The following is a 72,089-nucleotide window of genomic DNA, read 5'->3' as shown; positions in this document are numbered from 1 at the left end:
AGCTAGAGCCAGATATCTATAAATTGTGCAGTTCTCACTTTCTTTTGTTGCTTCTCTAATTAGAATGAGAGAACCAAGGGGCAGGATCTGCATTTTATTCCTTTTTGTATTCAGAGTACCTTGCAGCTTAAATCCACCAAGACCATTATTTACTCTAGAGAAAACAGGGTTGTGAAGGAAAAGTAATCAGTGTATTTTACTCCTTAGATGTGCAAAGCATTTACATCCTCATAATCATGTAAACACTGAATATTAATGGAACTTTAAAAATTAACTGTACTGGGAAGATGAAGACATTAGGAAGTATATTTGTGGTGGTAGAAGGTGAAAATTGGCTAGATTTAGTTTCCCAGACTTAAAGTCAATTGACAAGACATAATAGTGAAAAATCAAGAAACAACTGCATGTTATTTAGAAATATAAAGACCAAAACAAAAAAAGAAAAAATAGAAAGAAAGACCTGTTAATAGCAGCATCAATAAAAATAAATAAGATTGACTTCTTGCCCTCTAGGAGTTTACAGTTTAAATGAAGGTAACCCATGTAAACTCATTGTATATAAATGGGAGAAGATAAATGCAGAAGATGCTTCAGCAGCACACAGAGAAGGCACTTTAGGTTCCGGGAGTAGAGACAGGAGAAGAGGTCAGAATAGATGTTCTATCAGAAATGATGACAGAACCAGTCTCAGAGAATGAGTAAGAGGTATCCAAGTGAGAATAAGGGAGAAGGCATTTCAGGCAGATGAAATGACATGAAGCCAAGAAATCATCAAAATGCGTGAGAAGTACTACTAGAGAGTAAAATTCAAGAAGTAGACACATGGGAGAAAAGGCTGTGGACACCAAATTTGGGGAGCAGACCCTAGAAGGCTCTTTCTGAGGGATTTGCACCTGTGTTGAGAGAGAAGCTGAGAGAAGCTAAACAAGGGAATACAGCATTTTCACAAGTAATTCCATATAAAATGTGTGAAGAATAGATTTCCAGAGAAGATAGATGTGGCAGGCAAAATTCTGAAACATGACCCGCCCCCCAATGTCTTTTCCTCTTGTATAATCCCCTCTTATTTGAATGTGGAAGGAACCATATATTTAACGATATATCACTTTAGGGATTATGCATGTTATATGGTACAGTTGGCCTTAAATTAGGGAGATTATCAGGGCAGGCCTAATGTAATCACATGATCATATTAAAACCAGAGAGTTTTTCTCAAGCTAGTGGCAGAAGGGGAAGTCGGAGAGATTCAAAGCACAGCAAGGATTCTCCATTTACCGCCAGGTTGAAGACAAGAGGGCCACATGATGAGGAATGCAGGCAACCTCTAGAAGCTGAGAGTGACCCCCAGCTGACAGCCAGCAAGGGAATGGAGCTCTCAGTTCTACAACTACAGGAACTGAGTTCTTCCAACAACCTGAATGAGTTTGGAAACAGATTCTTCCCCCAGAGCCTCCAGAAGGGAATGCAGCCCTGCCCACACCCTGATTTCGGCCTGGGCAGAGAATCCAGCCATGTCATTCCATACCAGACTTCTAATTTACAGAACTATGACTAGTAAGTGGGTGTTCTTTTAAGCCACTAAGTTTATGATAACTTATTACACATCAATAAATTCTTAATGTGAACTGATAGTTGGAGAAGAACATTGAGTCCCAAATGTACCAATATCAACTTACTAACAAAAGATGTAAACACAGGCTCAGTAATTTCTTCCCTAAGGAGCCTGATCAAACTTTGATCCTAAATGAGCCTCATTTTCCAAGCTTCCAAACAAGTTGCTGAGATCCACAGAGAATACGATGCATTCACACTATTAGCCCGCTGATGGTTTGGAGACATAAAGCTGATGCATTTGCCTTGTCCTGAGGACATATGCGAATCTACAGACAGAAGGGATGTTGCCTCCTCCTTTGTCAAAACCTCTGTCTCCTTTGGGCCAGTGAAGGGAAAAGAGCACATAAGGCCTGGTAGTAGTGAAGTCTCCAGGTTGAAGGAAGTTGGGCGGCGAGTCTTCTCTGTTCTGATGTTTTCATTCCCACCGCTACAGCAGTGGAGAGATGTGGGAGGCCACCTGCCCTTCTTAAACAATCCATTGTGATTTTGAGGTAAGATTGGATAAAGGGAATGGGTGGGAGGAATGCAGGATCATAGGGGACACTCTCAGTACTTTTGCTAAGCCTGGTGCTGAGTTTCTGAAAGGTAGGAGGAAGAGAATAGGTTGAACAGTGGGCACAGTGGGGATCACAGTGACCTCACTGTCCCAAGCTTCAGGAATTTCCATAGGAAGGAGTCCCAGGTACCACTCTGGACTCCTTTCCTCTCTTGCTGTATGGCCTTGGCCAGCTACTCATCTCTTCAAGATATTGTTTCCTTATCTCTCAAATGTGAACATCACTTTGGACCCCTGCTGAAAGACTTTATCCTGGATCGTGTCAGCCCAAGGGAGGTGAGGAGTTGCAGCTGAGATTTGAAAACATGGAAGGAAAGGACAGATGAGAGAAGAAAGTTGAAAGATACGGAGTCATCACTCTGGCTCTTCTAGAGTGCTGTCCCAACAGTCACACTTGAGCCCCCATGGAACAAGTCCTCGGTCTAGAAAGAAAGGATTTCAGTCTCTTCTTGATGTGACATTGTTTTCTCATTTCCTCACAGATCACACCCCTGCCAGTAATGTCTGTGGAAAATGACTCAGTTCATCCTGATAGGACTTACAGACCAAAGTCAACTCCAGATACCCCTCTTCTTCCTCTTCTTATTGAACTATATGGTCACTGTGGTAGGGAATTAGAGCTTAATTAATCAGATATGCCTGAACTTTCATCTTCACACTCCCATGTATTTTTTGGTCTTCAACGTATCCTTCATAGATCTCTGCCACTCCTTGGTCATTACGCCTAAACTGCTGATGAGCTTTGTGTCAGAGAACATCATCTCCTTTGCAGGATGCATGACTCTGCTGGGTTTTTCTTTTCTCTTTCTTTGTCCATTCTGAATGCTATGTGTTGACAGCCATGGCCTATGATCGCTATGTGTCCATCTGTAAGCCCCTTTTGTACACAGTCACCATGTCCCCTCAGGTCTCTTCTTTGCTGATGTTTGGTTCATATGTAATGGCGTTTGCCGGTGCCATGGCCCACACAGGGCACATGGTCAGATTATCCTTTTGTGATTCCAGCGTCATCAACCATTATATGTGTGACATCTTCCCCCTCCTCCAGCTGTCCTGCAGCAGCACTGATGCCAGTGAGCCAGTGGATTCCATTATTGTGAGCACAGTTGTAATAATATGTAGTTCATTATTTTTGTTTCTTATGCTTTGATCCTCTCCAATATCCTCCACATCTCATCAGCTCAGGGTTGGTCCAAAGCCCTCAGTACTTGTGACTCCCACATAATAACTGTTTGCCCTCTTCTATGGTTCTGGGTTGTTCACACATCTCAAGACCTTTTCTGATGGTTCTGTGGGCCAGGGGAAGTTCTTCTCAGTATTTCATACCAAAATAGTCCCCATGTTAAACCCCCTCATCTATAGTCTAAGGAACAAGGATGTCAGACTTGCTCCGAAGAAAACCCTAAAGAGAGTTGTGAACTAAGCAGAACCAATATTGCTGGGTTGTTGGGTGTGTGTGTGTGTGTATGTGTGAATGTGTTTTCCCATAATTTTCTTCAGAACAAGGTTTTTGCCTTAGATCCTTTTTTCTGTCTAATCATGCCATTTAAACATGCAAATATTATTGAGTGTCATGATTGTTCTCAGTTCCATGCTTACTCACTGAATGAGCTTTATTCTTAACAGTGGGCTCCAGAGACTCAGCTTGATTCCTACTCCTTTTCACACCACCTCCCACTTTGCCTCTTTCCGTGTACTTTTCATACATCAGCATGAATGTGGTCTGATGTGGCCACCCCTCTTTGTTTTCCCTAAAAACAATGTTAATGTAGCCCTTTCTGTTGTTTAACCATTTGAGGAGTTCCTTCTGTGTAAGTTATACATTTTCTAGAATTTCAGTGCTCTTTTAGTCATGGTTTCTATAGTACTGCATTTCCAAACTCAGCAAAGCTTCAATAGTATCTATGAGATATTTATGCTTAGTTAACAGGGATCACAAGTATTAGCTTATAAGTATGGAATGTGTTAATACCAATTAGGAACTGAGAGAAATGAACCTAGTTGCTTTAAATCAATTTAGTCTGACTTGTTGTAATAACATCAGGGGTATGATATATATGTATATATACATGTATCAGACTGTCATAATTTTGTTTACATCTCTGCCTAATCAAATAGAATTTGACCACCTAGTGTTTACTCTTTTCTCCTACATGGTTAGACTAGAATCTGGTAAAATAAATATTCATGAAATTAATAGTTTGAACTTGTTTGATACAGATTTTTTCTCTAAAGCAAACTAAAAGTTTTTGTTAGTAAAAACTTCCTTTTTTTCAGAAAACTCATTTTCTTAGAATTTGTGGCCATAAATCTTCAAAACGGTAAGGAGTCTGGTTTGATGCAATAGAAGGAAATGCCGTTCTTTTTTCAGTTTGAAGTACAACCTTCTGCATTTCCGATAAGGCAGGTCTAGTGGTGATGGAATCCCTCAGCTTTTGGGTTTTCCTGGGTCTATTATAACATAGGTATCTTTCAAATTGACTGTTTCAGGTAACCAGCACTCCTGTTTGCAAACTAACATGTTCCTCCTGAAGAATTTGGATCCCTTTTGGAAGAAAGAAGAACTGTTTGGTTTGGTTACAAAATTAGGAAAAGCATGCAATTTTACCTTCAGAAACTAAGATAAAATAGGGATGTGTTGTACTACTTATTATATACATGAAATTTAAAACCTGTCTCCAAAATGTAACCTATGCGTGTGTTAGTAGAAGATAATAAAACCAAGTAAATAAATTAGGTGTGCCTGCAAAGCGGCTGTGGCATTTTTAGAACCCCAAAATGCATCATGGTAGGTAAAAGTTTGTTTCTAAGGGAGGCAGCAGAAATATAACAGACATATCCGTGCTATTGTGCACAGTCCTCATGCTTGGCTTGAACCGTGGTTAAAATGGATTGCATTTCAGTTTCCTCAGTAGGATTGACAGTTGCCTTGCCCTAAATTTTAGGCTACTAGAATGCTAGGTATCAGATACCACACTGAGAAAACTACCCTTCATGATTGGTATGTTACCTTCAAGTCTTTTCTCTTTACATATGCAAATATATTTAGGGGGAAATTGGAGTGATATTACACATAAATTTATGCATTCTTTTTCCCAGTTTTACTGAGATAAAACTGACAAATAAAAATTGTATGTATTTAAGGTATAAAACATGATTTTATATATATATATATACACACACACACACACATTGCGAAATGATTACCACAATGAAGCTAGTTAACCCATCCATCAGCTCACATAGTTACCACTTTTTGTGTGTGGTGAAAGCACTTAAGATCTACTCCCTTAGTAAATTTAAAGTATAAATCCCCAGAACTTATTCCTATCATAATTGAAAGCTTTTACCCTTTGACCAACATCTTGCCATTCCCTACACCCCTTAGCCCCTGGCCACCACCATTCTACTCTCTGCTTCTATGAGTTTGACTTTTTTTAGATTCCACATATAAGTGAGATCATGCAGTATTTGTCTTTCTGTGTCTGGCTTATTTCACTTAGCACCGTGTTCTCAGGGTCCATCCATGTTGTTGCAAATGGCAGGATTTCCTTCTTTCATGGATGAATAATATTCCAACGTGTGTGTGCGTGTGTGTGTTTGTATCACATATTCTTTATCCATTCATCCATTGATGGACATTTTGGTTGTTTCCATATCTTGGCTGTTGTAAATAATGTTGCAATGAATATAGAATTACAGATATTTCTTCAAAATCTTGATTTCATTTCCTTTGGATATATACCCAGAAGTGGAATTGCTGGATCATATGGCAGTTCTACTTTTAATTTTTTGAGGAGCCGCAATACTGTTTTCCACAGTGGCTGAACCAATTTACATTCCCAGTAGCAGTGTACAAGGATTCCCTTTTCTCTGCATCCTCACTAACACTTGCTATTGCTTGTCTTTTTGGTAAAAGCCATCTTAACAGGTATGAGGTGATATCTCATTATGGTTTTGATTTTCGTTTCCCTGATAATTAGTGATGTTGAGCACTTTTTCGTATACCTGTTGGCCATTTGTATGTCTTCTTTGGAAAAATATCTATTCAGTTCTTTTGTCCATTTTTTAATCAGGTTTTTTTGTTTGCTTGTTTTGTTTTTTTGCTGTGGAGTTGTATGAGTCCCTTGTATATTTAAACCCTTATCAGATATATGGTTTGCAAATATTTTTCCCATTCTATAGGATGCCTTTTCATTATATGGATTATGTCCTTTGCTCCTGCTCTGTTTTTTGATCCCTTTCTGTCATGAGCATTTTCCTGTGTCAGTAAAGATTTCCTTCTATGAAAGCACTGTTCCTGATGCCATACTCTCTCGTGCCTTTTAGACTTCTTACTGATATTTCTTCTTAGGATGGTATTTCCTCTGGAAAGTTTACTTTTACTGCGTTCTTTTACCACGACCACCATCTCTGTCTAGATTTTTCTCCTTTCCTATATGTATATATAGAATTAATAACTCATTATATAAGGGAAATACGGCTTCTTAGTATTGGGGTCCTTTTTAATTATTTAGCTTTTGAGTCCATAATGCATTCACATCGTTCAAAATTCAAAAGCTACAGAAAGGGTATACAATGAAAAGTCTCCCTTACACTCCACGTCCCCTCAGTTACCCGGTTGTTCTCCCAGGAGGCGGCCAGTCCTATCAGTTACCGTCAGTGCTGTCAGTGACATTTTATTCACATATAATAAAGTTCATATATATTAGCCCACTGATTTTACAGAAATGGTAGCATTCTGTGTGCACACTGGTTTAACCTGCTTTTTATCTTATATATACCATTTCTTGAGACACAGCTAGAGAACGAGTAAGACTTAGGATCCAGGAAAGAGTAAATTCAGAAGACTAGTGAAGTCCCAGGATGACAGCTGTGCAGCTAGCCTAAAAGCAACCAGTCCAGACTGGAACAGTGGTTTAGGAGGGTTTTTTCCACTTAACAATACATTTTGGAGATCATATCATATATATATATAAAGATAGTCGTATATGATATATGTCTTATATATATAAAGATAGTCTTAGTTTTTAGTGCACCTACATAAAATTTTTGTACAAATGTCCAAAAAAGTATTTGATCAGTCTCTTTTTGATGGATAACTAGGTTAATCCCAGTTTTTTGTTATTATGAAAAAAGGTTAAAATTAGTAAACCAGTACATAAATCGTTAGGCATGTGTATAAGTTTTTAGAGTGCATTTATTAAGCCTAAGGATATGTATATATGTAAGTTTGATGAATATTGTCCAGTTGCCCTAATAGAACCTGTTTCTTTGGTTCACGTAAGTTTAAATTACCTCTCAGTCCAAATCCATCCTTCTGTACTTTTTGTCATGATACTGGGGCTAAGCCTCTGGAGCTTATATTTCTACTTTGCCAGCTGGCTTAAAATTCGGTTCTACCAGTATTCAATGCTGCTGCCAGAAATAAAAAGCATCTTAAAAATATGAAAACAAATTGAAACAGGTTACAGGAAGGTGACCTGAATTGTTTTGGCATCAATTTAATCACATGCAAGGAAAAAACAGCAAGTGCTCCACTCCCAAATGTCATATTGGATATTATGTAAATAAACAACTAACCAGAGTTGAAAATATAAGTTCACTCTTTCAGTAGATATGAAAAAAACAAATGTGTGGGCATGTATCTTGGAGGATAATCTTCCATTCAGTGTCATGTTGATGAGATTGAGTGCCCAACTTCCCCCTGGAGAATCCATGTAGGAGAGAAACACCTCCCCCATGTCCCTAGGCTCACAGAAAAGAGGCACATTGACCTAGACGCAGCCAATTGCATGCTTCCACTGGAGAAATTAATCTGATGGGAATGATGCGAACACAGTGAGACAGTTGGGAACCATTTTGGTGCCTACAGCATGTCTAGGGGCCGTGCCAGTTTTATGGAGCAGGGGTGTGACGTTGTAGCAAGACTGTTCCTGCTGAAATAAGCCCTGCTCTAGGCCTCTGGGTTGCGTCGGTTCTGCCTTTTCTCCAAGTATAGCTTTACAGGCACACCAAGTGCCTGCATCCCCAGTATTCTTTCTGTAAATTACTAGAGTGACTTGCTTATCAACATAAATCCTGAGACAGGATTTCCCCCTGCGTCCATATATGCCAAATCATGGACAAACTGGCCAAAGATATGTATATGAAAAGTTAAACATTGTGAAAACTGGCTTTAGGGTGTTTTGATTCATAATTAATGATTGAAAGTGGTAGTTTTTGTAACCTCCTCTGTACCTCACTTATCAAAAGAGAAAATTCTAGCTTCCTACTCTGGCAAGTAATGTCATTATTGGCTTTGCCAATAATGAGTCCTCTTTCATGTAACATCAACCTCATCTGCTATGACTTTGGGGTTTTGCTTCTAGAAACTGTTAGGGATAAGTTACGTACAAATTTTGCTTCTATTAAAAAGTATGAGGGCTTCCCTGGTGGCTCAGTGGTTTGAGAATCCACCTGCCAATGCAGGGGACATGGGTACGTGCCCTGGTCTGGGAAGATCCCACATGCCGCGGAGCAGCTAAGCCCATGCGCCACAACTACTGAGCCTGTGCTCTAGAGCCCGCAAGCCACAACTACTGAGCCTGTACGCTGCAACTACTGAAGCCCGCGTGCCTAGAGCCCATACTCTGCAACAAGAGAAGCCACCGCAGTGAGAAGCCCGCACACCGCAACGAAGAGTAGCCCCCGCTCGTTGCCAACTAGAGAGAGCCCACATGCAGCAACGAAGACCCAACATAGCCAAAAATAAAAATAAATAAATTAAAAAAAAAAAAAAAGTTTGAGGAAGACAGGATCAGAAAGACTTAGTTCACCTGAATTGTCTAATTTAAGCTACTTTTAAGTCACATTCTCAGGATATTTGGTGATAATACCGTGGCACTTTGGTGCCCAGCTAAATTCAGCATAATGTTAATTTAACTCACTGTGGACTCTAGAACCCACAATATTTATTCAGGATTAAATGTGGAACAGAAGAGAATAAACAAGACAGCAAGTACCAGATAATGCTCATTGTCTCTCAGCTCCACACTCTTCTCTCCTATGTATTTCCAAGGTTAGAAACCTGTTGCCTACATATCAAAAACACCCCTGACTTCTTGAAACAATGGCAAATAGTTTAAACATGTCCCTTGTCCTGGAAGAACTGAAAGTCTGTGGTGGAATCTGACAAATATTTATACTTACAGTGAGGATAATAGGTACATTTGTATCCAAGCATATAAGATTGATTTAAGAGGCTGGGAGACTTAATGGAGAAAGTAATGTTTCAACAGAGAACAGAAGAAGGATATGAGTTACCTGAACAAAAGTAGAAGTGTGTATTGTCGGATGAGAAGTGTGGGAGCACAATAGGGAGAGTGAGGAAAATTCAACAAGGAAAAGCATGAAGAAGAGGCCAAAGATGGCAGAGCATGAAGCACTTCAGGGAGAGCATAAGCATGCAGTGGAATTTATTTGGCAATTACAAATTAGGATTGTAAGGAATTACAACAAAATGTTAACAGCAGTACATTTTGGATGATGTCTAAGGTGTGGCATAGAATTTAGGGTGAGGATCTACTCAGTCCCCGCAGGGGCTCGAATATAATCAGGTGTCCAAAACCAAGGTTGGGCACCAATAGAAGAAGCTAGGGGAGATTGCAGCAGGCCAAAGAGGATGGAGGCTCACAGAGATTTAGCATATGCCCACCAAATATTGAGTTTAGGAATAGGGCTGATATCTCTGATTGATGGGCATAAATACCCATATTGCCCATTTTGGTTACTTTCAGCTCAGAAAGGAATATAGATGAACCAACAGAACACAGACTTCAGAACTTGAGACTGTGTATTACTGGGGAAGCATAGAAAGACGTCTCCCTCTCCAAGGTAACCAGTCTGAGAAACTCTTGCTGTTTTCTACATACCTCTGTTATTTAGAAGTAGAACACTAAATGAATTCACTGCTCTGATCTTTCTTTCAGTGATGACTCTCCTAAATTGCCTGAAGAAATAATTAGGGGTAATACTCATTGATTCATTAATTCAATCATTCTACAAAAAATTTTTGAACACCTATCATAGTAGGTGCTACGTGTGGGATATAATACAGAACAAACAGAGTTCCCTACATTCATGAACTCACACTATGGTAAGAACCGTAGTTATGAAATATCCTATTTTCCTAATTTTTATGATTGAATATCAAACAGAAAATAGGTCAAAATGTGACTAAGAAAAATCAACCCATGAAGGGAGTAATTTGGTTTCACTCAGAGAAAAATGGCCCTTTTTCATTTGTGATTAATATTGTTCCTTTTTAAAGGAGAGAAGTTTTTTTGCTATCACCCCATCTTTCCCAAGTATCATCAGAATTACAATTGTAATTAACAAATGAAACGCACCAAATAATTTATTTCATTATGAAAGCTAATTATAATGGGTGTTTGCTAATGAAAATGTTCATGATGGGATTTACTCTGCCTCACAGAGTCTCCTAATAACCGTAGAAGAGGAAAAGTAAACTCTTAGCTAAGATCTCTGAGAAAACCTGCCTGGAAGATTTTGATCTTCCAGCACCTGTTTCTAAAACTTTCTCTTCTATGTAGGATGGACAGAGTTGGAGGTTAAGACAGAAACCCAATAATGTTAAACTTGTTTAGTTGGCTAAAAGAACACAGATTTGGGGAAAACCTTCATGATCTAGGGCTAGGCCTAGATTTTTAAGACTTGACATCAAAAGCACAGTCTATAAAAGGAAAAATTTGTAAATTTAGACTCACCAAAATTAAATGTTTTGGCTCTGTCAAATACCCTGTTAAAAGGATAAAAAGACACAGAGATAGAGAGAAAATATTTGCAAGCATATATCTCACAAACGTATCAAGATTATATAAAGAACTCTCAAAAACTTAAAAGTAAAAAAAAAGTAGAAAATGAGAAAAAGACATGAGTAGACATTTCACTAAAGAGGACATGCAGGTGGCAAATGAGCACATGAAAAGATGTTCAACATTATCAGGGAAACATAATTAAAACCACAATGAAACAATATTACATTTTTATCAGAATGGCTAAAATAAAAGTGACAGCACCAAATGCTGACAATGATATAGAAAAACTGGATCAGTCATAAATTCCTGGTGAGAATATAAAATATTATAATCACTCTGGAAAGCAGTTTGTTAGTTTCTTCTAAAACTGAACACATGATTACCTAGCAGTTAGAACCTTGGGCATATGTCCCAAAGCAAGGAAAATTTTCTTCACACAAAAACGTGGATGAACTATTGATACAGGCAACAACCTAGATGAATTTCAAGGGAATTATGCTGAGTGAAAAGAGTCAATCCCAAAATGTTACATATTGTATCATTCCATTTTTATAATATTAATTAAATGAAAGAGTAATACTGGTAGAGAGCAGATTAGTGGCTTAAGGATTAGAGTTTAAGGCTGGGAATGAAGTTTTAAGGAGGAAGATAAACGTCATAAGTTAAGAACATCACAAGGGATCTTTGTGGTGATAAAACTGTTCTGTATATTGGCTGTGGTATCGAATACATAAACCTACGTATGTGATAAAAATTGTATAGAATTAAACACACACACAGGGACTTCCCTGATGGTGCAGAGGTTAAGAATCCACCTGTCAATGCAGGGGACACAGGTTCAATCCCTGGTCTGAGAAGATCCCACATGCCACAGAGCAACTAAGCTCACGCACCACAAATACTGAGCCTGCGCTCTAGAGCCGGCAAGCCACAACTACTGAAGCCTGCACGCCCTAGATTGCGTGCTCTGCAACAAGAGAAGCCACCGCAATGAGAAGCCCACCCACCGCAACGAAGAGTAGCCCCCACTTGCTGCAACTGGAGAAAGCCCGCGCGCAGCAAGGAAGACCCAACGTAGCCAAACACATACACACACACACACACACACACACACACACACATACATGAATGAATAAAAGTAAAACTGGGAAAATCTGAATAAGATCAATGCATTGTATCAGTGTCAATATCCTGGTTGTGCTATTATACTATAGTCTTAAGGTGTTACCATTGGGGGAAATTGAATAGAGGATACATGGGATCCCTGCATTATTTTTATAACTGCATGTTAATCTACTATTTAAAAGGTTTAATTTAAAAGAAGATAAAAGATATAGGCTTTTATCTCAGAAACAGAAATTAAGGCATTTAAGGGAATTTTAAAAATTGTATTCTCCTTGAAACTAAAATCTTAGGATATCGCCCATTTAGATTAATTTTATTGTTAATCTTGAATTTAACTTGAGATGAACAATGTCAATGTAATCAACGTTGTATGTACTAGAACAGCTTTCTTAAGCTTTAGTGTGTCCTTAGCACATATTGTTATGGGGCATCCTATGTGCATGTTGCTCCTACCTGAATATATTTCCCCACTAATAAAGCCACCCAACACACCAAGGGATTCCAGAGATTCAAAATGGGCCCACTAGAAGTGTGTGTTTTTCGTCTCACATCAGTACAAGTTGATGAAAATAAAGTTACATTCAAACAACTTACGCTCAGTATTCAGAATCAAAGAGTTGATAATATATCCCCGATCCCTACATGCTTGTATGACTAATTCTCCTTGTGTGTACGAGGTTGCCCATGCCCAACACAGCCAAAATCCACCTTTCTTCCCTACCCCTTCCACTACTTCTGCATCCAAATAACTTTTTAGTTATTCTTCACCTGGACTATCCTTCCAGAAATTTCTCTTCAATTCTCTCCATTCCCAAAAGCATCCACACTGTTCCTTTCCAGGGAAGATTTCTACCAGCTTTATAGCAACTAAAGCTTCATACAATCCTGAACATAAAGGAGAAAGGAAGACCAAGGCTTCAAAATACTCATTTTCTGGGCTGCTTAAGGATTTAGGAACTCCATCATCTCCATATCACATATCACACATCACATATCACAGTGATTCATGATATGACTCACTCAAGTGAATCACAGATGTTTTTAATTTGTGATTCACTTGGATTTTTATTGTTTAGATTAAGCCTACAATTTCATCTGAAACTCAATAAAGACTGTGTTATTTACCAAAGCAAGTAAAATCAATACTTATTTAGCAGGAGTTCAGATGAACCCAGAGGAGATTCGTAATGTCTGATGAAGTTGTGGATTTCATTAATTCATGGTGAGATGATCTGATTTGGCTCCATATTTATTTGTTGGGATGAATGCTTCATGAGAACTAGAACCATATCTACATAGCTCAGTGCTGTATCCCCAGTGCCAAATGCAGGGCCCAGTACATTATAGATGCTCATTTAAATTCTTCTTACAGGGATATGTGAAAAAGGAAAAAAACAATGAAAGTGACCACCATCCAGAGCAGCAGATGTGTGTGGGAGGTGGGAAAAGAGGGACCAAGGAAGGGGAATTCTGTGTCTGGGTCTGGTAACAGCCTTGGAGAATGTGGCTGTACCCCATGGGCTGGTCTCTGAGCTGTGGCAAGAGAGGGCAGCAGGCACATCTGACAGAAACTCAGGGGCAGGAGCAGCTGATCTTCTGCTCTGCAGAGCAGTGTATCCTCCAATCTTGGGGTACAGGGAAGGTTGCAGAAGGGAGTAGTGTGCTGCCAGTGAGACGACTGGTTCCTGAGCACAACAAGATCTTTCTGGAGATTCCCAGAAATTCTTGAGGAAATTTCACAGGAGTTGAATTCCTACATTAGCTAGTGGACGTACAAGCAGACAAAAATGATCTATTTTAATGAATCACTAGTAGTTTTTTTTTTTTTTTTTTAAACTTCATGTCCTTGGCACTTTTATGATCAACCTGGGGCAATTCCTTTTTTTTTTTTTTTGATTTTATTTTTGTTTATTTATTTATGGCTGTGTTGGGTCTTCGTTTCTGTGCGAGGGCTTCCTCCAGTTGTGGCAAGCGGGGGCCACTCTTCATCGCGGTGCGCGGGCCTCTCACTATCGCGGCCTCTCTTGTTGCGGAGCACAGGCTCCAGAGGCGCAGGCTCAGTAATTGTGGCTCACGGGCCCAGTTGCTCCGTGGCATGTGGGATCTTCCCAGACCGGGGCTCGAACCCGTGTCCCCTGCATTGGCAGGCAGATTCTCAACCACTGCTCCACCAGGGAAGCCCACTAGTAGTTTTAAAATCTTAGAATTAGAGGTCCTCTAGTGCAACCACCCCCATCCATAGTGAAATACCTTTTAAGACATTTCTGGCAAATGATCATTCAGCTTCTTCCCAGTTATTTCTAGTCATGATCACTTGCAAGAAGAGCCATCTCAGATTATAGATATCAGGAATCTGACAAAATCCCAGACTCTATTAAATGGGTATAAATCACCTGCAAAACACACAAACCCTTTAAAATGTTGCAAAGCAGTAAAACAATAATTGCTTTTAATTTGCAGAATATTAAGTTCCTGTGGGGAACAGGATTATAATTTAAAACTTTGTGACGCTCTTCTTGCCCTCTAGAAATTAATTAACTTGGAGAGGAGACAGATCATCCAATCACATTGCTATTAGAGGACCAGTATGTATAGGATTTTGAAATACCTATATTTGTTTTACAAAAAGTTGTGTAAATTTTAATTGTGATAGTTATAAGCTTCTTAATGTGATTTTTAAATACAAAAAATGAAAAAGCCAGGTCAGTACAAGAATGGAGACACAACTCACAAGAGAAACTTTTAAACACTGAACCAAGTAATTCATTTAAGCAGCCACCAGGTTGTGCTGGTGACTCAGTGAAGTTGTTTTAAAAAAAGTGAATTTAGTTTAAAATTTATATTTTGCATATTTTTAGGCCCCTAAATGTATAACCAGAGATTTTACATAACTCATTATATAAAATTTTCAATTCATTGTTAAAACACATAAACTTTTTAAAAAGATGTGTTTTAGAGCAAAATTTAAATTAAGCAGGTTGAATATATTCAATTTGGAAAACTTATTGGATGCTTACTACGTTATGTGGTGAAGAAAGAATGGATGAGACATGGCAATCACAATATAAATAACATACACAAATATAAACTAATTATTCCAATTTAACAAATAAGTTGAATCTAAGCTCCGAGTATTTTTTGTTTTGTTTTGTTTACTGCTCTATCCCCCAAACCTGGAATATAGTAGGAATACAATAAAAAGTTGAGTGAAAGGAAGATTTTATAAGTTAATGATTATATAATGTATATTTATAGAAAGTGTCATGAACATAAAATCTAGTTTTAAATGCTCACCAATATAACTTATGATCTAAATTTATTCCTATAAAACAGTGTGTTTAACCATCTTAAAACCATTTGATAAAAATTTAAATTTTGCAAATCCCAAGGCTCTGATATATACCTCCAAGGAGTGATTTTATTTGCTATTCTTTAGAATAAATGGTGTTAAGAAGATAAATTCTTTTAGGTATTCTCACCAGAGTATTTTATATCACTAAATGGCATTATGACATTATTTGTATTTAATTTACTTTCAAATATACAAAATCATGTGACAATAAATTTTTAACTATACACAATGTCCCTAAAGATTCTGACGTATTCCCAGAATGAGGTTGATCCATCCTCCAGTCTCGTTAGAGTTATTGTTGGAAACAAAGCAACGTTAAATGTTTCCTTGTAGCTGACTTTCTTCATCCAGCCCTGGAGACAGACTTTTAAAGAACATGTGCAAGTGTCTATTTTGGACTCTTAAACCAAAGTAAACTATATCTCACTCACAGGGATTTGGGACACCAACACTGTGTCCATCCTTTCTTTCATGCTGATTTGCAACCATTTCTCCAGATTGTCACGCTCTCTGTTCCTCTCATATTTCTCTATTTCATATTCCTATCTCTTTACATTCCTTTCTAGAAAGCGATGTGTATTTGTGCAAAAAAGCGTAGGAGTTGGAGTCCAATAAAGTGGAGTTTAAAAATAGGATCTACCACATTCTCGTGACCTTCAGCAGATTCTTAACTCTGGAATTCAGTTTACTCCTCTATAAAAGATGATAGCCAGGAGAATACACATTATTTCTACCTTCTAAGAAGCTAAAGGCAAGTGGGAGTTGCATGGAAAGGTACAGTCCACTGCTAGGAAGTTTCTCTGCCACATTTCTTTCCTTTTTCAAAGAGGAATAAAAGATCTTCATTTGCACTAGGGAGCTGTTTTGCACAGTGAAGAAAACGAAGAAACTTCATGCTGCAGATAGCCCTTTGGCCCTTAACTAAGGACAACATACTGTGGTTTTTGCTCTTAAAATTGTGGAACCCAGAATATTTGTCCAGAACTTGGAAACAGCTAGAAAATAAAAGGAGCTATAAATACAAATGAATAAGACAGTGAAATGTTACTTTTTACCTAATATAGCATGAGTTACTCAGGGCCAGGAAAGAAATATGACAAATGAAATGTCTCTGTGAATTTAGTCCAAAGAGGGCAGGCAGTTTGATGAGCGTTATATATAGCTAGAAATAAAAGTAAATGGAATAAGTCCAATAAGGTTTTTAGTTCTAGCTGAGAGAGAGAGAGAGAGAGAGAGAGAGAGAGATCCAGACTTCAAACTGGCTCTATCAAGACCTATTTTATGAGGTGAATTTAGTCACAATTGTATGATGAATTGATATCTTCTCAGCATCTATGGAGATGATCATATGATTTTTCTCTTTAGCCCTATTAATAAATAAATTATATTAGTAGATTTCCTAATATTGAACCATCCATGCAGCCATGTAATAAACCCTACTTAGATATGATGAGCTACTGTTTTTATCTGCTGCTGAAATATCTGCTAATATTTTATTTAGGATTTTTGTATTGATTTCATAAATGAGGTTGGTCCTTTTTTGTATGCAATCTTGTGGATGTTGGCATCAGTGTTATACTTATCTCATAAAAATAATTTTGGAGTTTTTCTTCTTTTTTTAGGCTTTAGATCAGTTTAAATAGTATTGGAATTATTTGTTCTTTGGTAGTATTCTTCTGTGAAACCATTTGGGACTGGTATATAACTCTTGACAACTTTATTTTATGGAATTGGACTCTTTAGGTTTTCTACATGTTCCAGCATTAGTTTTACTGAATCACATTTTCCTAGAAAATGGACTATTTCATCCAAGCTTTTTAATCCATTTGAATAGAGCAAAACAAAGTAGTTCATAGTTTTTTATTTCCTCCATTTCTAATTCTCCCATTATTTCTTAAATTTAGTATTTGTTCCCCTTCCTTTTTTTTCTGAGTTTAGAATAGATAGTAGTTGATCTATTTATTTATTAATTCTACTATTTTCTGTTTTCTAATTCAGTATTTTTTATTTTAACTTTATTAATTCCTACCCTCTGTTTTCATTTTCTTGGTTTTATTATGTTTTTTCCTGATTTATTAAGTGCTTAATTTATTTTCATTGTTCTCTTTATTGATAATAGTATTTAAGGTTATGTGTTATATTTCTGCTTTAGCAGTACACATATCCCATGAGTTGTGAAATGTTGCATTTTCATATCCATTTTCTAGATGTTTTATAATTTTGCAGTTTTCTCTCACCTGTAAGTACCTTTAAAGTTAGTTTTTATTATTTAGATAATAGAGGACTTTTTTTTCTTAATTACTTATGTAATTAAGTTTTAGTTTTATTACACAGTGATCAGAGAACATTGTGCTATTTCTAATATATAACATTTATTGAGGTTTGCTTTTATGACCTAATAGCTATTCAATTTGTGTGACTGTCTTGACCTCTTAATAAGAAGATGTGTTTCTAGTTTCTAGGAAACAGAACTAGACACATACACACACACACACATACACACACACACACACACACACACATACACACACACACACACATGTACAGATGATTTATATACAGTATATCATGTAAATGATATATATAAATTATATTTTTCTGATTCTTATATTTAGACAGGATTTTCTATGTCTTTTTATGTTTTTTCAGTAACCTTGTTTTATCATGAACTGAGAAAGGTAATTTAAAGTTTCCTCCCATTAGTGTGTTTATGTCTTCTTATAGGTCCTGCTGTTTTACTATTTAGGGCATAGAGAGTCACAACTCTCACATATACATTGTAAAATTTACCCTGTAACATTACAGTTTTCTTGCTTAACAGTTTTGGCCTGATTTCCATTCTAGTTGATACCCATATTATTGATACTTGTTCATTTGTTCATTTGTTTGCATTTACTTAATATGTCTTTGGCCACTATTTTATTATCAATCTTTCTGAATCACTTGGTTTTAGATAGGTTTTTGTATGTAACATGGATTTGTATTTTGCTTTATGATCCAGCCTAATCCTTTTTCAACTAATAAAGAGGTTAGGACTTTTACATTTATTTATATATGTTTGCTTTAGTTCTATCATAGTATTTTATGTTATGACTTCTCATTTTATATTTACATTATTTTAAGTCACTAACTACATGATTTGCCTTTCTTCCTCCTTATGTGTGTGAAATTTTGATTTGTATTTTTGTAATGGTGCATGCTTTTATAATAACTTTATAAAATACCCTTACTGTGTCTATTATCACTATAATTTAATGATACAACTAATACATTTCCTCTTCTTATCCTCTGTGCTCCCTTTTCTCCACCATCAAGTTTTAGCCAAAAATAATTCTTCCTTGGTGTCTATTTTACACTATTAAATATACTTATTCTTTTATTAATTGTCAGCTTGTAAGTACTCTTGTCCCTCCTCCAAGGAGATGTCAAATTGTTCTAAGTAGGCAAATGTCCTAATTAGGATTCTCAGTTTTCAGAAAGTAGTATCAATCAAACCCTCCTCAGTTTATTTATTAGTGGTTGTACATACTAATGGAAAAAAGACAGTTTGAAGTCCTAATGATCCCATTAAGTGAAATCTTGAACTCTTCACCTGTGACTTAGTGAGAATTTAGTGAATATCTGTTGAACCCATAAATGGTTGGGTGAATCTTAAAAGATAAGCAAGTCTTCTTGCTATTCTGTGAAATTGTGGATTTCCTAGCCTAATTTTTCTTGTCATATTTCTCTGTTAGCTGTCAATGAGCCCCGCTGTCCGTGGCCCTATTTAAGTTGCATTTTTAAAATAAATTTATTTATTTAATTTATTTTTTTATTTTTGGCTGTGTTGGGTCTTCACTGCTGCGTGCAGGCTTTCTCTAGTTGTGGCGAGCGGGGGCTACTCTTCATTGTGGTATGTGGGCTTCTCATTGCGGTGGCTTCTCTTGTTGCAGAGCACGGGCTCTAGGTGCACAGGCTTCAGTAGTCGTGGTTTGCGGGCTCTAGAGCGCAGGCTCAGTAGTTGTGGCACACGGGCTCAGTTGCTCCGCGGCGTGTGGGATCTTCCCCGACCAGGGCTCAAACCCGTGTCCCCTGCATTGGCAAGAGGATTCTTAAGCACTGTGCCACCAGGGAAGCCCTTGAATTGCATTTTTGTGTGCTCTCAGTAACTTTGTTCTTGTTATGGTTCCTAATGGCAGCAGAATATATGCTACCCAAAATATACCATGCTGGATTTTGAACTGAAGGCTATTGAGAAAAAGTAGATATAAGAAAATCTCTCACTATTTACCTAAAAGCAGCACATAAATATGTAGAGGTGTTCCTCTCCCTTCTCTACCAGAAGGGACAGAAGTTAGGGACAGAAGTTAATCACTGGAGACAACTCTAGACCCTTCTAAACCCAGAGACCTCACCAGCAGAACCTACATTAAAAAACATTACTAATTAGACCTTATCCTCCATTAGTTTTCCCCATATATTTACTTTCCCACAGTTTACCACCCCAGAAGCTCAAAACCCTTTTCCTCTATCTTGTAACTTTTCTACAAATTTATTCTTTGTTAAGATGCTATTTAAGTCCAAGTTCTAACCACCCCTTGGAGTTACTCATCCCTGAGTACTCCTATGTGTATGTACAACACGCATGTTAATACACTTCTGTTTGTTTTTCTCTTGTTAATCTCTCTTTCATCATTCTAATTTTAGGGCCCTAGTCAATGAACCTAAGATGGATAGAGGAAAGTTTATTTTTCTCTCCTACCATTTCTAATAACCACCTACAAATCAAGAGGGAGCGTCTCAAAGCATAAGCAAATAAGAGCTTCAATTACCAGAAGTCCCTTTATACTAAAAAGACAAAGATAACTGTAATGTGAGAGATTTAGCAATATTAATAACTCTCTCTCTCTCTCTCCCTTATACTTAAAACCAAGTATAACTAAGTAAGGAAGCCATAATAGGGATGGAAGGTGCTCACTTCTGAACTGCTCCCTCCTGGCAAGTGGAACCAATTCTGTCCTTTGGTACACATTGCTGATTGCCTACCCAATAGCCATTTACTCTTTCTTAATTAATAACAAAATCCTAAAGTTTTTCCTGGATGGCAGTTTTCTGAAGTTGAATGCCAAGTTTCCCAGTCTCCCTTGTAAGTAGGGGTGGCTAGTGAGATGTCAGTGAAAGTCACTCATTGAATAGGCAAAGCATCCTTTGCCCTCCTTTGCCCCTTTGTCTTCTTGCTGGTTGGACTGTGGACAAAACCATATGAGGTCTAGCAGCCATATGGAAGCCATGACGCATCCACGAGAATGAAGTCACTGCTAAGAAGAGAAGAAAGAGAGAGACACTGAGTTCTTGGTGACTCTGCCATATCAGCCCTGGACTTCCTACTTCTAGATGCCTTTTATGTTAGAGAAGAATAAACCTTCATGTGTTTAAGCCACTGCAGTCAGACTTATGTTATCAGCAGCTGCAGCAGTTAGTAAATGACGGATTTCATTTATGGAAGTGTGAGGGGACAGAGGGCGATGTTTGTTGATCTAACACGTGGGCTAAGGCTTAGCACTGAACAGGCATCACTGCCCCACAGCCTAGAGCAGTACCTTTCACTCTCAAGCTCCACTGGAAAGTTCTTCGCGGACTTGGTGTCTGTCACTTACCTCTGTGCTCTCCTACCTGTTTAGAATGTAGGAGTATGTGTAGATATCAAGAGCAGTTTATTCTTTTCTATTCTCCAAAACTACGTCACCACCAAATTATTACATAATTCTGTTTGGTATCTGACGATACTTTCATATTTCTAATTATAACTAATTGTAGGTTATAAACATAGATCCAAACCAGAGTTATGGATTTAGGAGTCAAACATGTGGTTGTTGGAGCCGCGGGAGCTGGAGAGACGTCTCAGGAAGAGCCAAAAGGAGAAGTAGACCAAAGACTGAACCCAGAGGAATCCTGACTTTAATAATGCTTCCTAGAGAGAAAATTTAACTTGCTGAAAGTCAAAATGTCATGATATCATGAGGTGACAGAATTTTGCTATTGTGGCAGAGGGACCCACTTTAGGACATCTGACACAGAGCATCAAATCATGTTTTTCACTTACTGTAAAGCAGAAGCCCCCAAACCTGTTCCTATTTGTTGACCATTTATGAACCAGCAGTTCCTCAACACCAGCCTAGAAGGATATGCAAGATGACCTATCCTTAGTTTGTGAGAGAGGTGAAGGTCTTCATAATTTATGAAATGTTGTCTTTTCTGTGGGAGAAATAAATGGCTCTTACTGGCTATTACAAGAACCAGGAAAAGAGCCTCTGAGTTTTTGTCATTTCAGATCTTCAGTGACAAAGGGTTCCAAGCCGGTGTCTCATTAAGTCATACTTATGCTTTCACCTCTAGTTACCCCAATGCCAATATGGGATGAATGTAAATAAAGTTATTCTTAGGCTTTAATGAACTTATTTCATAATTATTCCTTTCCACTCACATCCTTATGGTTTTGCTTTGTCCCTTATTTCCACTCATTTATACTAATGGTAATTTTTTCCTTTATGCATATCAAATTATATTTATTATTATTCTTTCTTATTCTTGACTCTTACTAATATCCCCAGGTCTCCACATGCCTAGACCTAGATAATCCTCTGGAGGATAGAGTTTAGCTAAGTCCAGAGGACTGACTAACAGTGGTTCAGCATGGCATTAACACAATTCCAGTAAGTGAGTTAATATATGTAAGGCACCTTAAACAGTGCCCAGACATAGAGTGCTCAATAAAGGTTAAGTATCATTTTTATCATAATCCAGATGTAATCCAAGTATTGGATTTTTCTACCTTCAAAAACGCCCTCCCTTTAGCATATTTGGAGAAAATAAGTTTTATTTCACATCTCCTCCTTAGTCAGTTCCTTGCTGCAGGTGCTTCTCTGTGCTGTTCTCGGCTGCATCTCAGGATGCCTTGCTTCTGGCTATGACCTGGAACACTTGAACTACCTTTCTTCTCAGTACGATGCTGCCACTTCTAACAAGTGTCAGCAGAGAGATAAATGTGAGAAAGGTCTTACACCTCTGTTTCCTCATTTCTCATACCAGTATACACTGTGCAGCTATCCAATTTTATGGGTGAGTTGGAAAAATACAAGCAAAGCAAAATATGTAGACCGAGTACTTTATATGACTCTCCTGTATCCAAAAGTACCAAATGCTCTTTACAGATGATCTCATGGGCACCCCAAGTTCTAGTCTTTACACAGAGAGGGTCCCATTCTTCTGACCCCACCGTGAGTCTCCATTCTCCCATCTTTCCATGTGGGTTGGTTTGGCCCTAAGTTCACTTTCCTGCCAACACACAGGGAAGTTTATGAGGGTGTACTCCTCAAAATCTGAGCTATCCATTATAGAATAGCAGAATCTTCAACAGAGTAGTACAGAGCAGTCTTTGGCACTCAAAATTGGGATTGCTTCCAAGTCTTCCTGCAAGTGGAAAGTGTAATGTGACTCCTCTTTCTTCCTGATTCTCTAATAGTTAACTGTAATACACACACACGTACATACACACAGTCTCAGAGACAGTAATATCTAAATCTACTGTAAATAATAAAAGAATTGTCCTAAATGCCTATAATATGCACAGTATCTCAGGCAGGATAGAGGTAGCAGTTAACATAATCTCGTAAATCCATGGAATTTCTACCTTATTCTTTTGCTTTCAGCCTTAGAGCCCAGGGCCCAAGAATTTGGCTCAGTTATAAACCACCTACCCCATGGTTACCAATCCATGGCCTAAGAGTTTTGAAACTTTGAAAAGAAAGATTTTAGGTTTGATTTATCTTTGCATTTCAGGCCATGTAAAGAACTCTTAAGTGAGGCTTTCTCTTTTGTGTACATGGATGTATATGAAAGGGATGATTTACAATTTTCCTAGCCAAGCAACCTCTCTAGGAGTTGGGAGACTTACCTTACCTATGGCCCAAGGTATATCTACCTTTCGTCTTTGGTAAGCCTGCTCCCATAACTGAAAAAAAATAAATTCACTCTCCTGGACCTTCATACCACCACCTGCCCCATCTCCCAGCCAGAAAAGTTGCTTGGACAAACCCACTTAGCCTACCAAGAAAAGGATGGAAGGCATAGCGCCTCGTCTCGCTCATCCCTTGGACCTAGTATAGAGTCCAGTAAACAATAGGCACTTAATAGATGCTAAATTGCATGCAGTGAACCAGTATAAACCTCCAAAAGAGTATAAGCAAGGGATTTGCGATTTTTTTAAGTAGAGAGAACACCCCACTTAAGGAAAAAAGATTAAAATTCCTACACCTGTAGATAAAAAGATTCTTGAGTATGATGCTTACCGGTAAATAACTGATACAAACAGAACCATCAGAAGAGCACTGTCTTCAGGGTTTTTCTCAGAGCAACTTTAACATCCTTATTCCTCACACTGTAGATCAAAGGGTAAGCATGGGAACCACACTGGTGTAGAAGACTGAGGCAAATTTACTCTGGTCCATAGGTCCAGGAAAAGAGGGTTTTAAATAAGTGAATGCCCCTGACCCAAAGAACAGAGTCAGAGCAACGTGGGAGCCACATGTGCTAAAGGCTTTGGACCTGCCCTCAGCGGAAGGAATATGGAGGATACTGGAGAGAGTCAAAGCATAAGAGATGAATATACTGATAAGGGTTATTGTGATGACCACTCCAACAACAATAAAAAACACCAGCTCATTGATGTGGATGCTGGTGCAGGAGAGCTGCAAGAGGGGGAGGACTTCACACAGATAATGGTCAATGATGTTGGAATCACGGAAGGTCAGTTTCAGTATGCTTCCGGTGTGGGCCATGGCCCCAGAAAACCCTATCACATACGAACCAAACATCATCAGAGAACAGACATGAGGCGACATGGTGACCATGTACAGCAGAGGATTGCAGATAGCCACATAGCAATCCTAAGCCATCGATACCAACACACAGCACTCAGAATTGACAAACAGAAGAAAAATAGTTGAGTCGTGCATCCCACATAAGAAATGATGTTTTCTGACACAAAATCATTCAGCATTTTGGGGGTAAGCACACAGGAATAACAGAGATCTATAAAGGACAAGTTGAAGAGGAAAAAGTACTTAGGAGTGTGAAGGCTAGAATTCAGCCCAATTAAGGTGATCAAGCCCAAGTTGCCCACCAGAGTAAACACATAGATCCCTAAGAACAGGAGGAAGAGGGGGAGCTGGAGCTCTGATTGTTCTGATAATCCCACAAGGATAAACTCAGTCACTGAGGAGCTCTTTCTCAGAGTCATTCTCTTCTGGGGCGCTGTCTGTGGAAACAAGGGCAAAATACATAGACTGGTTAGAGGCACAAGCATGGCTGATGGAAGAAAGGTCTAGAAGATGAGCCAGTGCATGGATGCCCTCCTTTGTGCCTTTCTTCTCTCATCTGTGCCCCCCCCCCGAAGCTATTGACAATGTGTCTGTGACTGTATCTCAACTCCCCTGGGTTGATCGTGAATCCAAGCTAGAGTCTGTTAGCATAGGCAGCAAGAGTTCTGTCCCCACTTGGGAGATGAGGAGATGGAGCCCCTGAATTGGCTGCCCAGCGACTCTCAGAAAGACCTTCCAAGAGCCAGCAGGAGTACAACCTGAGCCCACTGCCTCAAGCTCAGAGACAGGAGCTCTCCTGTCCCCATTGTCTCCATTCGTCCTGCCTCCCTCTCCCAACCAGATACGGGGTTCCCGCCATGGGGAGAAAGCCAAGAGTGTCCCCTCTGTTTGCACCTCCTACCTTCCTCCTCTCAGTCCCTTCACTGCATTTCACACCAGAGTCAGTGTTAAGAGTAGGGAAGGGCTCAATACATCCCAGACCCCTTATTTGTGAGTTTAAAAGAAAGCCATCAGGAAGAATGGGAGTCAGACATTCACCTTCCTTCTCTTTGCCCCCCACAGTCCTGGGCCCTATGCAATCTCTTTTTCCATTATCTCAAAGGAGAAAATGGTGTTAGTGCATAAAGAAGACAGCCTCAAGTTTTAACTCTTCTGATTCCCTTGGTGCTGAGAATCAGAGCTTTTACAGACCCCAGTCTCCAAGGTGCTCTAGGAACAGACCAAGATTTCTGTTTGTGGATTTTCCCAGATGGTATATACATCAACTTTAGGAGAAAAAAAATAGCAACGCTCATTTTCACCAGAACCCCAGCTGGCATATCATGAAGAACTTTATGCTACTTGATGATCTCAGGGATCTGATTAGATACAGTTTCAATCCCCTGGGAATTTCTCAGAGATATGTCCCTACAGGGAAGAAATTGTACTGTCTTTGTTTACAGCCTGGATGATGATGTTTACCTAGCATCTTGGGACTCAGGTGTTCTACTCAAACTTCTCCTTATCTCCAAGGACTTCATGTTGTTTAGTGTTGAATTGCAGGGGGGACCCTCAGTTTTCCTCTCCTTTATTAAAGCTTGGCACTTACACGTGACATTAAGAGAGGATGATCCCAAACTAATTTTAGCCATTATTTCTAAATTTTCAAAGGGAGTTTTGAGAATAGGACAAAAAAAAAAAAAGTTAAGTCAGACTTGTAGGTGATATGGAAAGCACCTCAGACAAAATGTTTCTAGCACCATGAGCTGCTCAGAACAGTGGAGACACCCCCCGCCCCAAACACCACCTACCCTCAGCCCTACTAAGGGCCATAGGCTGGCTTTTACTGTATATGAGGAGATTAAACTATCACATCACATATGCAAAGAAGCACATGCACACACACACACACACCCCTTTACAAAGTTACTCGATGGATGTGTGCAGGCTAAGGTATTAACAGGAGATGTACCTAAAGGTTTTAATCCTGTCATCCTTCAGATGACAAAATTGTTCTCCATGTGATCTGCTACATGAATATTCTAAGAAATATTCAGAGATATGTGAGCAACTACATTTGTAAGTTTCCACTGAAGCTGCCTAAAATAATCCCAGATTGCTTGGAACAGTCCTGATTTACATCCATTATCCCTGTATAATTATTAATAGCAAACCTTCTCACTCTCAAAAGTGTCTGGATTTGGATAACAAATTATATGGTCACCCTACTAAAAAGAGCGTAAGCAGCTATTCAGGTCCTCTGGCTCCTGCTGTCTCCTAGACCCACTGACTTCTATCCACTTTCTGAGCAAGGGAGTCTCTCTGTCCTTCACCCTCCTTACCCTGAGAGTTCTCCTTCACTGAACCTACTCTTCCTGGCCAACCAGTACTATCTCGTCAGTAGATTTTGGCTTAAAAATGGGAAGGGCATTAACTTCAGGCTGCTTCTGATTTATACCTAGCAAAAAAACCTAAAGCAAATAAAGTTAAAACCGTAGTTACCTGCCTAAAGTATGTGGAAGGGGAATAGGGAGAGAAGAATTACATAGGAACAAGGAATAAAACATTGGTACAATTCTATGTTGCAGTCATTGGTACCATGGTATAACATTGTTGTGTATTGCTGTATATGGTACAATAAATTGATTAGTAGTATTTAACAAACTTGGACATATACATACATTTTGACCCAGCAGTTATACTCCTAGATGTATACCGAATAAAAATAAGTATACACATGTATACCCTAAAAACATGCCAAAAAGGTTCATGAAAGTTAAACAGGTAAACATCACAAACCTATTATGGAACAAAAGAAGCCAAGGACAAGAGAAGGCATATTTTATGATTCTATTTATATGAAGTTCAAAGGCAAGGAAACTAATCTTTGATGTTAGAAGTCAGATAGCAGTTATTCATGGTTGGTCAGTTGGGGGCTAGTGACTGGAAAGGTCTATGAAGGGTGCTTCAGGGTTGCTGACAATGTCCTGTTTCTGATAGGGGTGCTGGTTACATGGATGTGTTCAGTTTGTGAAAATTCATCAAACTGTGTTCTTATGTTACCCTTCAATTAAAAGTTTACTTACAACATAAATGGAGAACAAAAACAAATGAATATCTTAATAAATCATCCTGCGGAATTACTTTAACACTAAAATTACTAAACATCTTTGAGGCATAATTCCCTAATTTATAAAATGGAGATTTACTAACCTACCAACTTTCAGTATGATAACACATGCAAAAGTACCTTTTTTATTTCTCATCTATCTTATTTCTCTTAAAATAAAACCCCCTTTTGTTTCTCATATAAAAAGGAGGAAATCAAGAGGAAAAAGAATTAATGCATATGGAGCAACTGCAGAGCACCTGGCATTATGCTGGATGTTTTCTATGTAATATTATGTTTATAACAACTAGACATTGTGCATGTGTGGCAGATTATTCTCTCCAAAGATGGCCATTCCAGCACACACACACACATACATACATACATACATACATGCATCTTACATCCCACATGCTCTTGGTACAATGAAACTAACACTCCTCCCATAAAGAGATGGTGTCTATGCTTTCTAACCTTGCATCTAGGCAGGGACTTGGGATTTCTCAAAGCAAGAGTATGGCAGAAGTGATGCTTTGTGACTCAGTCATGAAAGAATACAGCTTTCACTTTCTCTCTCTCTCTCCCCCTTCCCCCCTCCTTCTCTCTCTCTCCCTCCCTTCCTTCCTTCGTCCCTCTCTCTCTCTCTCTCTCCATACTCTTATTCCTCTTTTGTCATCTCCAGCATCTCAGTCATATTGGAACACTCTGGCTTTGTCTCCAAAAACACCACAAAGCAGAAAGTTTATGGCAGTTTATCCAATGTTGAGGGAGAGCAGAAGCTATCTAGGGGCCAGGACAGTTTCTAGTACAGGTCAGGATTACTTGGTCTAATTCCGCCTCACTACTCAGAGAATCTTCTTCCAGTTCCATATTTAGATGATGTTTTTGAGGTTTATTTTTATGAAGAAAATAGTTATTTCTTTCTAGTACATAATTTCTTACCCACTGCATTCCCCCCTCTTAAATAACAGGTTAGCAGATGTGTAGCAATGACCCAGCAATGGAACAGTAAGAAAGAATTATCTCTGTTCATTAGAGTAGAAGTCAGTGTATTCATTTATTCATCATCCAACAAGTTTTTATTAAGGTTAGCTATTTCCAGCAATCTTGCAAACTTTATATTCAGAAAAATCTCTCCTGATATAACAAAACCAAGAATTCAGAAAAAAATATAAAAATCATCTGTTTGTTAATTTTTGAACTGGCAGAAACTAAATGAATTCCTGTGAGAGCAAAAGAGAAAAAATAAGGAAGTAATAATCCAGAGGGGTGCACAAGCACTGGACCTGGGGTTTGCCCTTTGGGAACTAGTAGATGCCCTGTGGCCCAGAGTCAGAGTTTAATTGGGCTGCCTATGCAGGACATAAGAGATAAAGCCTGGGAATCAAGCAGGTTGGGAGTTTGGAACGTATTGATGCATAATACTAAATCCCCAAAGGGGAACATCTTCCATGGCTTAATTAGAGGAAGAAAAAAGCTCACATAGGAAGAGGGCAGAGATATGTATCTGTCTTGGCCTTGGCTCTAGAAGGGCAGAAAAAGAGATAAAATATCCCCTGAAAAGTTCTAACCACCTCTGTGTTTTAGGTAGAAAATTCATATTACATATATAACCAAAAAAAAAAAAAAAAATCCTTCCTGGAAAAATACAGTTTAAATCAAGATATCAAAGAATTTCCCCAGATAAATATCCAAGGATCATAAGCTCTTAATGAAAATCACTAAACAAACACAAAATAAGCCACCAGGATGAGAATCACCATAAATGAAAAATCACAGTCTGTACAACCAGACCTGCAAAATTATTAGGCTTATCAGGGACAGAATACAAAAAAAATGTACTTGATGTATTCAAAGGAAAAAAAAAACAAATTGAAAGTATAATGAAGGAAAAATCAAAATTGACAAGGCATATTTTTTTAAAGACTCAAATAGAACTTTATTTATTTATTTATTTGCCACACTGCGCAGTTTGTGCCATCTTAGTTCCCGAACCAGGGAATTCCCTCAAATAGAACTTGTAGAACTAAAAACATGATTGTTGAAATTAGCAACTCTATGAATATGTTAAACAGCCTGTTAGACACAGGTAAAGAGAAAATAAGTAACTTGGAGAGTAGAAATTATCCAGAAGTCAACGTCAGCTAGGGGGATGGGGAAATAACTATCATTTAGAAATATAACCCAAGAAATGTAGAAGTAAAGAAGGTCCGACAGATATATAGAGAGCATTTACCAGATTCTAAGCCCTGTGTTTTGCACTAAAAATAAAGCAACAGTGGAAACAGAGGCACATAGTCCCTGTTCTTTCAAACATGTAATTTATGTGGAGAAACCTAGAATAAACAGATACTTCTAATAATCAATTAGAAATACAGTAAGTGTGCCAGAAAGGAGTTATGGGGTGCTATGAACCCATTTAATGGAGGGTCAGGGAAGGCCTCCCTGAGGAAGTGAAATTCAGGTTTAAAACTAAAAAGTAAGTAGGGATAAAAATAGTTGTTTGTTTGTGACTGTCCAGCATTAGCACTCCTTCTGCATTTGGGAATCCGCCCTTGTGTGAGCCTTGGATGGAGCCAGGACTTGGCCTCTTTCCGTGAAATCTCTCCAGAGAACATAAGACCTGAGCTCAGCTCAGATGTTCCCATGCAGGTCTCTGAGTCTGGGGCAAGTGACACAAGAAACAAGAACAACTTATATTTCTTTTTGGCACAAGGAAAGACAAAAAAAAAAAATCGATCAGTCAGTAACAAACATGAGGTGTTGGTGGTGCCCGCAGGAGCAGCCAGCGCAGCCTAACCAGATTGTTCTGAGGTGTAACTTGGCTGTAATTCCACCACCTGGCTTCCCCTGGTTGCTGCCTGACTCCAAAATCTGGTTCCTCAGTCTGCTCTAAGAGTCTGTGAACCACCCCATTTCTTGACAACTCCCTTTTTTGAAGAAGTTAACCAGAATCAATGTCTGCTGTCTGCAGTCAAGAACCCTGGCTGGTCGAATAGGGACTGGAGATTAAGGGGAATGTGGGTGGGGAGTGGATGCAGGGAAAGCCTTCCAGGCTGTGGGGCAGCTTTCTCACATCCCTGTGATGAAGGCAGACACACCCGCCAAAATCACTTTCTTAAAAGGGTGTAACAAACTCTCAGAGATTTTCTTCATTTTGAATGATTTGTCCCCTTCCAGGGAACTGTTGTCTGGATGTGGTTTAGAGGATAAAATGAACAAACATTCCAGATTCTGGAGACCATTCTTCATACTCCTACACAAAGTTTTTTAAACCTTCAATTCTCCAATGACTCTTCTTTTCTTTAATAAGCTGCTTTTCTAGCTAAACAGAAATGCATTTGATTAATTGTCTGACCAGCTTTTTTAATGCTCTGTGGGCCATAACAACAACAACAAATAATAATAAGGATTATGTTTAACATCTAAGGAAGCTAATGACACAAAAATTATTTTTATTAATGATTAAATTGCTAGTGTGTGTTTATATTGGTCATTGTTATTATAAGGTTCTGTTTTTCATGGGCTCTATATACACTTTGTTGTCTTTGCAATTCCTTATAAAATCAATACATGGAATAGCTTTCTGCGCACCTTGTAAAACGTGGAAAATAATTTACTCTTAAAAATCATTTATAGAGTATTATGGAAAGTGTATCTTTGATTTTGCAACAGATCTTTATTCGGAAACAGTCTCCAATTATTACATTGTTACTATGGAAACACACAGTCTGCTTTATGATGTGGTTTTAGAAATGCATTGCTATTAGTCTTGAATGATAAGTGAAGTTTACCAGCAGGGAAAATCAGGAGGATGTTCTGGGCAAAGGGAATCACAAAAGGAAATATTAAAGGTCATATGGGTGGGGGGAAAGCACTGCAAATTTGGGGAATGGAAAATGACACAGACTTGAATCGTATACATGGCAGAGACGGGTGGGAGGTAGTTGGGGTAGATTAATGATGATAGTAAATTATATTCTTCTTCCCTCTCTGAGTCCAGAATCAATTGAGAAATTAGACACAGAAGTCAGACAGGAAAAAAAAATGCCAGCTTTATTGCTGATAAGGTTGATTGGAAGACCCAGCTTGGACGTACATCTACATCCAAGGACCTTATAGCTCCCTCATTGCACACCATAGACTAAATTTATGAATCCAGGTCTAAACTGAGCTGGACAACTGTTGGTGTTCTCAACAAAGAAACAGAGTTGCAGATGGAACAGATGATTGGAGATCCTGAGAATGTGCCTGTCCTAACTAGAAATGAGACGGGCTGTAGGAAGGGGGCTGGGCCACACTAAGCCACATTATAAGTTAACTCTCCCAATTTCTGATCAGTCCTATAAACCAGCGGTCCCCAACCTTTTTGGCACCAGGGACCAGTTTCATGGAAGACAATTTTTCCACGGACGGGGCTGGGGTGGAGGGTTGGGGGGGATGGAGATACGGTTCAGGTGGTAATGTGAGTGATGGGGGGGATGGTTCAGGCGGTAATGCGAGCGATGGGGAGCGTCAGGTGAAGCTTTGCTCGTGCACCACTCACTTCCTGCTGTGCAGCCCAGTTCCTAACAGGCCACGGCCCGCTGGTGGTCCGTGGCCTGGGGGTTGGGGACCCCTGCTATAAACCATCCTCTCCTTTGGGGTGAAGTGGGGAGAATAAGGGGGAAGAGAAAGGGTTGCTTCTCCATTTACCTGCCTGGGACATAGAGGCTTCTCCCCCACTAGGGAAAGTAAAGCATAAATGAAGCTAGAATCGCATTTGGAGCCCAAAGTGGTTAGCACCAGAGTTTGGACTTCACTGTAGTTGATGGTGCGCAAAATGGGAGAGCCTTGACATCTCCAGACTTGCCTTTGAATTTTGGTAAAGGGTGAAGGAGAAGGATGGGGCTGGAGACCAGGAAACCTGAACTAAGGTGGTGGGAGGGATGTGCAGAATGTCACACATGAGAATAAATCAAAGAGAAAGCTACTCTTAGAAAAGGAATTTAGGATCCTCAGATGAACACATAACTGTTAAAAAGTTCTTTGAAAAGAAGGAAACAATGTTGTCCTTCTGTGCAGCCAACAGAAACATTTCACATTATTCCACTGACCTTACAACTTCAAACATAATGAGTACAGCCGTTAAAAATCATGATTTTCATATATATTTAATCACACAGAAAGCTGTTTACAGTGTGTTACAAAATGAAAAATAAAGTTATAAAATCATACTTAATATGATCACATCTGTTTTTGTGTGTTTGTATATGTTTATGTGTGTATTGTCTTTGCAAACCAATTTAAGCCATCACGACTACACACACACAGATATTCTGAAAAAATATACACCCAAATCCTAAGAGTAGTTACTTATCTCTAGGTGGCAAGATCATAGATTTTTTAATCTTTTGCTTACCTGTACATTTACATATTCTTACAACACTCAAGCATTGCTTTTGCAAATTTAAGAAGAATTATTTTAAAAAATTAAAAACAAAACACTGTATAATTTAGTATTTTAAGATCTCACTAAGGATTCATTCAGCATTTATTTAGCACCTTCTGTATCTGTCAGGCATTAAGCTCCCTGCATGTGTTAGATCACCTAGCTGAGGTTGGGAAGATAACCTCAAATAAACATTTTCTGAATATATTACTTCATAATCCATATTGCCATAGTCCAGAAGGTCTCACGTGTTTATATTACTGACCCTAGTAGATCAGTGCAGTGAGTAAGGAGAAGAGTCTTTAGTGTGTCTCCCTTGACATTTCTTCTTGGCAAATTGTTTTCAAATGAGAGTGAATTATGGACTTGTTCAGCTCAAAGGCAGCAAGACCTTGGTCTTGGCACGAGATGCATATACGTGCATCACTATTTCTTACACATGCAGATTGAGCCTCTGGAAGGCAGTGAGTGGTAGGAGTGTGGACACCAGAGTCAGACAGTCTAAATTCAGTTCTTTACTCCACCGCTTACTATCTATTCAATCTTAGGCAAGTTCCTTAACGTCTTTAAGCCTCAGTTTACCCATCTATAAAGCAGAGAGAATTCTCTCATACAGTCGTAGGGAAGACTAAATGAGAACTTATATAAAATGTTATTATTACTGTTTGAAGAACATGAGTTCCTTGAATGTGAAAATATTGTCCACCTTCATTCTCAGATCACAGTCACTGCAAGATACATGAATGAAGGAGGCAAACGGGACAAGGAGTCATGTCTTTAAGGAGGCCAGACTGAATGGCATCTACAACCAAATGTGTGGACAAGCGTCTCGGGGCTTTTTTTCCTCCCGCTCCAGGCCTAATTCTTCCTTTCATGTAGTCTCACAAGTCACTGATGGGAACCTAGGAAACTGTCATGTGAGCAGGTAAAAAGTGGTGAGAAGTGACACTTCGGAATCATCGGGTTTGGGACACAGAGCATTGGCCTATTGACAGAAAGCAAGTCTCACTTGTACATAGTCAGGTATCCTCAAAGAGCAAACATATAAATGAGTACTTTACAAACACGAATATTCTCCCATTAAATACCTGCTTGCAGAATTACATTAAATACAGCTCATTTCACCTAATAGTCATATCTCAGATTTAAACACCATTTGTCTTTATGTAGAACCAGTGCTGGGGCAGGGAAAGTACAGGATGAGCCTGATTGTTTTGCCAGAAAGTAATAAAGTGCTCAAAATCTAATGGAGATATATTAAAAGGACATAAGATCCAGTGTGAGGAGGGTCACACTGGACAAATCAGGGACAAATTGAGCATCAAAGTAAATAATGACAATAATGAATCATAACTCAGATAAAATTAGAATGTTTGAGTCCACAATGATATAAATGAATGAATGAATAAATATAGAAGAAATAAAGGGGGGCTTCCGTGGTGGCGCAGTGGTTGAGAATCTGCCTGCCAATGCAGGGGACACGGGTTCAAGCCCTGGTCTGGGAGGATCCCATATGCCGCAGAGCAACTAGGCCCGTGAGCCACAACTACTGAGCCTGCGCGTCTGGAGCCTGTGCTCCGCAACAAGAGAGGCCGCGATAGTGAGAGGCCCGCGCACTGCGATGAAGAGTGGCCCCCGCTTGCCGCAACTAGAGAAAGCCCTCGCACAGAAACGAAGACCCAACACAGCTAAAAAAAATTAAAAATAAATTAATTAATTAAAAAAAAAAAACAAAGAAATAAAGGTTCTTCCTGACAAAATGCAAGCTAACAAATAACAAAGGTTTGATGGAGTTAGACAGTCTCCATTTTACAACCATCTGAGTAATAGATTCAGGCAAGCATCATCAATGGCTGCTAAAACTAGGGTGTGAAAGATTGAAAAGGAACGTGACATTTCATAGTTTCAAAATGTCTCCCCACAATTTACTTTTAATTACAAAGGAAAAAGTAGTAACCTTCCCCAATAAATTACTAAGGAACTTGCAAAGTTTCAAAAACTCTTGTTTTATCAAATGTCCCCAGAAGCAATTCTGAGAGGACATAGAATATATTCATTTGTGAGAGTAAAGAAAAAGGAAACTTTGCTCTGAGGAAATGGTGCTTTGCAAGGTCAGCAACGAAGAACCAGGTTATGGTCTTGGTGACTTTTTTCCAAGTGTATTTATCTTTTGAACACAATCATTTGACCTTATAGTCTCTGTTACTCTGGGGGAAATGGGAGTGTCATAACCCATTTGGGAGTGTCATGAATGATTCACTTCTGTATTGTACAAATTTTTCTTCAGTATGCTGTCTCTGGGATATTAGTTAAAATGGGGAGTACAAAATGAATGCCCAACTGTTGGTATTTTATAAAATTTCCCTCAAAGCCCTATGTTCAATTGGATAGTGATTCAGAGTTTACTATAATACAATATATTTTATATAACACAGTACATTTATATAACACAGTACATTTTACTCTTAAGAGAAGTGTAAAGTTGTGGTTTACAAATCATGATAGGGTCTGGCTCCTGCTACAGACGCCAGGTGGCATGTGCCTAAAATTGGGGATCAGGACTAAACATAAGAATAATACAATCAAGGCATCAGTGATGGGATATTAGGGGCCAAGCATGTGTTTATCTGTGTGCTGGAAGAGAAGAATGTGTTGCCAGAAGACAGAACAGGGAAGCCCCTTTAGTAAGTCAGCTGCTAAAACTGCTAGATGCTCCAATCTTGCATCCAACATATATTTGTTAAATCCCCACTCTGCATGTGCCGGGCACTGTGCTGGGTGTGGGACTGGCTCAAAATGGATACCAGGGACTCTGCTCCCACAAAACCTACAGTCTTATTTGTGGTAGGGGTGGATACAGAAAAGAAAGAGAGCAAGGACCCTACATTGTGACCAGCACTTGATAGATTGACTGCAGTGTTCTGCTGTGAGAGCACAGAGCAGAGGTGCAGAAACGAATGGGGGAGGGGGGGGTAGGAGAAAGATATTCCAGAAAGACACCTCACAGTAGATTATCGCAGACATAAAGGCTCCAGAGTACGTTCCCTTCCTAGAATTAAAAAGATTACCAGCAATATGATTAAGCCAAGAAAGAGCCATTTAAGAAATAAAAGGCGTATATAAGGAAGGAAAAGAAGGATGGAGAAAACATTTTCAGTTTTGCTCCCTCTTTTCTTACCCATCCCGATACCATAAGTAGTTTATGAAGTAGAGAAAAAAAAAGATGTAAAAGGAAGAGACAATAATACAAACACCACCACCACCAAAATTAAAGATGATAAATTTTCATGAGTGCCGCCCTTAACCAGCACAGAGTCTGGCCAGAGTAGACAGTCCAGATGTGTTTACGCTGCTAGTGAGAGTGCAAGTTGAGGTAAACTTTCAAGAAGGGATTTTGCAATAAAATTCAAGAATCTTGTATAATTCAGTAATTCCTTGTCTAGGAATATATTCTGATTGGGTGGGGGGAGACTCAAAAGATTTATTGAATGTTGTTAATCAAGCATTATTTATAATTTGGAAATATTAAAATAGTATACAGCAGTAGAAAATTGCTCATTGGATATAATACATCCATATGGTAGAATTTTACACAATTATGAAAATCAAATTGGAGGCAAGAGATCAGAAAAAACAAATTCTTGCTGTGAGCTCTGTCTTGGGGCACACACTTTTGTAACCAGGGCTGGTGCTTCCTTGTTTTCACAGTGTTCCTTTCTCTCTCCCTCTTTTGGGCTACCCATGACCCTTCATATACATCTTTTCTGCTTTTCTATTAATTTATTTATCCAATAATAATTCCTTATTCCCTCCTCTTCTAATTATTTTTCATCAGTTTAAAGCAACTGCTCATAGACTTTGAAAACAAAGGCAACATTGTGTGTATGTATGTGCAGGTACCGTATACTATACGTGCAAAGACTGTCTAAAAATATATAATAAGCAACAGTGATGGACCCGAGGGAGGGTACAAAAGGACCAGAAAATTGGAGTGAAGCGGACGTCCTTTCACTGATTATTTTTTGGTAATAATTTTAATTATCATGAACATGTACTGCCCATTTAATATACAAATAAACATATATAGTAAATAGATTGTAGAAATAATCTGATAGAGCATAATCATTTTTCATATAAGCAAGCATGAGCCCAGAAAGATGAAGCAGTTGTCCCAAGGTCACACAATAAATTAGTGGAAGTGCTGACACTAGGAGGAGAAGATCTAGCAGGAATGGAGATTAAATTTGCTGAGCACTTGCCATTTAATTTTCTTAATAATCCTGTGAAAACATTTGCTCAGAGACATCAAGTAACTTGGTGAAGGTCACATAGCTACTGAGTAAAAGCGAGGGTTCAAATTTGATTCTACCCTCCAATTCCCTAGTCTATGCATTTTCTAGGTCTTTATGCTACTCTCCTCCTCTCCCCTGTCCCAGTCATCCAGATTCCATACTGTCCATCTGTCTTTTCTATGCTGTCTAAAGCACAATTCTCTCATTCCACTCTCATTCTTTTGAACTCACCCTTATTGATCTGTACAGTCCAAAGGGCAAAACTGTATATCCATCCAAACTTCGTTTTTCCAAATAGAAGAGACTTTTCCTAAAGAGACGCTCATAAATCAAAGGTATTTTCACAGCATTTCACATATTGTTGCTTCACCAAAAAAATATTTACCACTTACAATTTTCTTTTAAAACAAAAGGCAACCCTGCCTCCCTTTACATAGTACCATTAGGCTGTGGGTCTACAAACTTAAGCTGTACAACTCTTCCACCCTTTACTGGAAGTTGTGTCAGCTAGGGTCCCCGCAGAAAACAGATGATCCACTGAAACAAAATGATTGAAAAAGATAACAAGGGAACTATTTGTAGGGGTGTAAACAGAAAGGTGATTGAGAGAAACCACAAAGGGATGATCGAGCTCCCAAGACTAGCAACAGCCAGGAGACATTGCCACCCCTTGGCATGAAGAGACAAAGGAGGGAGCATTTACTGTAACCAGGTAGGAAACAGGGCATTCAGTTCCTGACACTGTAGCCCAGCTGGAAGGAATTCCAGGAAATAAATATCACAAATACCACGCTCCTCTCACCTTCTGATTTTGTCTGCTGATGCCAACCCAACCAGAAACCAGGGGCCAGGGAGCCCATTGACAGGATCCTCCCGGGGCTTGGAGTAAAGTACAAAGGGCAGAAAGTTAATCTGGAGAGGCACACAGAAAACAGAAGCGGTACCGTAACAGTCAGTGGCCGTTTCCTCTGTGACTGGCTGCTGTGTGGTGCTAACCATATTACTGACTTACAACACTAGGTTTTCTGTGGTTCTGAAATAGTCTCCAGATCCTTAGCTGACCACCCTGAGTGGCAGACTTCTCTACTCTGGCTTTAAAAGCACAACTTGAAAACAGGGAAATGATTGTGTGTGAAATAATTCCCAAATCCTGTCCTTCGTAACCTTGACATGTTCTCTGAGGTCTTCCACCCAGCCTGGCCAAATCCCTTAAAGTCCAAGTCCCAGAAGCTCCACGTCATTGTCTCAGGAGGTACCATGCTTGCTGCTCTCCAGGTCCTAGCACACTTCCCCCACACACTGCAAAATTCTTCAAGAATTTGTCTGGTCATTTAGCCAAGACCATCTCAACAAAATGTTATACCTCCTACCTTCATGCAAAAATGTGATATTTAAAATTAGCCCTTGAAAAGTTGCCTGAAATTTCTGTAGACAGAACCAGACTTTCATGTCCTAGACCAGCTCACATTTGAAATGAAACCTTCCAGGTTTGAGGGAGGAAGAAAGTGAACAGCAATGGAAGGAAGTCAGTATTAGAAATCAAGAGCCTGGATTCTAGTCACCGTTCCGCTGCTGAGTAACTGCATAACTAATGAACCTTGGTGAAGGTGCATAAGCCTGTGTCTATTCTCAGAAATATGATAGGACTTAACTAAATGATCCTAAATGTCCACTAAATGTGAGTATCCTCTAGTTTTAAGAATCTTAATTTAAAGGGCTCCTAAAATGGGAAGGACAAACTTGTTTGAGAAAGAGTAAAAATTTCCTCCATGTAACCAGTGGAACTTGAATCATCTATGGAAGGAAAAATGTCCGTTTCCTAAGTATTGCCTCTGTCTCAGGAGAATGATTTTTTGCTCAAAGTTTTCTTCAGAGCAATTTTGACGTCCTTATTCCCCAGGCTATAGATTAAAGGGTTGAGCATGGGCACCACAATGGTATAGAACAAGGAGGACACTTTCCCCAGGTTCATGGGTAAAAGAGAAGATGGTTTGAGGTACATGAACGCCCTTGACCCAAAGAAAAGAGAAACCGCAATTATGTGGGAGCTACAGGTGCTGAAGGCTTTGGACCTGCCCTCGGTGGAGCTGATGTGGAGGATACTGGAGAGGATGAGGGCATAAGAAATGAAGATGGTAGCTGTGGGCACACCAATATCAATACCCACAACAACAAAAACTACCGGCTCATTTACATACGTGCTGGTACAAGAGCACTCATGAAGGGGAAGTATGTCACACATGAAGTGGTCAACAAGATTGTTGGCACAGAAGGTCAGTCTCCCCATGCATGCTCTGTGGGCCATGGCCCTAGCAAACCCCATTACGTAGACACCCAGCAACATAGGTAAGCAGACCTGGGGAGACATGGTGGCCGTGTACACCAGCGGGTTACAGATGGTGACATAGCGGTCATATGCCATCGCTGACAGGATGAAGGACTCAGAGACAACAAAGAAAAGAAAGAAGAAGAGCTGAGTCATACACCCTGCATAGGAGATGATGTTCTTCGTTGAGACAAAACTCATCAGCATTTTGGGAGTGATAACAGTGGAATAGCAGAAATCTATGAAGGACAAGTTATAGAGGAAAAAGTACATGGGGTTGTGCAGGTGAGAGTTGAGTCCAATCAGGGTTATCAAGCTCAGGTTCCCCACCACAGTGACCATGTAGAAACCTAGAAACAGGAAGAAGAGGGGGATCTGGAGTTCCTGCTGGTTGGTTAAGCCTTCGAGGATAAACTCTGTCACAGAAGAGTTCTCAGCTACCGTTCTCATTTAAGGCACTCTGTGGGAACAAGGGAAAAGAGTCACTTAGAGGGAGAGGAGGAGGAGAGCACTGCTGCCCTCCCTGTCACCTCCCAGTTCTTTAGAATTAGATCCACACTTGGATATTTTGGACTTCAGCAGAAAGGCCTTTCTGGAAGCTATGGGTCTGTTCCCATGACCCCCTAGTGACTCTGCCTCTGGAGCACCATCAGGGGACAGATCTGCCTCCAAGAGGAGGGCCACTGCTGCTGGGAAGAAGGGACCCAAGGATGCACTGAGGAGTCTCCCAGATCTTTACTTCAGTCCATTTGTTGTGTCATTCCAACTCCAGTGTCTGCTCAAGTTTACAGTAACTAGGGTCAGTCTCTGGGAAGAGTCCTCTGAGAGGATGCAGCCAGCCCAGCTGTGCTAGAGTGTCCACCTCACGGTCAACTTGGACAGACCAGAAAAGGAAGGTGGTCCTTCCCAAAACCTTTACTACCTGAGGGTGGGGACTTAGGAGAAGTTCAGCCCAGATGCCATCACTCACCTCTTTCAGTCTGCAGCTTTAGCCCTGTCCCTGTCGGTCCAACTCTTGCCCTCGATTGTTCAGACAGACAAATGGCTCTGGTGCTAACACAGGTGAAGGAACTAAGCGTGGCCCCTTTAGTCCCTGTTCTATTTGGGGGATCAGAACTTGGACTGCCTTCGAATTCTTTCTGAACTAAAGAACTTGATATCTGATTGAGGCTTTGCCCCGAGGCTTTTTTCCAGCTTGCAGAAGGGAGACAGCATCCTCGCCTGTAATCAGTGCCAGGCGGTGACAGGAGACTGAGCAGTTTTATTCTGGTTTTAGAGATCTAGGGACCTGATTAGAAATAGAAAGCCAGAGGTCCTCCGGGACCACAGCCCTAAACATTAACTCTAAAAAGAAGGAACTTTTGCTTATACCCTGGGTAATATTTGAATGGGATTTTAGAAACATTATTTGTTCAGTTAACAGCTACTCAGTGAAATGCAAAAATAATAATTTACCATTTATTGAGCACTTATTATATACGTATACCCAACAGTCTTCCTCTCCTAGCACTTGTATGCTGAACCCGGCATGCAAGGATCAAAAGCATTTTACATATAATACTTTATTTTAATTCTCCCCCAAATCCTACGAACTAAGTTTTATCACTCCAATTTTAGAGATGAAGTATTTTACTAAATGTTACAAAAGTCATATGAAATCTAGGTCCATCTAACTCCAAATCTGGTATTTTTAACAATTGCATTTAATATCTCCCTGTGGGAGATAACTAAATGTATAAAGTCTTATCTTCAAGGCTCTGACATTCTCTTGGAAAAGATAAGATAGAATATATCTTACTAAATATGCAAAAAAGTAATAAGATCCAGAAAAAATTATTTATTAAAAGTAAAACACATCTCTTCAATAAGCGGTGCTGGGAAAACTGGACAGCTACATGTAAACGAATGAAATTAGAACATTCCTTAACACCATACACAAAAATAAACTCAAAATGGATTAAAGACCTAAATGTAAGGCTGGATACTATAAAACTCTTAGAGGAAAACATAGGCAAAACACTCTTTGACATAATTTCGATCCACCTCGTAGAGTAATGAAAACAAAAACAAAAATAAACAAATGGGACCTAATTAAACTTAAAAGCTTTTGCACAGCAAAGAAACCATAAACAAAACCAAAAGATAGCCCTCATAATGGAAGAAAATATTTGCAAACAAAGCAACCGACAAGGGATTAATCTCCAAAATATACAAACAGCTCATGCAGCTCAATATCAAAACAACAACCCAATCAAAAAAATGGGTGGAAGATCTAAATAGACATTTCTCCAAAGAAGACATACAAATGGCCAAAAAGCACATGAAATTGGTAGAGCCACTATGGAGAACAGTATGGAGGTTCCTTAAAAACTAAAAACAGAGCTACCGTATGATCTGGCAGTTCCACTCCTGGGCATGTATACAGAGAAAACCATAATTTGAAAAGATACATGCGCCGCAATGTTTGTTGCAGCACTATTTATAATAGCCAGGACATGGAAGCAACCTAAATTTCCATCGACAGCTGAATGGATAAAGAAGATGTGGTACGTATATACAATGGAATATTACCCAGCCATAAAAAAGAATGAAATGCTGCCATTTGCAGCAACATGGATGGACCTAGAGATTGTCATACTGAGTGAAATAAGTCAAAGACAAATATATGATATCACTTTTGTGTGGAATCTAAAAAAAGGGTAAAAATGAACTTATCTACAAAGCAGAAATAGAGTTACAGATGTAGAAAACAAACTTATGGTTACCAGGGGGTAAGGGGGGGGGATAAATTGGGAGATTGGGATTGACATATACACACTACTATATATAAAGTAGATAACTAATAAGGACATACTGTATAACACAAGGAACTCTGCTCAATACTCTGTAATGGCCTATATGGGAAAAGAATCTAAAAAAAAAAGTGGATATATGTATAACTGATTTGCTTTGCTGTAAAACAGAAGCTAACACAACATTGTAAATCAACTATACTCCAATAAAAATTTAAAATAAAATAAAATGCTATGCAAGTTTAGAGGAGGGCTTTCCACATACCACCACTTACATTTCAGTTTATCACAGGAATTGCACAGTATCTAGTCCAGGAAAAACAAACCTTCCATCTCTTGGAATTTGAGCTTGACAGTAAAGAACAATCCCCATCAGTTAAGAACAGTTTTTTTCCAAAATTGCTAATTTGTTGGAATTCTCCTTGATACCCCCTGTCCTCCATCGTCTCAGCTCTCTTTCGGTCTCCTGGTACCCTCAGACTGACCCTGAGGCCTTGTGGCTTGATCCCCCTTTCACCCCACTGAACTCACCAACATTTGTTTCCCTGTTTTGCTTGCTTTGCTCTTTTCCTAACTCCCCCTCTCTCATGACAAAATTATCTGTCTATGTCCCAGACTCTTAGAATCTTCTTGAGCTCAGTGACAGCTAATTGGGGGCCTCATAGGTTTGAAGCAATACTAAAAATCATCTAATCCTGTGGTTCACAAACCTAGCTTACAATTGAATTATGTAAGTATATGCTTATTAAAAGTACATACCCTGCTGCTCTAATCCAGACATATAAATCAGAATTTCCAGGAGTGGGACTTTATAATTTGTTTTCTCTTCTAAATCTCCCCTGGTTATCTGAATATTTAGCCAGGTTTGGGATACTCTGATCTAATTCTCCCACCCCATATCTTCCAGATAGGAAAATTCAGGCCCAACCAATCACAGAGCTGGTTGGTGGTAGAGTCTGGAATAAAACTTGGGTCTCTAACCTCTGCAGTTGAAGAGAGTCTTGAGTTTATCCAGAAGAAGCCCACTTGGTCTTTAGTTTGACTGAAATGCAGAGTACAAGTGAAGGACATAATTGGACATCAGACCTGGAATAGCACCCCAGGGTCATACTAGGGAGAGACTTGGATGTCATGACAGGAAAAGTGTATACAATGTGAATCCATGGAACATTTTGAACAGGAGAATGAATGACATGATCAGATGTGCTGAGAAAGACCAGTTAGTCTCATGGGCTATTGGGTGTCAATGACTTGATGCCACAGTCCCTCCAGGCACTGTGTTTCATCTTGTATTCCAGACAAGATGCCTTAACTCAAAGCACAGCAATGAGATAAGGGACAAGGGATGGACTTTCAGAATAAATAACAGGTAAATGGAACAAAAGGCCTTTCTAAGTTTACATTACAAATCATATAATGTGGGTCTTGCCTTATAGCTGTGGTATCCTCTACCTTCCACCCTGAACATTTTCACAAGGCCCCGAGTTCAGGTGCCATCACCAGGCTCTCTGTGTTGGACACCTTTTATGCCTCATTTCATATTACTCAACCTATGCTTTCAGCTTCTACTGTTGCTCTGGCAGCTGGCTGCATGCAGTTGTAGCCAAACAAGAGTTTCTCAGCTACACAACTACATACGCACTGCTTTCTGTGCTAGGATGTCTCTGCCACCACCTGTGGAACATCTGTGGGAATCTGCTCAGCCATTCTGGTGCATGTGCAAACCTGGAAGTGTAAAGGAGTTAACACGCCCTGGAGCCAGTGGATAAATGCTCCCCTCTTATGTGTCTCTAGTGGTTCATTCTTCATAGTATCTCAGAGGGCCTCAGAGAGATTGATCCTCAATTTCCCATTAGGGTAAACAGCCCAATAACCCACCCTTGGATTGGTTTTCTATCCTATCCTGTTTCACTTTTCCTTTATCCTGAGATCATTTCCAAAAATAAGCTACCTGCACACAGATCCTTGTCTCCAGCATGGCTTTTTGTGGAAACCCCAGCTAAGGTACTCCTAAAACAGTATTTGGAGCAGGTCTGACCAAAATGTTCCTCATTCCACCTGGGAGAAGCAGCCTCCCCCAAAGCTGTTTGATTCCAGGCAGAAAACTAAATGTGAATCATGAATTTATTGAGTACCTGAAATTCCATTTTGCAGAAAGTTTGGAGTATGTTCTATCAAAATGCCAAAAAGCCAGAAGGAGTAGGATCTCAAATCATCATCAGGTCACAGCCTAATGGAGATTAGCCAAAAAATCCTATAGTGCCTTGTCCTGAGATCTGCTGCAGCTCTCCTCCCAACATATCTTTGTCTTTGTGAACATCCATATCCCTCCAGGAACATGAAGGATGGGCACTAGGTTTATTCAATTTTGTATCTTTAAATCAAACATAGAACCTGGCTTGCAGCAACTCACAACATGTTCATTAATCTCAGATTCTCAATCTCATCATCCACAGAATGGGGATAATGATAATAATTCACAGGGTGGTTGTGAGAGTTAAATCCAATAATGGAAGACTTTCGCAAAGAGGTGGACAGATGGAAGAGCCTTTATAAATGTTATAAGAAATATACATAAAACAAATATAAAATATGTATAATTTAGAAAGGAATAAGGAAGAGAAAAAGCTCATTAAGAGGTAGATGCACCTGAAAGGGGCAAGAGGCGCTCATACAGGATGGAAGAGGAAGAGAGCTGACAGAAATGAGAGGAGCTCTGAAATAATATTTTTTTTCTTCAAAATTTTATGTAAGGCCCCTCTCTACAACACAACTTAATCCACAGACAGGCTCAGGGTCCTTGAATATTTCACCTTGTCCCTACTTCCTGTCCAAAACCAATGCTTTATTTTCAAATAACCACACTCTACCACACCACAAAGGCCAAATCACAAAGTCAGGTGAACTTTCCTTTACAGTCTCCAGTCTTCTCTTTCTGTACCCACTTCTAGTCTCGGTAAAAATCCCTCTTGCCCAAACACTCACAGTCCTAAGCTTTCTTTACCTTCAATTCTGTGTCAGAACCAATTCTCTAGAAAGATCTCACAGATTCATCAACAGTCGACTAAAGCTTATGGGAGATCACAAACATTCCACACCCTCTTCCAGGTATTATTTTTAATGAAGACCAAATCTTTAACCAAAAAAACACATCTCTAATTATGAACTTTCAGACAGTACTCAATTGATGCGAGGTACATTTTGGTCAGAATGAGGCATTTGGAGTCATGATGCACTGGGTTTATAATGAGAACCTCACTGGCAGCTGTCTGTCCTCCACTTGGCAAGCTAATTATAATCCCTGTGTCAGTCCTGTGTGTGTGTGTGTGTGTGTGTTTTGTGTGTGAGTGTTGTGTGACACTTGCACATAACCTGGTGCTTGCCAGTCCTCCATACGGGGAATGTGTTTTGCTCACAGCTCAATAACAGGAGGCCTCAACCATGAATCTTAACGCTTAGAAATTTGCCACTGCCTTGGTGATTACAAGAAATTCCAATCCTTACTCTCACCCCCACTGTAGTCAACTCACGGTTAAAGAAAATAAATCATTATTACAAACCTGAAATAAGCCCCACAGGAAAGGGGCACCTTGGGGCACAGAAAGCAAAGAGGACCCAAGCTTCATTAAAAGTTGACTTCTCTAGGAGGCTTAGAGGATTCTTGTTTGGATAATAGAACAACCAAGGAAAGCTTCTCTGGATTTATGTCACTTCAGAGCCCGTTGCCATGGGAACTACATTTCAAAATCTTCTCAACTGGGGCTTCACTAAAGTCATATTCCCTGAAGAGCAGATGAAGCCCAAGCAGGAAACAGTGTAGGAAGAACTATTCTTAACTGTATTCCTTTTGTTGCAGAACTGCCCTCTTTCCTAAACTTGAATCTCTATATAGTGCTTCTTTACTTTATTTATTTCCATTTTTTCTGTCTTTTTAAAATTATGATCTATTTGTGTCATTCCATGTGTGACACATGTAAATTCAATACAATGGCTCTCATGCACATGTATTAACCCTCAGATTTCTGGTGGCACGAGGTTGGCCCCAAGTGTATTGACCATCACTACCCACCAGAGGCGGCCAAGCACAAGTTACAGTTTCATAAGAAAAGGCACGGAACCTGACCAAAGGGAAAAGATGGCAGCTGACAGGTCTTCATTTGTAATAGCCTCAGTTAGCTCCTGAGAAAACAAATATCAGGAATTATGTGGCTCTGCATTATATTCAATCTCAATATACTTTTGTTAAACATTTTCAACTCCTTCACATGCAAATCTGTACATAAATGGTATATGTATTTAACGTAGAATCCTAGAATAAGAAGGGAACTTGGAGGTCTATATTGGGGGTAATTAACATGTATTGAACACCTGTGTACCAAGCACTCTGCTAGTAATTTTACATACATTATGTCATTTATAGAAATGAATAATCTACCCAAAGTACAGATTTGGCATGCTTAAAAATATCATCCAATGGATTATAGAATACAAGAATACTAATACTAGTACTAATATTTTATATTTTTAAGTGCTTACTATGTGCCAAAAACTATGCTAAGTGCTTTACACATATTAACTCACTTAATGTTTTTAAAAATCCTATGAAGTAGGTACTATTATTATCCTGCTCGGCACAAGAACGTTTCCTTGACTCAGAGGAATCAGACTTGGTTATCTCTTAGGACAGCCTGGTCTCCTTAAGCCTCCAGGTGTTTGTAGTGATGGAGGAATTAACAGATTAATTAGCTAGAATTAATGATCATAGGAGAAGAGTAGAGAGGAAAGATCAAATATCAAAGGTGACTGAGATTTCAATCCCAGGACAATGAAAAAAGGAAGTAAAGACGACAAATAAAGACCTAGATTTAGACCTGTCAGGTGCTGAAAGTACATCTAAGAGGGTTGGTCAGGAAAAGCTGTGTGAGATGGGGTCACGAGGAGGAGGTCATCAAGATGTGCACTGGGAAATCACGTAAACAGGGGTGATCACAGAAACCACAAGTCAAGGGTTAAGGATGAAACTTTTCAATACAAAGGGAGGAGGAGGTTATTAGTAAATGCGACAGAGAAGGCCAGTGTGTTGGCCCCGAGCAGGCTTTGTAGTCACATGACTTGAGTCCTGATCGCATCACTCACTGGCCAAGTAAGATTATAGTGTTTGCCCCTTAGGCACCCAGTCTGTAAGCAGAGAGATTAACATCTAACATATGGGATTGTTGTGGGGAGCAGTTATCATAATTTTAATAAGTAATTTTGAATTAATGAAATATCTTAGGATCCGAATTGTTGCATATCTCTTTTTATCCACTTGGTCAAATTCTGCCTTTTACTTTTCATCCACTGTTTCAGGATTGAATTTCCCCAGCTCCAGCATATCATAAGTTACTGCAAGGCAAGATGGTATGTTGAAATACCGTTTAATTTGCACACCCAATATTGAACACAGTGACAAGTGCGCACATATTGTTCATTGATATTTACTAAGTTCAGTAGAAAGAAGTGTAAATGTGGTTCAATAAAAGTCCAGATTTGAAAATTGATAAGTTCAGGGATACATTTATTTTTTTCAAATATTAAGGAATTTGTTGAGTTTTCCTATAAATAGCTATGTGGTAAACCCATTTCCAAAAGATAAATAATGTAGATTTCACACAAGTGGTTTTAGTATATTTTTGACATTTTAAATATGCTAATGTTGACACTGAATGGACAGTCATGTTAGATGGTGTGTACCTATTGGGTGTGACCTCCATATCCAGATATTTACAGAATAGAAAGAACCTCCTGATACTTTGAGGACTGGCAAAGGAGAGTTACTCAGTGACAGAAAGAGCTGCAAAGTCTTCCCAAGTCAGGAGCTGCCCAGCGCTCAGTTTCATCATAGCCCACAGTTTGGGGCTCTTAAAATAGGAATCCATTTTTAAGTGACATTTATCTCAGGAATATGTATGCTACTATAAAAGGCAAATTACACTAACACTAGCAATGTAAAATATATGATTTCAAGGTGTGTTAAGGGTACACCGTGTTCCAAGATTGTGCTAGAGGGAGAAAAATGCAAGGACACAGCATGGCCTTATTTAAAGGCAATTTGATGGAGGGGAGGTTATTCTAGGCATTGGTGGGGATGTCTCAATTGATTTTTTAAAAATAAATCCTAAAAATTAAGATTCACTAATTTTGTAGAAAGCAACAGACTTTCTTTGTTGGACAGAGATGTCTCAGAAATTCTAATTGCAGGATGGTGAAGACGCTGCTATTTTTTAACATCTTTACTGGTCAGGAAAGCCACAAAACCTCTGTAAAATGTACTTTTCAAAGCTTTTTCTAGGGAACTTTTCTAAAGACTAGTTTTAATCAAGATGCAATGTGATGTAGTTGAAGGAACCAGGTTTAGGAGTCTAAAGATCTAGTTGTGTGGCCTTGGAAAAGTAAAAATGGTTTTCAGTCTGTGATTTCCTCTTCCGTAAACAGGAATATCAAACCTGCTTTATCTACCTCATGATGTTATCTACAGTACACCAGGTGTATTCCTTCCCTGCTCATCATTAAATGAAGTTTCTCAAATTTCCAACTTCACCTTTCTTATCTGCCTGTCCCATACAATTTCCCAGAATAATTCCATCCACTCCTATGGTTTAAATGTCATTAACTGATGTGTTAATTATGAATTAATTGCCTTAAGTATTTAATTGTTGAAAGAACTCACAACATTCAAACGTTTTACACTCACAGAACAGCTTTATCACAAGTACAGCAACAGCACGAGAAGGGTATGCAATGAAAGAGGTCCACATATTTTTGGCATGGGCTTCCTTGCCCTCCCACCACTGGATTACATAAGATGCACTTTGTCACTGGGTCTTGAATCACCACCAGCATACGTGGGAAGCTTCTTGGTACCGAGAAGTCCCAAGTCTGCTCCTTTTATAATGAACTGGTCTTGTAGACATAGTCTACCTATGAGACCAGCCTGAACCGTTGAGACCCCCCAGCCTCTGCCAAAACCAAGTATTATTATTGCTATTATTATTTTATTAAATTATTACAATCCAGTTATTATTACCAGACAGTGTTGGCAAGCTGGTACATCCTGCCCTAAAACAGTTCAGGAGCCCATGGTTATAAAACACTATTATCTTTAGTAAATATATTCCATAGCCTTGGCCACTGGTCAGTACCATGCCTCAGGGAGCTCTGAAGATAAACATGCAATCAGTCCATACTGGCTAAAATGAACCCATGCTATAAAATTGATAGCTGCCAAATGTATGTGTCTAGCTCAGACTTACACCCACTACTGTCAACAGCCTATCAGACATCCCCACTTGAATATCTCAAACACCTAAAACTCAGTCATGTGGAATAAATTTCTCTTCTCCCTAAAATGTTCTCTTCTCTTATGTTCTTTAATGAAGGCAAAATACAAAATTAACAAAGAAAATTAACACAGTCTTCTTATTTGCTGACCTCTCCATCCAGCCCCAAATCATAGATACTGATAATTGAGCTGAAACTTAACTTCTCAGTAAGGATTCAAAAAGCCTGTCACTAGCCAGGACATGGAAGCAACCTAAGTGTCCATCATCGGATGAATGGATAAAGAAGATGTGGCACATATATACAATGGAATATTACTCAGCCATAAAAAGAAATGAAATTGAGTTATTTGTAGTGAGGTGGATGGACCTAGAGTCTGTCATACAGAGTGAAGTAAGTCAGAGAGAGAAAAACAAATACCGTATGCTAACACATATATATGGAATCTAAAAAAAAAAAAAAAGTGGTTCTGAAGAACCTGGGGGTAGGACAGGAATAAAGACACAGATGTAGAGAATGGACTTGAGGACACGGGGAGGGGGAAGGGTAAGCTGGGACGAAGTGAGAGAGTGGCATGGACATATATACACTACCAAATGTAAAATAGATAGCTAGTGCGAAGCAGCTGTATAGCACAGGGAGATCAGCTCGGTGCTTTGTGACCACCTAGAGGGGTGGGATAGGGAGGGTGGGAGGGAGACGCAAGAGAGAGGAGATATGGGGATATATGTTTATGTATAGCTGATTCACTTTGTTATAAAGCAGAAACTAACACACCATTGTAAAGCAATTATACTCCAATAAAGATGTTTAAAAAAAAAAAACCTGTCACTTAGTAGTTAGTTACCATATGCAAAGCAAAACAAGCTATTTGGCATGGATAATCAGAGAGCTACATCTTTTTATTTTTAATCTTTTTATTTCATTCTTAATACACAAAGTTAGCTCTCTGTATCCTTAGGTTCTGCATTTGCAGATTCAACCAGAGATTGAAAATATTCAAAAAAGAAAAATTCCAGAAAGTTCCAAAAAGTTAAACTTGAATTTGCCTCATACCACCAACTATTTACATAACATTTACATTGTATTTACAACTATTTACATGGTATTTACGTTGTATTAGGTATTATAAGCAATCTAGAGATGATTTAAAATATACGAGTATATGGGAGGATGTGTGTAGGTTATATGCAAGTACTACTCCATTTTATATAAGGGACTTGAGCATCCCCGAGTTTTGGCATCCACAGGGCGGGGGGCGTCCTGGAACCAGTCCTGGAACCAGCAGATAATGAGGGATGACTGTATATACCCACATATGTATGCATAACTTTGCATTAATGCATAAATGCAGACACATGGTTTTTTGTGAATGTGTGCATGTGGTATAAGGCCCAACGTTATGTGTTGCCTTGACATCTGAGGGAAACCAGGAGGGCCTTGAATGGCCTAACCATGAGTTCCCCACCCGACTCTAGTCCCACTGATGAGGTCTCCCAGCCAAGCAACCCCCCCTTATCATGGGGTCCAGGAACAGTCCCTGCTTCTCCCTGAGTATCCTAGAGTTTCAGTGCCCTGTTAGCCTGAGAAAGTATTCAAATAAGCCAATTTCCTTCTCCCCTGGGAACCCGGGGCACCTCATCCTCTCAATACTAGGAAGCCTGCCTCCCACGGCCCCTGGATGTCCTCTCTGTTTCTAGTGCAACCCTCTCGTGAACCTGCATGACGTGCAGTGTTCCCCCCACCCCAAGTTGTGAGTATACGTGAGTAGTAAACTTCTGTTAACCCATCTGTCCAATGCTGGGTATTGTGTGTTCAGCCATCCCCATAACCATGGGTAGGGATCCCTCATCAGTGGGGTGAATAGGAAATGAATAAAGTAGTGCAGCCCTTTTGAAAACTCTTTTTGAGGACAACCTGGCCACAGTACAGATATTATTGATGTGGTGTCTAAAAAAATGAAGTTTTTCTGGGACTTCCCTAGTGGTGCAGTGGATAAGACTCTGTGCTACCAATGCAGGGGGCCTGGGTTCAATCCCCGGTCAGGGAACTAGATCCCACATGCATGCCGCAACTAAGGAGGCCACATGCTGCAACTAAGGGGGCCACATGCCACAACTAAGGAGCTGGCGAGCTGCAACTAAGGAGCCTGCCTGCTGCAACTAAGACCCCACTCAAACAAATAAATAAATATTTTTAAAAAGTAAGTTTTTCTGTTATCTTCTTGGTGTTTGACTGCTTTTACTCCATTAAAGCTAATGCCTTCAGATTCTGCCTAGAATGAGGCTCAGTTATCAACAAACAATGCTTTCACCCCAATTTATGCCCCCTGTTTCAGCTTTTAATAACCTCTCCCCAGATTTGCAGAGGACCTAGCTGTATTGGACTAAAAAGTTTCAGACCCAGGGAAAAACTAACGATAAATCCAAATGCCAAACCAATTAAATCAGAAGCTTGAGATGGGGCCCTGGCAGCAGTATTTTTTTAAAGCTCCTCGGGTGATGCCAAAGGGCAGCCAGGGTTAAGGAGCACTGTTGCAGGCAGCAAAACCTCCAGGTCTTGGGCCTCATTTCGTCTCACCTTCATGATTTCAGAATCAAGAAGACCCTGGTTGGTTTGATAGAGAGAAGAAGTTCCTATAATCAGTTGTCTCGTTTCTGCTTAATAATTTCTAGGTTGTCCCTTCCAAAAATTCCTTTAATAATGGTAAAGAAAAATGTATCCCAAACATGGAAGAATGTAAATAGATGATTGACTAATTCTTTGACATCGAGCTAGAGCATTTTCCAAAATACCTGCTTGACCCTAATCTGATACTCTTGGAGAATATCACAGTGTATTTGACTAACAATTCACAGATGATAAAGGGGCAGGCATTTTTATAAGCCTTATAAGGTAAGATTTTTGCATAAATTGATGTCATCATAATTTGTATAGTTTAGTAAAGGAGTTAACCCTAAAGGGAATATGGTTTTACTAACCTGTAGGACATTAATCAGTCATATATCTAGCATGGCAGTCTTATTCCAGCATCTTTTTCCTAGCTATTTACATATATGTGTTTGATTTTATATATTTCTATATAAAATTGTGTGTGTGTATGTAAGCTGTTCTTAGAACCAGCTTCTTTGTCTTCTTACTAGTTGCCTCATTAATAAATAAAATTAAATTTTGACATGTGCTAATAACAAGTAAATATTTGAGTCAAGCTTTTTCAAATTAATAGCAATAATATGAATAGTTATTTCTTGGATGCTTAATAGAAGCCAGACATTGTACTCAGTGTTTATATACTTTATCTCATTTAATTTTTTTTTAAATAAATTTATTTATTTATTTATGGCTGCATTGGGTCTTCGTTGCTGTGTGCGGGCTTTCTCTAGTTGCGGTGAGCTGGGGCTACTCTTCATTGCAGTGTGCCATACACACTCTTCATTGCAGTGTGCCTTCTCCTTGCGGTGGCTTCTCTTGTTGCGGAGCACGGGCTCTAGGCACGTGGGCTTCAGTAGTTGTGGCACGTGGGCTCAGTAGTTGTGGCTCACGGGCTTTAGAGCACAGGCTCAGTAGTTGTGGCACACGGGCTTTAGAGCACAGGCTCAGTAGTTGTGGCACACGGGCTTAGTTGCTCCACAGCATGTGGGATGTCCCCAGACCAGGGCTCAAACCCGTGTCCCTTGCATTGGCAGACAGACTCTTAAGCACTCAGCCACCAGGGAAGCCCTCATTTAATTCTTAATGAAATAGTTTATGTTATTATACTAATTTTACAAACGAAGGAACTGAAATTTATGGAAGTTGGTAATTTTCTACAATTCACAAAAGTGAGAGGTCCAGGAAGCTAATTCAGATTGTCGTACTCTAGTAATCAAATTCTTAGCCAAAGACAATCTATTTTCTCTGAGTTTGTAATCTCTCTGTACCTGGCCTAATAGTTTTGTATAAACATACACTTCAAATTTCAATATCTCCCCCAAAATAACTTCCTTAGATCCCCTCCTTCCAGTATCTGCCCCCAACTCCCTCTCTTTAGAGGGAACTTCTTTCATATGACCAAGGAAGGATATAGTCCTGACTAAATAATCCATATTTTCCTGCCCCTAAGGGTGTATTTCTAATACTTCTGCATCTGCTATCACCCTGCCCCTGTAAGTTCAAAACCCACATTTAAAGCAGGAGCTGGCAGTTGTACCCCACTGTATAGCTTAAAACCCACTTAAAACCGTATCTTAATCAATCCTTGCAATTCTGGGAGAACGTACTATTTTCCTATTTTACAGAAAAGAAAACTGGGGCATATATAACCTCTATAACCCCAGTGGAGGTCTTTTGCCTTCAAATTTCAAAATTTATGATCTTTCTAATATTCTATCATGCCATTCATCCCCTAACTTTTTCAGAAGACCTTTGGGTCTAAAAGGAAATTCTAACAGTGAGACTGAAACATTTTGGAAAAAGATCAGGCTCAGGGAGACAAAACGTGTAGGGGGATGAATCAGAGCCCAGAGCCAACGTCCCTGGGACAAAGTGTACTATGAGGGGGAGCAATCCTAGATGAGTTTGGATCTCCAGTTGCATCCCAAACAAAATGAAGGCCTTCAATGCATTTAAAAAATCAAACCAAATCCCACAGCAATTAAATGGGTGGTCTGGCTCCACAGCACTCCCTCTCCTCCACTCACCTCATTAATGAGAGAGCAGCATAAAGCCACAGGGCTCCACCTACTCGGAGAGAGCAGCCTGGCACCAGGCCCAGGTGAAGTCCCAACCTCTGCATCTTCCACCAGCAAGGACCCAGTCAAGGTCAAGCCTCCCTGTAATTACCACCGTCCTGGCCCATAGCATGCCGTGTTATTTAGAGAATCATCTCTTGCTCCTAGCACGGATACTCCCAATACTGGAACTGCAGACAGGCTCTGCTCAGAGCCAGCTGCCTGAAGCCATTGTGTCCTCACTCCGTCCATCCTGGGATTCCATCCTGACAGCTCTGTATACCCACACTTAGTAACACCATGTCGCATATACAACTGCAGAGCACATAGATGCTTCCAGGCACCCCACTGCCTCCACAGGGGCCCCACCCTAAGGGCTTGGGCCCAGTGCATCCCTTGGATCTGATGGTCAAGTTCATAGGTGTAGGCTTCCCACTGTTGCTGCTGTTGGCATTTTCCCAAGTGTTCTCCTTACTGCCATGGTCCACTTTTGAATTGTAGCCCATAGTTTGAAAAACCCTTGTCTGAAGCATGCATGTCCTTTGGAGACCAAAAGAGAAAAGACAAAAAATGTAAGAAAGTTATTATTATATTATCACCTCCATAATTATTATCAGCTCTGTAATTTTTCAATCAAAAACCTAGAAACAAGCTATTTTATCTTCAGGTTAGTTTTTATTATCTTGGGAAATAAAATTTCTAATTATGTAGTTCTTACTATTGGGGCACAGTATTTTTTCAGGGCTTAGAAGTCTCAAAAGTTCTTAGGCAAGACAGTTATCATCTCTGAACTGTCTTTCACTCCTTATCTCCAAAAGCTATTGATTACATATTGTTCGTGCCTAACACTTCCTGGTACATAGTATGTGCTAAATAAATGTTGCTTCTATTTCTTCTCTACTTTTCTTCCCACCTCTTATAAACCCCATCTAAATCATTATTACTTGTACTGTTTGGGCTCTTGATTTATTCAGCCACTCCACAATCCCTGTTAAAGAGAACATGGAAGAGCTGGGAGATCTGACCCTTTTTTTTCCTTATGATGCTATCTGTTTCTAAATTATTCATGGAGCGAGCCTCAAACTCACATTGCCTGTTTCTTCACCATAAAATGGGGAAAAGCATCAGTGTCTCTAATTTCTCTTTCTTGGGGAACGATGATGGGAAAACCAAAGCCAAGGACGTTCCCACTGTATTCACTCCTTTCCTCCAAGATCATCCCCAACCTATACCGCTCCTCTACATCTAAGCTCAAAGTTGAGGCAATAAATCCTCTAAAAGATGTCACCTATCCGAGGAAGTGGATATCAACATCACCCTGCAGGAGCACTGGTACCAAAATGCAGGTTAGCAGACACAGCCAGCTGCTGGCCTGTCTGGGTCCAGTAGCCGTTTGGAAAGAGAACTCCCGGACTAGAAGCCTGAGTCAGTGTGTTTAGCTGGCCCAGGGCAAACAGAAGAGGGAATGCTGTCCCCTTTCCTACCATGACAGCAAGGCCCAACCAGAAGACTTGTGCACAGGAGATGGACAGTGCCTGCCAAATGCAAAAATCTGGAAAGAGGCTAAGAAGTAGCCCCCAGAGAATTCCTTATGTCTCAATTCTCATCCTTTATCGCAGCAGAGGGCTGCCTGAACAGTATTCCTGTTCCAGGGCTTCCTATGGGGGCTTCTTTCCCAGTAACTTCAGTAACCAGTAGGGTGCCTTTGTGGTCAGCCCATGTGGGAACTGCCCAGCTCACCACAAGCACGAGACTGGCCAAGACAAGATGACAAGTCCCATTTTCCTGGGTTAGATTCACAGCCCACCTCTGGATACCTTCTGCTGCTTGAGACAGCAATGGCAGCATCACATTCTCTGTTTCATCTGAGTTTCTTTTATTCATGTTATAATCCTTCTTCAAATGCTGGGTGATCCTTGGCTGTTCTCTTGAAACTAAGAATATCCTGAGTGTCCTAAGGACACTCAGTGGGTTTGGGCCACACTTGGAAACTAGAGGACTTCACTCTTCAGTGGGTCATGTGGGCTATTTTATTGGAGAAACCCTAACTTCAATATCTATAGGTCTTTCCTCGTAGGCTGGTCAGTTTCACCAGAAAGGCGACCCTAATCCCCTAATTTAAGAGTGGAGAGAGAGTGGTCTTAATAACGATGCTGCCAACATTCAGAGAGTTTGGTGATTAAGTCCAAAAATTTCACCCCTGTCTTTTCAGTTCAGTCCCCTGCCCATGGCTGTGCCTGGTGTCCAGGGTCCAGGGTACCCCTGGTTCAAACTCTCTAAAGAGTAAACCTTAAGATTTCTGCCAGGCCAGGGAAGGACAGGAAAATTGCAAAACTGTACCTGTGAGAGGGGAGGGGAATAAGAAAAAAAAAGCATGTATTATGTCAACAATTATTCTGACGTATCTGGAATCATTCCTTTGATATGCACCTCAGCTATCTGGGACCAGTATCCTGTGTTTTCACATCCTGAGTTTCCTCAGGGCTCACGGTGGGGAGTGGCTGCAGTCTGATGGCTGCTAGATGGCACTTATTCTTTTCCTTCCTGAGTTCCCTCAGGGCTCACCAGCTCACGGTGGTGGCTGCAATCACTGTTGACTGTGACATCCTTTGTTTACTGATATGGCAGGCAATATTTTATTTCTCAGTAGCAAGTTGCTTAAAGGCTCTAAACTCCAGTTACCTCATCTGTTAAATGGGTTAATAAAACCTACCTTCACCATTGTGCAGCTCAGGAAGTGGGTCTCTTTTTTATCCCTATGCAGTGTATAGATTTTCAAGAACAAATTTCACTAAATTGTATGTGGAATATGAAGCCTCACATTTCCTTTTGAAAGGAAGAAAATGGCGGTGGGGGGGGGGAGGAGTTTCTAGCACTATGCAAAATGCTTTTCATAAATTATGTACATTAACATTAGTAGCAGCCTTGTGAGACTAGTACTATTTCTATTTTACAGGTAACTAAACAGGGTTTAATGAAGGGAAATAATTGGCTCAAATACACTTGGTTAGTAAAAGATAGAGCAGAGCTGCAAACCATGCCTGCCTTATCTCAGGTTATGCTTTCACCAGTGCACCGTGCTACAGTATAACCAAACGTTTACATTATAACTCTGATTAGAAATTTGTAGTTACAAATTAGGTGGGCTTCAGGTAAGAATCAATTCTTTCATTCTCAGAAAAATTGAAACCATATACCAATATCGTTCAGTGCAAAGTATATGGGATGTATGGCTAGTTGGAGCTGGTTCAAACTCTAGCTCCTTCATTTATTTTGAGAACAAAAATGAACTCTGCAAGGTAGTAGGATTTCTTTTGCAGGTTAAAGGCATTGGCAGTGCCGGTCTCCCAAGGGAGAAGTCGATACTCAAACAAAAGCCAACTCTGAGAAAGATAGTCCTATGTACAGTGAGGAAGGGGACGTCAGTCTCCCACTATGTCTGAACATTAAGACATAGACATTATGCACATGAGACTTTAAATACTGAGGGTGGAAGGTGGCTTCTTCCACAGGAGATGGAATGAGACTAACCCCTGGGGGACACATACTGAAGATGAGTAACATGTAAGACACATTCTCCACAAAAGTATTTGTGTGTGTGTATACATATATATGTACATTTTTTTCTTATGTATTAATATATATGATACAGACAAAAAAGAATCTTAAGTATCACTGAATTTTTCCATATGATAGATCTATATACATACAATGCAGGTACTCTCTAGCCTTCAGGACAACCATTTTGGAAGTCTCATTTGAAAGTCAATGGCCTAGGGACTTTCCTGGTGGTCCAGTGGATAAGACTCCACACTCTCAATACAGGGGACCCAGGTTCAATCCCTGGTCGGGGAACTAGATTCTGCATGCATGCTGCAACAAAGAGTCCACATGCTGCAACTAAAAAAAAAAAAAAAGATCCAGCATGCCGCAACAAAGATCCTTCATGCCGCAAACTAAGACCTGGCACAGCCAAAAATGAAAAAATAAATATTAAAAAAGTAAATGAAATATAAAAAAAAATATTTGAAAGTCAATGGCCTGGCCTTTATGCAGCCCTTTTTCCAGGGACAGCCTGTGAGGCCTGCATGCTGGGCAGTGTTGTTGGCCTCAGGTAGAAGACCTAAGGGCAAGAGGAGAAGGAATCTCCAGTGAAGAGTCTGGGTTACATGGTCCAATAACTTCTCTGTACTCAGAGAATCTCCTTCCAGTTTCAATTTTGAATGTTCTAAGGTTAACTTTTAGAAGAATAGCATTCTCTTTTAGCAAGAAGACTCTTCTACTCAGCGTGTTTTTCATTCTCCTATGAGTTTCAGCAAACGTAAAGCAATAACCAAGGAAAGACATGAGACAAAAGTAATTATCTTGGTTCCTTAGGGTATAAAATAAAACTCCTTTCTTTCATTCTGTAATTTATTGTCTATCACTCTATTCATTTATAAAATCTAAAAATATGTATAGGCAACGATTTTTGGCTATATTACTGTTTGAAATTCAAAAACAGTCCTTCCAGTTCAGCATGCATTAAAATTGCATTAAATTGCATTAAATTAATTTTAATTGCATTAAAATTAAAATTCAGCATGCTGGATTTTTTTTAAAAAAGCACAATTTTGGTGCCTGACTTAGCTGTCAGGAAAGTAAAGAAGTTCCTGGGAGGGCAGAAAAGATAAGAAGATAGGAATAAAATGAAGTAGGTGAGCTTGCTCTTATCCTGGGGAAACTGGCCTTCCCTACAGAAGGGGAGAAGCACATCATATGCTCAGCTTGGTCTCCCAGTCTTAGCAGTTAGGAGCATTCCTCCCCCTTGAGGAAGAATGAGGAAGGAAATTCCTCCCACTCTTTGTCCTCCTGGGGCATGGAAAAATAGGTGCCCAATTAGACCAAAGAAGATCTGCCCAGTCACAGGAATTATTTGCACAAAGCCATATTTCCTTTCACGGATAAGCATATAAATACATGTACCACATACGCGCATAATGACATGCTAAATACTTGCTTCCAAAGTTCCATAAATATAAATCAAATATCTTTAATACGAAACACTTTTAAAGTCAAAGAAGTATCTAAAAAAAAGTTAAAAACACAAATTCTCATGCATTATTTCCCCCTTGTATTTTCTGTTTTCCTGTATTAATTAATACTGTGCTATGATCTGGGAGCCCAGGATATTCAGGTACAGTTTTTTGATAAAGGAATAAAATATTTCTGAACAATTATCATAACTGTGCAAGAGCAATTCAGAGAGACATTAGCTCTATTTGGGGGCTGTTATTTAAGGAACCTGCTCTCCCACAGCATAAATAGCTTCAATAAGAGAAAGGGTAGACCCTGCTCTGAAGATATTCACCAGCATTTCCTACTTAGGACGACATTCCTGAATTCAGAGCGTGCACAAGGCCCTCTGCCATTCTTTGTGTGGGCAGGTAGGGGAAAGAGATAGGTAACTGCCGATTGTATCTCTGTTTCACCTTGTGCCTCTATCCTACAGCCTGGTGAAGTAGGTAAGTATACCAGCGCTGGCCAGGTGAGGGCTTAGAAAACCTCTGATCATCTGGTTCGCCAACTAGGTGCTTAAGGCCCATAAACCAGAGCAAAGCCATATAGTTTACAAGAGTGTAGGTAGGAGGTAGGAAAACCACAGGGATAATGCAGGAGCTGGTACCACCTGTAGGCCTGAAGTGGCAAGGAGAGCAAGCTGTGTGGGGAGGGCAACTCTACCTGAGTGTGACTCTTGGTGGATGGATGCAGCCCACAGCACTCGCACAGGGGAAGGCCGGAGGAATAAATACGCTGTCCTCACTCTCCCTTTCCCCGCATTGCTTGCTGCAGAGGATAAAAGAGTCTGCTAATGCAGTCCATATCAGTCAGACTCCCAGAGGACAGAGCAGGATGGACAAGTGTAAAGAACGGATTTGGATGGAGCCAAAGGAGGATAATCAGCATAGTCATAAACACAGCCCTAAAAATGAGACCCAAATGGATAGAAAGAATAAAATGATAAAATGTAGGCTACCCAAATATCTTGGGCGTATCAAACAGGAGGCTGGGAGCGGCAAGAAGACATCCACGTTCTCCAGGGGAGTGAGGTGTGTTGAAAACTGCCAGGTTTTGTCAGAATTGGAATACGGCCAGCATAAGTGAGAAGGAATCAGTGGTTCCAGATCTAAATGCCTTGGGAAAAGCAAAGTTAGCAGAAACCAAGATACTTACCACTAACAGCAAAACAGTCCTGTTGCGTTCCATTACAAAAGGGAGCAGTTGATTCCACAGCCAAAACCTCACCCAACATAAGAACCTTAGAACATAGAGAAGTACATCAGAAAGAGGAAAAGCTCAAGAGACAAATGGACAATTCAGTTGTGATGTGTTTTTAGTTTTCTTTTTCCCACTAATATGACAGCAGTAACATAAAGACATGTCTGTCTGTTGGGGAGTATACTACATACTGTCAGTGCTTCACCCATATCCCTCAGATCCCTTTATCAAATTTTTATGCATGCCAGCTTCAAACAAGCTTTCACAAAATCCCAACACCTGTCCCTGCTTCTCTTTGCCAGAAAGCTTGGCTCGGGATGCTGGAGACTGGTTTGCCTACTCAGGAGAGACAGAAGTTCCTGAGAATGTGCGTTCCTTTGAAGGCAACCCAGAATGAATGATTGATTAGTGTGAAAGCATAAATACTCCAGCTCCCTAAGTGTTAATGAAGACAGCTCCAAGATGTAAGGTAAACTGAAAGATCATAGCAGTGAGCGCTGACAAAAACATTTAAGTAGAATCTGTGCTTCTTACAAAACACCGCCCTAAATGAGGCTAAATTTCTGACAGTGTGCATTGCATATCATACTTAGACCTGAGTCACTTGATCTAGGAAAAGACCCTTCTCATCCAGTGTTAGAAGAGGCTGAGGGACAGCCTGTACCCAGACAAACCAGCAAGAACAGAGAGCAATTGCTGTGGGAAAAGTGCACCATTCACCTCTGTTTCAAAATGCTATCTGTTCTTTTCAAGTGTGTATAAAATCATAGGTCTGGAAATCAGACATGGCCTTTTAAAAAATAATCTTCTCAATCTCTTGGAGTCTTCTTTTTTTTGCCTCCACTAAATAGTTATTAAGCATCTATTGTATGCCAGTTTCTCTCCTCAGCAACGTTGAGATAACCAGACAGACACCACAGACACTGCCCTCACTGAATTTATATTTTGTGTGAGGATCAGCCATGCATAAATAGGCAACTGCTTTATGTGCAGTAAATGTTCTAACAGGTTAAGTGAAGGGTGCTGTGGGAGCACATATAGAGGCACTTAGTCTTAATGGGAAAAGGAAGAAATGGGTATTTATGTTACAAATCTCTAAAAAATTTATTATAACTGACAAAGTGTCTTATGTGCTTCACAAAGCCCTATATTCCTGTCCTCCAATTTGGAGGATGCCAAAACTGTGGTAAAATTAATGAGATGAAGTCTTAGTGGATAAGGTTTTATGTAACCAGAGAGAAAAACAAGAAGAAAAGGTAGATGTACAATGCCCTTTCACTGTCATCCTACTAAGAGAGGCAAGTAAAGAGAAGAAAATAATGTAAACTATGTTTAAATAATCAGGGTGATTACTTTTTATGAGCTACATATAGCCTTACTAGTACAGTGTGTCTGGCAAAGAGTAGACATTTCATAAAGGTATTAATCTATTTTTGGGAGTTTAAATTGGAATGAATTCACTGGGAAAGAAATATCAAATTCAAAACATCATGCCGTTTGATGCTACAGTTTCCTGTGGAGAATCTATCCTGAGGAAATTGCCATAAATCTAGCCAGAGATTTTTTACACAAAGGTGATAGTCACAGTATTAGTTATACTAATAAAACATTGGAGGATTTGAAACAGGACAAAAATGTTATAAAGTATGATGCAGTCATATGATGAAATCATATGTAGCAAAACTATAAAGAATAATTAATAACGAAAAACTCATGACAATAACACGTGGAAACATTTTGTAACATAAAATATAAAGTATAATCCTACTGAAAGAAAATGCTTCAAAATGAGAACCTTTCCTGATCTTTGCTTAGTAGTCGTAAGGGTAAATTTCTTTCTTAACACTTTTCTTACTTTCCAAATTCCTAAAAAAGTTTGTACTACTTCAAGACTCAGAAAAGAAAACGATCATAACTGTTATTCTTTTCATTAATAGACTTTTTTTTTAAAACAGTTTTAGGCTTACAGAAAATTGAACAGATAGTTCAGAGAGATTCCATATTCCCCTTCTTCCTCATTCACTGTTTTCTCTATTAATACCTTGCCATTAGTGAGGTGTACACTTATTACAGTGTATGAGCCAACATTAATACACTATTATTAAGTAAAGTCCATAGTTTACATTAGGTTTCATTCTTTCTGTTGTACGGTTCTCTGGGCTTTGGTAAATGCGTAATGTCATGTATCTACCATTACAGTAGCATCAGAGTAGTTTCACTGCCCTGAGATTACTCTGTGCTCCACCTAGTTATCCCTCTCGCCTTCCCCCATGGCAACCACTGATCTTTTTGCTGTTTCTATAGTTTTTGCTTTTCCAGAATGATTTCCCATTGGAGTCATTCAATATGTAGCCTGTTCACATTGGCTTCTTTCACCAAGCAATATGCATTAAAGGTCCCGCAATGTCTTTTCATGACTTGATAGCTCATTTCTTTTTATAACCACATAATATCCATTGTATGGATGTACCATTGTTTGTTTATGCATTTGTCTTTTGAAGGACATCTTGGTTGATTCCTTCAACCCAAGGGTTTTTTTTGCAATTATGAATATAGCTGCTCTAAACATTCTTATGCAGGATTTTATGTAGACATAAATTTCCAACTCATTTGGGTAAATACCTAAAGTGTGATTACTGAATCAAATGGAAAGATTGCCAAAGTAGCTGTACCATTTTGCACTCCCACTAGCAATGAATGAAAATTCTTCTAGGTCCCCATCCTCACTAGCATATGGTATTGTCAGGTTCTTTTGGATTGTAGCCATTCTAATAGGTGTGTAGTAGTATCTCGGTGTCATTTTAATTTGCTATTCCTTAATGATGTATAATGTTGAACAACTTTTCAAACAGTTGTTTTCCGTGTGTATATCTTCTTGGGTGAGGTGTCTGTTCAGAATTTTGCCCATTTTTAAAAATCGGGTTGTTTGTTTTCTTATTGTTGACTTTTAAGATTTCTTTATATTTATATATATATTTTATATATTATATATTCTTTATATTTTGTGTATAAGTAGTTTATTAGATGTGTGGTTTGCAAATATTTTTTCTTAGTCTGTGACTTGTCTGGTTTTTTTTTTAAGTATCTTTTGAAAAGCAGTTTTTAATTTTAATGAAATCCAGTGTATCAATTTTTTCTATCATAGATTGTGCTTTTGGTGTTTTATCTAAAAACTCTTTGACTAAACCTAAGGCCACTTAGAATTTCTCTGTATTATCTTCTATAATAAGATGTACAGTTTTGCATTTCACATTTAGGTCTATGATCCATTTTGAGTTAATTTTTGTGAGAGGTGTAAGGTCAGTGTCTAGATTCAATTTTTTTCATGTGGATGTGAATACCATTTGTTGAAAAGAATGCTTTCACCATTGAATTGCCTTTTGTCAAAAGAGCCATTGACTATATTTGTGTAGATCTATTTCTGGGCTCTCTAGTGTGTTCCATTGATCTATTTGTCTATACTTTCATCAGTAGCATTCTGTCTTAAGTATTATAGCTTTATAGTAAGTCCTGAAGTTGGGTAGGGTCAGTCTTCTGACTTCCCTCTTCTTCTTCAGTATTGTGTTCGCTATTCTGAGTCTTTTCCCTTTCCATACAAACTTTAGAATCAGCTTGTTGATATCCACAAAATAAGTTGCTGGGATTTGGGTTGTGATTGTATTGAATCTATAGATCAACTTGGGAAGAGTTGACATCTTAATGATGTTTAGTCTTCCTATACATGAAGATAGTATATCTCCATTTATTTACATCTTCTTTCTGATTTCAAAATCAGAGTTTTGTATTTTTCCTTATGGAGATCTTATACATATTTTATTAGATTTATTCCTAGGCACTTTTTTGCTTTGATGCTAATGTAAATGATATTGTGTTTTTAATTTTAAATCACAATGGTTCATTACTGGTATATATGAAATCAATTTACTTTTGTATCTTAACCTTGTATCCTGCAACCTTGTTATAATTGCTATATAGTTCCAGGAGTTTTTAATGTCAGTACACTGGGATTTTCTACATGGACAATCATGTCAGCCACAAACAAAGAGTTCGTTTCTTCCTTACCAATCTGTATACCTTTTTTTTTTTTTCTTGTCTTGTTGCACTAGCTAGGACTTCCAGCATGCTGTTGAATAGAATTGGTGAGAAGAGACATCTTTGCTTTGTTCCAATCTTAGGGGGAAAGCATTTAGTTTCTCACCATTAAATATTATGTTAGCTGCAGGTTTTTTGTAGACGTTCTTCATCAAGTTGAGGAAGTTTTCCTTTATCCCTAGTTTGCTGGGCATTTTTATCATGAATTGGTGTAGGATTTTGTCAAATGCTTTTTGTGCATCTATGGATGAGATCATATGATTTTTCTTCTTTATCCTGTTGATGTGATGGATTATATCATTTGATTTTTGAATGTTGATCATTCTTGTATATCTTAAATAAATACAACTTGGTCATTGTAATTATTTTTATACATTGTTGCATTCAAGTTACTAACATTTTGTTGAGGAGTTTTGCATTTATAATAAAGAGAGATTGATCTGTAGGTTCCCTTTCTCATAATGTCTTTGTCTGGTTTTTGTGTTAGGGAAATGCTGGCATCATAGAAAGAGTTGCAAAGTGTTTTCTCTTCATCTATTTTCTGGGAGATAGAATTCACCAGTGAAACCATTTGGGCCTGATAATTTCTGTTTTTGAAGGTTATTAATTGTTGATTCAATTTCCTTAATAGATAAAGGCCTATTCAGGTTATCTGTTTCTCTGTGTGTGAAGTTTGATAGATTGTGTCTTTTAAGGAATTGGTCTATTTCATCCAAGTTATAAAATTTGCAGGCACAGAGTTCATGGGATTAATAGTTGGCCCCTCTTTTATTTCTGTTATTAGTGATTCTTGTCTTCTCTGTTTTCTTCTTGGTGAACCTGGCTAAAGGCTTATTAATTTTATTGATCTTTTCAAAGAACCAACTTTTAGTTTTGTTGATTTTCTCTAATATTCCTCTGTTTTCAATTTCACTGACTTCTCTAATTTCTTTTCTTTCTTTTCTTTTTTTTTTTTTTTGAGCCACACTGCGTGGCTTGTGGGATGTTAGTTCCCTGACTAGGGATTGAACCCAGGCCCTCGGCAGTGACAGCTCAGAGTCCTAACCACTGGACCACCAGGGAATTCCCTGACTTCTCTAATTTTTATTATTTCCTTTCTTCTGTTTGCTGTAAGTTTGTATTGCTTTTCTTTTTCCTAGTTTCCTAAGGTGGAAGCTTGGATTATTGGTTTTGGATCTTTCTTCTTTTATGATATATGCATTCACTACTATAAATTTCCTTCTTTGCACTGCTTTTACTGCATCCCACAAATTTTAATAAGTTATATTATCATTTTTATTTAATTAAAAATATTTTTTAATTTTTCTTGAGACTTCTTTGACTCATGTGCTGTTTAGAAGTGTGTTGTTTAATCTCAAAATATTTCTGAATGTTTCTCCTATTTTTGTATTGTTGATTTCTGTTGAATTCCATTGTGGTCTGAGAGCATATTTTGTGTGATTTCTATTTTTTTTAATTTGCTCAGGTGTGTTTCATGGTCCAGAATGTGGTCTGTCTTGGTGAATGTTGCATATGAGCTTGAGAAGAATGTGTATTCTGCTGTTGTTGGATGAAGTATTCTAGAAATGTCAGTTAGATCAAGTTGATTGATAGTGTTGTTCAGTAGGACTACATTTTACTGATTTTCTGGCTTCTGCATCTGTCAATTACTGATAGAGGGGTGTTGAAGTCTCTGGCTATAATAGTGGATTCATCTATTTCTCCTACCAGTTACATCAGTTTTTGCTTCACATTTTTTGATGCTTTGTTTTCTGGTATGTACACTTAAGAATTCTTATGTCTTCTTGGAGAATTGACCCCTTTATTATTATGTAATGCCTTCTTTATCCTTGATAATTTTCCTTGTTCAGAAACCTGATGTGTCTTAAATTAATATAGATAAGCTGGCTTTCTTTTGATTAGTGTTAGCATGGTATATCTTTCCCCATCCCTTTACTTTTAATCTGTGTCTTTATATTTAAAGTGGGTTGTTTATAGACTGCATATCACTGGGTCTTACTATTTTATCTATTCTGTCAGTCTCTTTCTTTTAATTGGTGCATTTAGACTATTCATATTTAAAGTAATTATTGATATAGTTGAATTCATGTCTGCAATATTTGAATGTTTTCTATTTGCTGCACTTGTTCTTTCTTTTTTACTTTCCATTATCATTCTACCTTCTCTAGTTTTAATTGAACTTTATATTATTCCATTTTCTCCTCTCTTAGCATATCAATTATACTTCTTTTTCTATTTTTGGTGATTGCCCCAGAATTTGAATTGTACCTTTATAACTAATCTAAGTTTACTTTCAAATAACACTATATCACTTCATGGGTATAGAAGGTACCTTATAACAGAGTATTCCCAATTCCTCCTTCTCATCCCTTATGACAGTGCTGTCATTCATTTCACCTGTCCATAACCATGGTTACCTCATTACCCATTACATTGGTGCTATTATCATTTGAACAAATATTTATCTATTAGATCAGCTAAGAATTTAAAATTAAAAGTTTTATTTTACCTATATTTATTCCTCCTCTAAAGCTCATCCTTTTTTATGTAGATCTCAGTTTCTGACATATTTTCTTCTCTAAAGAACTCCTTTAACATTCTTGCAAGGCAGGTCTACTGGCAACAAATTCAGTTTTTGTTTTTCCGAGAAGGATAATTTTACTGAATACAAAATCTAGATTGGTGGGATTTTTTTCTTTCAATACTTTAAATACATCTCTCCACTCTCCTCTTGCATGGTTTCTAAAGAGAAGTATTTTGTACTTCTTATCCATGTATCTATACAGGTAAGGTAGGTATTTTTCCTCTGGCTTCTTTCAAGGTTTTCTCTTCGTCTAGTTTTCTGCCATTTGAATGTAATATGGCTAAGTGTAGGTTTTTTGGTATTTATCATACTTAGTTTCACTGAGTTCCTACATCTGTAGTTTCATGTCTGTCATTAATTTTAGAAAATTCTCAGCTGTTATTTCAATTTTTTCTTCGGTTCCTTTCTTTTTTCTTTTCTGGTATTCTCATTATGTGTATGTTATACCTTTTATAATTGTCCCATGGTTCGTGGATATTCTGCTCCATATTTTTCATTCTTTTTTTCTCTTTACATTTCAGTTTGGGAAATTTCTATTGACATATCTTCAAGATCACTGATTCTTTCCTCTACCATGCCCGGTCTGTTAGTGAGTCCATCAGAGACATTTTTCATTTTTGTCACAGTGTTTTGATTTCTAACATTTCCCTTTGATTCTTTCTTAGAGTTTCCATCTCTCTGCTTACATTACCCACTGTTCTTGCTTATTTTTAGAGTCTTTTTAGCACATTAAACATAATTGTTTTAAATTCCTTTTCTGAGAATTCTGACATCTCTGCTATACCTGAGTCTGGTACTTTTGGTTGCTTTATCTCTTCAGACTTTGTTTTATATTGCCCTTCAGTGTACCTTGCTATTTTTTTGTCAAAAGACAGGCATGATGTTTTGGGTAATAGGAACTGAGGTAAATAGGATTTTAGTGTGAGGTTTTATGTTTATCTGGCTAGGATTTATGCTGTGCTTACTGTTTGCTATAGCTGTAGGTATCTGAGGCTTCAGTTTTCTCTAGTGTCATTTTTTTCTCCCCTTTTGTCTTTTGATTTCCCCAGAAACTCTTTCTCAATTAGAGTCTGAGCCTTACAGCTCTTTCAGCTCTATAGCCTGTTATAAAGAAGACTTGTTGGGACAGGAAGACTAAAGGGAACAGGAGGATCAGGAGTTGGATATTTTCCACCTCCAACATAGTTTAGGTTCTGGTAAAGTAGTTTCCCTTGAGGGCAGGCAGAGAACAGAAAGCCCTGAGTGTGTTTTAAAATGGTTACTCCACCCCCACCCCCACCCAAAGCTGGAGGAGATTTTCCCTGAGAACCTGGTGGTGTTCCTGGAGGTAAAACCCACAAAAGTGTTGGTGCTTCACTAAGACTGAGTCCCCAAGAGCTTTTACATTTCGAGATAGTCCATAATCATCCTCCAGCAATTCATCAGTTACTGTTTAAGTGTTACTACCAATACATGTATACCAGCTCCAGCAGCTTCTGCTCTAAGTAAACTGTGATTCTGTATTCTCAACTCTCTCTCCAGTTTTCTGGGAGTCAGTTTGTCCTGTGACCCCAGTTCTCTGTTGGATCTAAGAAGAGTTGTTAACTTTTCAGTTTGTTCAGATTTTTTCTTATTGTGAGAATGACTATGATAGCTTCCAAGCTCTTTACCTCTTGGAACTGAAACCAACCTTTTTTTTTTTTTTTAAATAGATAAATGAGCGAATATATAAAAGTTTGTTGAATTGAAAGTGCTTGCCATTCTAGCACCTTACGTATTCAATGGCTCTGCCCCCACTACAGCAACAAGCAAACAAAGGTACAGTTAGTCAAACCATGGGGTAGGGACAGAAAATCAAGAGAATTTAAAATGTTATCAGAGCTGAAGCTACCATGAGTTTGCTGTGTTGCCTCTTCTTTTCTCTCTTTCCTACTCACACCCTGTCCCTTGTCTCTTCTGTATTTGATTCCTCTTCTTCTTACCCAGCAATGTCCTCTGCTCACTCCTCTTTAAACCATTTCTTTTTTTTAAATACATTTATTTATTCATTTATTTATTTATTTATTTTTGGCTGTGTTGGGTCTTCATTGCTGCACGCAGGCTTTCTCTAGTTGTGGCGAGTGGGGGCAACTCTTTGTTGCGGTGCGCGGGCTTCTCATTGCGGTGGCTTCTCTTGTTGCGGAGCATGGGCTCTAGGCACGTGGGCTTCAGTAGTTGTGGCACGTGGGCTCTAGAGCACAGGCTCAGTAGTTGTGGCGCATGGGCTTAGTTGCTCTGCGGCATGTGGGATCTTCCCAGACCAGGGCTGGAACCCGTGTCCCCTGCGTTGGCAAGCAGATTCTTAACCACTGCACCACCAGGGAAGTCCCTAAACCATTTCTATTGGAAGATACACCTTTGAATGCCCTTTTATAGAATTTTAAAACAAAAAAGGGGTCTCTAAGTATGTATAGATAAATATGTAAATAAATATAAATAGATATAGAGATATGCTTGTATATGCCTATACCATTTCTAGGATTAGTTACATCTAAGGGAAGAACAGAGACGTGGAAGAACTAAAGGGAAAGAAAAGCTTATTTTTACTATGTTCTTTTTTATACTGTTTAATTTTTTACTATGTATATGTATGCTCTTGAAAAAAATATTACATTTAAATGGAAGTTAATCACCCACTCTTAATCATTGCTATCTAAAAACAAACAAACAAGCTACAGCAAACATCATATTCAGGAGCAAAGACCTGAATGCTTTTACCCTAAGGTCATAAACAAGACAGGGATATCCATTATTTTTACCTCTACTCATCATTGTATTGGATGTCTTAGTGCAATGAGGAAAATAAAAGATCATTAAGAAAGAATTAATCCTGCCTTTATTTGCAGATGGCATGATTGTGTATGTAGAAATACAAAAAAAAAAATTGAAAATTAAATTTTAATAATCCATTTAAAATAGCAAAAGATATCAAATTCCTAGGGATAAATATAATGTCAGCTTCAAAACAAGACAAGAATGTCTTTTCTTAACACTTCCAGGGAACATTGTACTGGTAGTACATACCACCTTGGCTCCAACCCAAATTCTCTCCATCTAGTCCCATAAAAACATTGTCACATGATCATCAAATAGATCCATATAAAACCAATACAATTTAAAGAGGAGAGATGGCCTTCTCCATAAATGATCCTAAAGCAATTTAATATCTTGAAAAAATACATGTATTCATGATGTATAATATCATGAAAAAATAAACTTATTCCCTCATACCATTCATGATAACTAATTTAAAATTGATAAAATATATAAATATTAAAGGACAAACAATAAAGCTTTCAAAAGAAAACAGGAATATATTTGTAATTTTGTAATAAACAAAGATTAAACAGGACACAGCATTAACAGTATAATAAATTGAACTTCATTAAAATTAAAAGATCTATTACTATAAAACATTGCTAAGAATAGCCATGTGAATGGCCAAGCCACAGGCTGAGCAAATGTATATGTCTGAAAAACAACTCATATGCAGAATATGCTTTCTTGAAGCTCAAATTAATAATAATTTAAAAAGACTAACACTATTTTTAAGTGGACAAAAGACTTGAACAGGCACTTCACAAAGGTGATGTCTAAATTCTAAAGAATATAGTAAGAAGTGCTCAAAATCATTATTTATTAGGGAAATGTAAAAAAAGACTAAAGTGATAGTGCACTACACACCCAAAAGAGTAGGTAAGATGAAAAGGACTGAAAATAACAAATGTTCAGAAGAAAGAGGAGCATCCTTACCTGGAAACTACTGGGAGTGCAAATCAATTTAAATATTTTGGAAGACAGTTTATTAGTATTTAAGAAGCCTAGAAGTATGCCTATCCTGTGACCCAGTAATCCACATCTAGCTATAGAACCAAGATAAATAAGTGTAAATTCAAAAAAAAAAAAAACAAGCTACATGCTCAATAATGTTCATAGCAGTTTTATTAATAATATGCAGAAACTGAAAGCATGCTAAATGTTTATTAAGAGGATAATTGAAAAATAAATTGCTCTATATTCATACAATGGAATACTAAACAGCAATAACCAAGAGCAAAATACCTACACATACAACGTTACAGATGAATTTCACACTATACTTTGTATTGAGAGAAAGAAGCCAGAAATTTTTTTAAAAAGTAAATGTAATATTTAACATTTACATGAAGCTCAAGACCGAGCAAAGTGAATCTGTAATGATAAAAGTAAGAATAGTAGGTATTTCCAGAAAGAGAGTGGGTAGTAATATTTACTGGGAAGGGGCAGGCAAGAATATTCTGAAATGATAAAAAATCCTCTATATCTTGGTATAGGTGGTGGTTACATAGCCTTATGTATGTGAAAAAATTAATTGAGCACTTAAAATTTGTGCACTTTGCTATATATAGCTTACACTTCAGTTTAAATGGAGGTGGGGTTGTTTTTTTACTTACCAATATTGTACTAATTCTCCATCACCCCCACTGTACCCTCAATCCATAAATATCCTGAATTCAGCTAATTTTCCCTCTGCCGTACAGTCTAAAAGCACAGTCCTCCATTGCACTTTCATTCTTTTTATTACATCCTCATTGAACAGAACCATGTCAAATGACAAAACTAAACGTGTATCCAAAATTTCCCTTTTTTCTAATGGAACAGAACTTTTCTAAGAAAAGTTCAAAAATCAAAGTATGTTGCAAACAGGTCACATAGTGTTGCTTCTCATAATGTGTTCAGACTAAAAAAAAAAAAAATGTTCTTCTGAGTCTTTATATAAAGCTGTACCTCCATTTGCCCAATGCTGTGAATATATGACCTGTCTTGAGACCACCATCTGTTTTCCTTATGCCCTACTATTAAAAGATCATAGCTA

The 72,089-nt window shown here is 38.8% G+C and overlaps 2 protein-coding genes and 1 pseudogene across 3 annotated transcripts; 1 reads left to right on the top strand and 2 right to left on the bottom strand.

Annotated features, from left to right (window-relative positions):
* Window positions 1-2,683: 2,683 nt before the first annotated feature.
* LOC133098990 (olfactory receptor 143-like) lies at window positions 2,684-3,593 on the top strand (annotated as a pseudogene).
* A 20,228-nt stretch (window positions 3,594-23,821) lies between these two features.
* LOC133098989 (olfactory receptor 8B4-like) lies at window positions 23,822-24,749 on the bottom strand. The gene is given in 3 exon segments (XM_061202450.1): window positions 23,822-23,898; window positions 23,901-24,434; window positions 24,437-24,749. Coding segments are annotated over 3 exon segments (918 nt in total). The 5' UTR covers window positions 24,744-24,749.
* A 14,223-nt stretch (window positions 24,750-38,972) lies between these two features.
* Window positions 38,973-41,394, bottom strand: LOC133098988 (olfactory receptor 8B8-like). 2 transcript variants are annotated; one of them, XM_061202448.1, is made up of 2 exons: window positions 41,380-41,394; window positions 38,973-39,893 (listed from the first exon to the last, which is right to left on the bottom strand). In XM_061202448.1, exons 1-2 carry the CDS (start codon window positions 41,392-41,394, stop codon window positions 38,973-38,975), a joined length of 936 nt encoding a protein of 311 aa, XP_061058431.1. The 2 variants fall into 2 exon arrangements, with proteins under 2 accessions (XP_061058431.1, XP_061058432.1); XM_061202449.1 differs by lacking the exon at window positions 41,380-41,394 and having other exon boundaries at window positions 38,973-39,914.
* Window positions 41,395-72,089: the final 30,695 nt, after the last annotated feature.

This window comes from Eubalaena glacialis, chromosome 10, assembly GCF_028564815.1.
Source record: "Eubalaena glacialis isolate mEubGla1 chromosome 10, mEubGla1.1.hap2.+ XY, whole genome shotgun sequence".
Taxonomy (NCBI): Eukaryota; Metazoa; Chordata; class Mammalia; order Artiodactyla; family Balaenidae; genus Eubalaena; species Eubalaena glacialis.
The sequence above is the reverse complement of the archived record's forward strand: the minus strand, read 5'-3'. Positions and strand labels throughout refer to the sequence as shown.

Coding starts and splice junctions, on each gene's coding strand:
- LOC133098988 (XM_061202449.1), bottom strand. CDS start 39,911: ATGAGAACGGTAGCTGAGAACTCTTCTGTGACAGAGTTTATCCTCGAA.